This window comes from Mustelus asterias, unplaced genomic scaffold, assembly GCF_964213995.1.
Source record: "Mustelus asterias unplaced genomic scaffold, sMusAst1.hap1.1 HAP1_SCAFFOLD_310, whole genome shotgun sequence".
Taxonomy (NCBI): Eukaryota; Metazoa; Chordata; class Chondrichthyes; order Carcharhiniformes; family Triakidae; genus Mustelus; species Mustelus asterias.
The window spans coordinates 447,295-506,663 of NW_027590274.1; the positions used below are offsets into that span (position 1 = coordinate 447,295).

General features: G+C 46.3%; 4 protein-coding genes across 9 annotated transcripts; 3 read left to right on the plus strand and 1 right to left on the minus strand.

Moving 5' to 3' along the window:
• The first annotated feature begins 5,386 nt into the window (after positions 1-5,386).
• Positions 5,387-6,313, plus strand: LOC144486261 (uncharacterized). The gene has a single exon (XM_078204331.1). It carries the CDS (start codon positions 5,387-5,389, stop codon positions 6,311-6,313), a length of 927 nt encoding a protein of 308 aa, XP_078060457.1.
• Positions 6,314-19,066: 12,753 nt separating this feature from the next.
• On the plus strand, positions 19,067-33,375 carry LOC144486262 (uncharacterized). Its single transcript, XM_078204332.1, has 6 exons — positions 19,067-19,434; positions 19,518-19,719; positions 23,102-23,166; positions 24,985-25,419; positions 31,542-32,612; positions 33,351-33,375. The coding sequence occupies exons 1-6, from the start codon at positions 19,067-19,069 to the stop codon at positions 33,373-33,375; spliced, it is 2,166 nt and encodes a 721-aa protein (XP_078060458.1).
• Positions 33,376-34,641: 1,266 nt separating this feature from the next.
• Positions 34,642-46,842, plus strand: LOC144486251 (uncharacterized). Of its 6 annotated transcripts, XM_078204320.1 has the most exons (4): positions 34,712-34,752; positions 36,217-37,508; positions 40,361-40,438; positions 42,961-46,842. In XM_078204320.1, coding segments are annotated over exons 2-4 (1,014 nt in total). In that variant the 5' UTR covers positions 34,712-34,752; positions 36,217-36,574; the 3' UTR covers positions 42,963-46,842. The 6 variants fall into 6 exon arrangements, 4 of the variants coding, with proteins under 4 accessions (XP_078060447.1, XP_078060446.1, XP_078060445.1 ...); XM_078204321.1 differs by lacking the exon at positions 40,361-40,438 and having other exon boundaries at positions 34,642-34,752; XM_078204319.1 differs by lacking the exon at positions 34,712-34,752 and having other exon boundaries at positions 36,087-37,508.
• Positions 45,753-54,071, minus strand: LOC144486250 (uncharacterized). Its single transcript, XM_078204317.1, has 2 exons — positions 53,993-54,071; positions 45,753-53,083 (listed from the first exon to the last, which is right to left on the minus strand). Exon 2 carries the CDS (start codon positions 52,730-52,732, stop codon positions 51,554-51,556), a length of 1,179 nt encoding a protein of 392 aa, XP_078060443.1. The 5' UTR covers positions 52,733-53,083; positions 53,993-54,071; the 3' UTR covers positions 45,753-51,553.
• Positions 54,072-59,369: the final 5,298 nt, after the last annotated feature.

The window sequence follows — 59,369 nt, forward strand, 5'->3', positions numbered from 1 at the left end:
GAGCACTCTCACTTGGGTGTGTGTGTGTGTGTGTCTCAGTTCTTTTTCTATCACATTGAATTTTGAAATTTTCTTCCACTGACAAAACAGGGAACGATTTATCCCTCGACTGTCAAAAGCAATCGTATTTAGGTCATGATGAATCGAATGACTCTGTTAGACTTTGATGTGAAGTTTAGTTTGAGTTTCCTGTCTGTGAATCTTCCTCTTCTAGTTCCCTGCACAAAGAGTTTTAAAAAACTGCTTCAGAACTGACAATTTCAGTTTCCACGAAACATTTCTCTGTCTCATTTATCTTGAGCTGTAATCCCCATCCCACACACTCTCTTGTCCCTGAGCTAAAATCAAACTCATCCCCCATCTCCACTCTGAGCTCAGCTCTCTCTCCCTTCAGCTGGATTCAGTCCTCCAGACCATGTGCAGATTGAGAGGACAATCAAGAAGTCAATTATTTTCCTTCCAAGTCAGGGGACGTGCAGCCCCACTGACTCAGTTGTTACCACAATGGGCACATGTGCCCTGCTCACCAATGAAACACCACAGTGACCATTAACATGGGCCTGTTCCTTGGAAAAGCTCCATTTTATTTGTGCCACAACAGCAGGGGAATTACCTCCTGCACAGGCACAAAGGTATCATCAGTCACAGAAAATAATTGCAGCTGGTGTTTCAAACCTCATTTTACCATTTGCTCTCAGACATTCTCAATTCAATTTTGAAATGCAAACTGAAATCTGGCATTATGGGGTAAATTAAACACATTTTAATGGTCATTTTCAGAATGACTATTCTCAAGAATTAATTCCCAAGTCAGAAAATTAAAATTCTCATCAGCAATGTAGGCAGCACAGTGGTTAGCACTGCTGTCTCACAGCTCCAGGGACCTGGGTTCGATTCCCAACTTGGGTCACTGTCCATGTGGAGTCTGCCCATTCTCCCCATGTCTGTGTGGGTTTTCTCCTGATGCTCTGGTTACCTCCCATCGTCCAAAGATATGCCAGTTATGTGCATTGGCTGTGCTAAATTGCCCCTTAGTGTCCTGGGATGAGTAAATTAGAGGGATTAGCAGGTTACATATGTGGGGTAATGGGAATAGGGCATCGGTGGATTGTTGTCGGTGCAGACTCGATGGGCCGAATAACCTCCTTCAGCACTGTAGGGATTCTATGAAATACTTTGGGAGAATTGCTATTTTAGTGGGTATTTTCACAAATGCTATAAAATGATTTTTCAAAACAAATTAATATTTTAATGATTAATAAATAAAAAGCATTTAATAAAACAACCACCCAGTGTGGGGTTCAGGATTCTAACTCAGGGTTTCTGAGCTCCAGGAACCACTAACTGAACCAGCTGGGAATTGTCTCCACAAAACTTCCCCAACTCCCTCCCGGGAAAAAGCTGCAAACCCGGGAGCTGCAGCTTTTTACTGGGGGTGTTGGAGCCTCCAGCGGGTGTTTGTGAATCCTCCCCGCCCACCTCCCAGGGTTTCCTTCCTTCCCAGAGATCAGAGTCCTCACTGATTTGAAGCCAAAGTGTTACCTCTGATTTATTGTCCCCCTCCCCCATCTTCTGATGTGAACCATCCTCCAGTGGCTGAGCCAGGATGGGGCCGTTAACCTGGGCCTGTTCCCGGGAGGGAGGGAGGGAGAAGCCCCGCAGCTGCAAACCAGGGAGCTGACAATGATTCTGAAGGGTTTGCGGATCCACAAAGTGTTTCCAAATCCTCCCAGCCACCGCCTAACGCTGACTCCGCTTCTCCGGGACAAACAAGCGCCAAGGACAGCAATGACACTGCGCATGCTCCACATCACAATGCCCAGGCGCTGATTGACGGCAGCTCCGGACCAATAGGAAGAGGGGGCGGGGTTGGAGGACCGAGCGGGAGCGGCTGATCCTCCAACCAATCGGAGTGAATGAGAGGCGGGACCTGAAGCATGCGCAGTGCGGGTAATGGCGACGGACAGACGGTTATAACTTGGAAGCGAGATCAATACGAGGTAGAGGGCGGCGTGCGGGGAATGATAAATGTGGCGGGTGGGTGGAGAGACTTTGTAAACATGTTGTTCAAACCCAAACACCGGAAATGAACTTCCCGGTCCCCCTCTTTGTACCAAATGGAGCGGCAGCTTGTAGTGTTAGACCCGGGCTGACTGCCGCCATTGAGGCTGCATGTGGGAGGCCGGCAGGGATTGTGATCGGAGAGTGAACAAAGAACAAAGAAAGAACAAAGAACAGTACATCCTGGTAAACCTTCTCTGCACTCTCTCCAATGCCTCCACGTCCTTCTGGTAGTGTGGCGACCAGAACTGGACGCAGTACTCCAAATGTGGCCTAACCAGCGTTCTATACAGCTGCATCATCAGACTCCAGCTTTTATACTCTATACCCCGTCCTATAAAGGCAAGCATACCATATGCCTTCTTCACCACCTTCTCCACCTGTGTTGCCACCTTCAAGGATTTGTGGACTTGCACACCTAGGTCCCTCTGTGTTTCTATACTCCTGATGACTCTGCCATTTATTGTATAACTCCTCCCTACATTATTTCTTCCAAAATGCATCACTTCGCATTTATCCGGATTAAATTCCATCTGCTACCTCTCCGCCCAATTTTCCAGCCTATCTATATCCTGCTGTATTGCCCGACAATACTCTTCGCTACCGCAATTCCAGCCATCTTCGTGTCATCCGCAAACTTGCTGATTACACCAGTTACACCTGACGTCACAATGGAATGGGTGAGAGTGTGACGTCACAATGGAATGGGTGAGAGTGTGACGTCACAAAGGAATGGGTGTGGGTGTGACGTCACAATGGAATGGGTGTGGGTGTGACGTCACAAAGGAATGGGTGTGGGTGTGACGTCACAATGGAATGGGTGAGAGTGTGATGTCACAATGGAATGGGTGAGAGTGTGACGAGAGTTGTATAGAACGTTGGTTCGGCCGCATTTGGAATACTGCGCCCAGTTCTGGTCGCCACACTACCAGAAGGACGTGGAGGCTTTGGATAGAGTACAGAGGAGGTTTACCAGGATATTGCCTGGTACAGAGGGGCTTAGTTATGAGGAGAGATTGGGTAAACTGGGGTTGTTCTCCCTGGAAAGACGGAGAATGAGGGGAGATCTAATAGAGGTGTACAAGATTATGAAGGGGATAGATAGGGTGAACAGTGGGAAGCTTTTTCCCAGGTCGGAGGTGACGATCACGAGGGGTCACGGGCTCAAGGTGAGAGGGGCGAAGTATAACTCAGATATCAGAGGGACGTTTTTTACACAGTGGGTGGTGGGGGCCTGGAATGCGCTGCCAAGTAGGGTGGTGGAGGCAGGCACGCTGACATCGTTTAAGACTTACCTGGATAGTCACATGAGCAGCCTGGGAATGGAGGGATACAAACGATTGGTCTAGTTGGACCAAGGAGCGGCACAGGCTTGGAGGGCCGAAGGGCCTGTTTCCTGTGCTGTACTGTTCTTTGTTCTTTGTCACAATGGAATGGGTGAGGATTCCAGATGAGCTGAGACTGGGCTGGAGTCGGGCGCTGGCACTGACATGTGGCCCGGTGGCACAGTGGTTAGTGCAGCTGCCTAACAGCGCCAGGGACCCGGGTTCAATTCCAGCCTCAGGTCGCTGTCTGTGCAGAGTTTCTACATTCTCCCCGTGTCTGTGTGGGTTTCCTTCCACAGTCCAAAGATGTGCCGGTTAGACGGATTGGCCATGATAAATTGTGACTTGGTATCAGGGGGATTAACAGGTAAATATGTGGATAGGGCCTGGATGGGATTGTTGTTGGTGCAGGCTCGATGGGCTGAATGGCCTCCTCCTACACTGTATTTTATGATTCATTATTATTAATTAATTACTATTCTGATTTCCAGCTGTTTCTGAGTTTTAACTGTATCCTCTATTGTGAACACCAAAGCAAAATACTTGTTCAATTCATCTCCCAGCTCCTTATTTTTCATTATCAATTCCTGGACTCACTTTCTATTAGACAGTTAAGAAATGGGGTAGAGCAAATGACTGAAATGTCAGTCAGGGAGCACTATTGGGAGCAGCAATAATTTCAAATAGTTTTGGAAAAAGATAGGACAGGTCCACAGGTCAAGGCCCTAAACTGGAGCAGGGCCACTTTTGTGGGCATTAGGCAGGATCGAGCAGATGTCGATTCGGTGAGTTTGTTTGAAGGGAAAGGAATGACTGGCAAATGGGAGGTTTTAAAAGTGTGATATCAAGAGTCCAGGGCAGTATATTCCTGTTAAGATGAAGGGAAAGAACGGTAAATTTAAGGATCTCTGGCAGGCAAGGGACATTGAGGCTCTGGTCAGGTAAAAGAAGGAAGCATACATTGGGTTTAGGCAATCGGGGACAAGTGAATCATTCTGACTATAAAAAGTGTAAGAAAATACTGAAGAGGGAAATCAGGAGGACAAAAAGAGGGTATGATATGGATCTGGCAGGTAAGATGAAAGAAAATTCCAAGAGGTTCTATAGCTATATTAAGAGTAAAAGGGTGGCTAGAGAGAGAATAGATCCCCTTAAAAATCAGTATGGCCATCTGTGTGTGGAGCCACAGGAGATGGGTGAGATTTTTAATGAATACTTCTCCTCTGTGTTTACTGCGGAGAGCACCATGGATGCTAAAGAAATAAGGGAAACAAGTGGTGATGTCTTGGGCACACGCATGTTACTTGGGAGGAGGTATCTGCAGCCTTATAAAAGCAAATTACTGCGGATGCTGGAATCTGAAACCAAGAGAGAAAATGGTGGAAAGTCTCAGCAGGTCTGGCAGCATCTGTAAGGAGAGAAAAGAGCTGATGTTTCTTGTCTCGATGACCCTTTGTCAATGCTCTGAAACATCAGTTCTTTTCTCCGTACAGATGCTGCCAGACCTGCTGAGAATGGGGAGAGAGTGTGTGGGATGGAGATTTACAGCTTTTGGGAAATGAGAGAGGAAAGAATGTTCCATAGAAATTGTCTGTTCTGAATTTCTATCCTGTACTGACACTGATGACTTTTGTAAACTCATTTTACAGGATATTGAAAGAGGAATCACAGGCTGAAATCGCAAATGTCACGTCTCGACGTGACAGAATCATATTCCTTGGGAGCTGAATATCATCGGACTTTGAATCCAGAAGGAGAAATGATTGTCCAGTCTGTCGATTTGAAAAGATTTGAAATGTCAGTGTGAGTGAAAAAGCATCAACACTCTGACACACTCGAGTGAGAGTGTTCCACTGCACTGACTAAAGAGCTTTAACCAGTTACACAGTCTGAATCAATATCACACCATTCACAGCGGGTAGAGACTGTAATCTTGTTCTGTGTGTGGACGAAGTTTCAACTAATTGTCCACTCAAGAGAGAGGTAAGGACACCTGCACCATGGAGAAACCATGGAAATGTGTTGACTGTGGAAAGGGATACAGAGCCCCATCAGAGCTGGAAGCTCATCGGCGCATCCACACTGGGGAGAGACCATTCACCTGCTCTCAGTGTGAGAAGGGATTCATTCAGTTATCCGACCTGCAGTCACACCAGCGAGTTCACACTGGGGAGAGACCATTCACCTGCTCTCAATGTGGGAAGGGATTCATTCAGTTATCCAACCTGCAGAGACACCAGCGAGTTCACACTGGGGAGAGACCATTCACCTGCTCTCAGTGTGGGAAGGGATTCCCTCGGTTATCCCTTCTGCAGACACACCAGCAAGTTCACACTGGGGAGAGACCATTCACCTGCTCTCAGTGTGGGAAGGGATTCCCTCGGTTATCCCACCTACAGACACACCAGCAAGTTCACACTGGGGAGAGACCATTCACCTGCTCTCAGTGTGGGAAGGGATTCACTCGGGTATCCAACCTGCGGGCACACCAGCGAGTTCACACTGGGGAGAGGCCATTCACCTGCTCCCAGTGTGGGAAGGGATTCACTCAGTTATCCAGCCTGCTGACACACCAGCGAGTTCACACTGGGGAGTGGCCATTCACCTGCTCTCAGTGTGGGAAGGGATTCCCTCAGTTATCCAGCCTGCTGACACACCAGCGAGTTCACACTGGGGAGAGACCGTTCACCTGCTCTCAGTGTGAGAAGGGATTCACTCAGTTATCCAACTTGCAGACACACCAGCGAAGTCACACTGTCGAGAAACCATTCACCTGCTCTCAGTGTGGAAAGGGATTCACTCGGTCATCCGACCTGTGGAGACACCAGCAAGTTCACACTGGGGAGAGGCCATTCACCTGCTCTGTGTGTGGGAAGGGTTTCAGCGTTTCATCCCGGCTGCTGAGACATCAACAAGTTCACGAGTGATGACAGGAGTTGGATTCTGCTGTTATTGTTTCTGCTCTCAGTTGCATCCAGGACTGCATTTTGTTCATTCTCACAGTTGGTCAATGGGAATGGTCGGAGGGTTTCTTTGTGCTGGACTGGCTGGTCTCAGCCTCCAGTGGGCTGATGCTCTTTGAGTCTTTTTACGAATACCTGGTTTCAAATGTCACAAGGATCACAGAGTGACAGGAAGTTCAGAGATATTTAGTCAGAAGAAAACAGGTTGGCAATGCAAAGGTACCTTTCTGAATGGAGGGCTGTGACAAGTGACATTCCTCAGGGATCAGTGCTGGGACCGTTGCTGTTTGTGATATATATAAATGATTTGGAGGAAAATGTAACTGGTTTGATTGGTAAGTTTGTGAACGACACAAAGGTTGGTGGAATTGCGGATAGCGATGGGGACCGGCAGAGGATACAGCAGGATATAGGTCAGTTGGAGACTTGGGCGGAGAGTTGGCAGATGAAGTTTAATCCGGACAAATGTGAGGTAATGCATTTTGGAAGGTCTATTACAGATGGGAAACATACAGTAAATGGCAGAACCCTTAAGAGTATTGATAGGCAGAGGGATCTGGGTGTACAGGTACACAGGTCATTGAAAGTGGCAATGCAGGTGGAGAAGATAATCAAGAAGGCATACGGCATGCTTGCCTTCATCGGCCAGGGCATTGAGTTTAAAAATTGGTAAACATGTTGCAGCTTTATAGAACGTTAGTTAGACCGCACTTGGAATTTAGTGTTCAATTCTGGTCACCACACTACCAGAAGGATGTGGAGGCTTTGGAGAGGGTACGGAAAATATTTATCAGGATGTGGCCTGGTGTGGAGGGCATTAGCTATGAGGAGAGGTTGGAGAAACTTGGTTTGTTCTCACTGGAACGACGGCAGTTGAGGGGGGGGGGGGGCGACCTGATAGAAGTCTACAAGATTATGAGGGGCATGGACAGAGTGGATAGTCAGACGCTTTTTCCCAGGGTGGAAGAGTCAATTACGAGAGGCATAGGTTTAAGGTGCGAGGGGCAAGGTTTAAAGGAGATGTACAAGGCAGGTTTTTTACACAGAGGGTGGTGGGTGCCTGGAACTCGTTGCCGGGGAAGGTAGTGGAAGCAGATACGGCAGTGACTTTTAAGATGTGTCTTGACAAATATATGAATAGCATAGGAATAGAGGGATATGGTCCCCGGAAAGGTAGGGGGTTTTAGTTCAGACGGGCAGCATGGTTGCTGCAGGCTTGGAGGGCCAAAGGGCTTGTTTCTGTGCTGTAATTTTCTTTGTTCTTCATTCTGTTTGGAACATCCCAAATGCCCATTCAATTTCCTTTTTAATTGTTTATTGTCTCCACTTCCTCCACCCTCATAGACAGCGAGTTTCAGGTCATTACCATTCGCTGCATCAGAATATTCTTCCTCACCCCCCCCCCACCCCCCCACGGTCCCCTTGCATCTTTGACCCAAAACAAGAAATCTGTGTCCCCCCTCGTCCTTGTCCCTTCAGCTAATGGGAACAGCTTTTCTTTGTCCACCTTATCTAAACCTGTCAGAATCTTGTCTACTTCTATCAAATCTCCCCTCAACCTCCTTTGCTCCAAGGAGAACAACCCCAGCCTGACATTGACAATAAAGAACAAACTAACAGAATATGTTACTGTCTGAAATCAAATGGGAATGTTTAATTTCTGTTTTAAAGATATTGTGGATATATTGTCCTGGACAATAAAGGAATTGGAATTACTCACCTTGGGTGTGGTTGAATGGAATATATCAATCTGGTATCCACCAACAGTCTAGTGAAAGTCTGGAATATGTACAAAGAACAATACAGCACAGGAACAGGCCCTTCGGCCCTCCAAGCCTGCACCGATCATGTGTTCCTAACTGGACCATCCGTTTGTATCCCTCTATTCCCAGTCTGTTCATGTGGCTATCTCAATAAGTCTTAAATGATCCTAGCATGTCTGCCTCAACCACCTTGCTTGGTAGTGCATTCCAGGCCCCCACCACCCTCTGTGTAAAATACATCCCCCGCATATCTGTACTGAACCTTGCCCCCCTTACTTTGAACTTGTGACCCCTTGTGTTTGTCATTTCTGACCTGGGAAAAAGCTTCCAACTGTTCACCCTATCTATTCCCTTCATAATTTTATAAACTTCTATAAGGTCGCCCCCTCAACCTCCGTCTTTCCAGGGAGAACAACCCTAGTTTACTCAATCTCTCCTCATAGCTAATACCCTCCATACCAGGCAACATCCTGGTAAACCTTTTCTGCACTCTCTCCAAAGCCTCCACATCCTTCTGGTAGTGCGGTGACCAGAACTGGACACAGTATTCCAAATGTGGCCTAACCAACGTTCTATGTAACTGCAACATCATATGCCAACTTTTATACTCTATGCCCCGTCCAATAAAGGCAAGCATGCCATATGTCTTCTTCACCACCTTTTCCACCTGTGCTGCCACCTTTAAGGATCTGTGGACTTGCACACCCAGATCCCTCTGCGTGTCTCTGCTCCTGATGGTTCTGCCATTTATCGTATAGCTCCCCCCTGCATTAGATCTACAAAATGCATCACTTTGCATTTATCTGGATTAAATTCCATCTGCCATTTCTCTGCCCAATTTTCCAGCCTATCTATGTCCTGCTGTATTCTCTGACAATGTTCATCACTATCCGCAACTCCAGCAATCTTTGTGTCGTCCACAAACTTACTAATCAGACTAGCTACATCTTCCAAATCATTTATATATATCACAAACAGCAGAGGTCCCAGTACAGAGCCCTGCGGAACACCTGAGTCATGATGTGGAGATGCCGGCGTTGGACTGGGGTAAACACAGTAAGAGTTTTAACAACACCAGGTTAAAGTCCAACAGGTTTATTTGGTAGCAAATGCCATTAGCTTTCGGAGCGCTGCTCCTTTCGACCACCTGCTCCATCTGACGAAGGAGCAGCGAACAAACAACGAACAATACAGCACAGGAACAGGCCCTTCAGCTCTCCAAGCCCACGCCACTCCCTGGTCCAAACTAGACCATTCTTTTGTATCTCTCCATTCCCACTCCGTTCCTGTGGCTATCTAGATAAGTCTTAAACGTTCCCAGTGTGTCCGCCTCCACCACTTTGCCCGGCAGCGCACTCCAGGCCCCCACCACCCTCTGTGTAAAATACATCCCTCTGATATCCGTGTTGAACCTCCCCGCCACCCCCCCCCCCCCCCCACCTTGAACCTATGACCCCTCGTGAACGTCACCACCGATCTGGGAAAAAGCTTCCCACGTTCACCCTATCTATGCCTTTCATAATTTTATACACCTCTATTAGGTCACCCCTCATCCTCCGTCTTTCCAGTGAGAACAACCCCAGTTTACCCAATCTCTCCTCATAACTAAGCCCTTCCATACCAGGCAACATCCTGGTAAACCTCCTCTGCGCTCTCTCTAAAGCCTCCACATCCTTCCGGTAGTGTGGCGACCAGAACTGGGTGCAGTATTCCAAATGCGGCCGAACCAACGTTCTATACAACTGCAACATCAGACCCCAACTTTTATACTCTATGCCCTGTCCTATAAAGGCAAGCATGCCATATGCCTTATTCACTACCTTCTCCACCTGTGACGTCACCTTCAAGGATCTGTGGACTTGCACACCCAGGTCCCTCTGCGTACTTACACCCTTTATGGTTCTGCCATTTATCGTATAGCTCCCCCCTACGTTAGTTCTACCAAAATGCATCACTTCGCATTTATCAGGATTGAACTCCATCTTCCATTTCTTTGCCCAAATTTCCAGCCTATCTATATCCTTCTGTAGCCTCTGACAATGTTCCTCACTATCTGTGCTCCGAAAGCTAATGGCATTTGCTACCAAATCAACCTGTTGGACTTTAACCTGGTGTTGTTAAAACTCTTACTGTGAACACCCTAGTCACAGCCCTCCAATCAGAAAAAGACCCCTCCATTGCTACTCTCTGTCTTCTATGGCTAAGCCAGTTCTGTACCCATCTCGCTAGTTCACCTTTGATCCCGTGAGGTTTAACCTTTTGCACCAGCCTGCCATGTGGGACCTTGTCAAATGCTTTACAAAAATCCACGTAGACGACATCCACGGCCCTTCCCTTGTCAATCATTTTTGTCACCTCCTCAAAAAACTCAACCAAATTTCCCTCATACAAAACCATGTTGTCTATCGCTAATGAGACTATTCAGTTCTAAATGTGTATAGATCCTATCTCTAAGAATCTTCTCCAACAATTTCCCTACCATGGACGTTATGCTCACTGGCCTATAATTGTCCGGGTTATCCTTGCTACCCTTCTTAAATAACGGGACCACATTTGCTGTCCTCCAATCCTCTGGGACCTCACCTGTGTCCAATGAAGAAACAAAGATTTCTGTTAGAGGCCCAGCAATTTCATCTCTTGTCTTTCTCAGTAACTGGAAGTCCCTTCCTCACAGCACTGTGGGTGTACGTACACCTCAGGCATTGCAGCAGTTCAAGAAGGCACCCTTGGGGTTGGGGTTGACCATGGCCAAGGCAGCTACATAGCCACATATTCTGTTATAATTGAAGGACTGCAGACTGAATGTGAGGCATTGTGGGACTGGACTATCTTGACCATATTCCTGTGACTGCCCGGAAACTCATGTGTCTATTTTAGTTTATAATTGAAGATTTCTGGGAATAAGTTAAATGCGGAAATATTAAGCATCGCCTGGAGGAATTTGGAATAACTGAGAGTTTTATCCCCAGATAAAGAACAAAGATTTTGCCGGTGTTTGGGTGTAACGTGTTTGGGATTTTAAATCAACAAAGATGTTGCCTCTAAATCAATCCTTGTAAGTTGGCTTAAAAAAGGTGAAGTTATAATGAAGGATATTGTATCTGATTTTAATCAAGGAGTTATGAGCTTGTAGTGCTCTGTCGCTTTAAGAAGCTATAGCTGCGAGAGAGAATGCTGAGGATTCATTGGTTGAAATTTACGAGCTGTGAGAATCTGTGTGTTTTGTTTGTTTTATGTGGATGTTTGTAGATGTGTTTTATCATTGTTTTGGGCTACATTTGTTAAGGTTTATCTTTCTGGAGAATTAACCTTACCTTGAGTCTTTAATTAAAGGCATTTTTGGAAGTTTAAAAACAGGATCACAAGAACGCTTAAGTAATTCATCCTGCTTATTGTTGTTGTAAAGCACATGCTGTGTTTCTCTGTTTGTGTGTGGATGATATTTGTGGGTTGAACACTTCAAGTTTTGAGGTTTTCTGTCTGTGATTTAAATCAAACAGATTTTTAAAAAAGGAAGTGTGATTAATAAAACTTTTTTGTTCAGAAGTTATGAACCTGGAGCCATATTTACTGGCCAGAGACAGGATTCCAGGATATTTTATTAAACATGTGGGAATTTTAATCCGGATACAATTCACCCATGTGAGAATGAGAGTTTTAATTTGTAATGGTTATTTAAAATTTGACACATGTGAAATGATTCTGACCAATCCTGTGTTGGATTGATCTTGGGTTAAACTTCCTGTCAGGTCCAAAGATTTATTCCTGACGCAAGTAACACAAAGAAAAGGAAAATTCTGGAATTGGATCCTGAAGAAGAGTTTAAAAAGAGAGAGTATTAAAGAGAAATGTTCCCAGACCATGTGGTCATTAGATTAAAACAAAGGAAGAGTGCTAACGTCCATTTGAGAACTTGTAATCCACCCCATTTCTAACTAAGGGAGTCTATGTACAAAGAAAGCCCAAGAAAGACCCCCCCCCCAAGGGGGGTCTGGAAAGCATCATGATGGGGGCACCTGTCCATGAGATGATCACAAAGCCCCATAATGCCCAGTTACTACTTTGATTGAACCTATAATGTATGTAATCTATCACCATTCTGATTGGATTGTGTCCAGCCGGGATGGGCTGAGTAACTGGATAAGAATTGATGATATTCTGTGTTGGGTGGAGTTGCACATGGTCAGCCCCTGTGGCTTCTCCCCGCTGGCGTAACTCAATAAACTGTTTGTCGATTGAATCAGTCACAACACACTGGGTACATTACCACTTCATCCTTGGGAGTGGCCTGATAGGCCGTGCTCCAGACTAAATGTGGCCTTTGGGGGGCCTTTCATGAATCACATGTGTTTGGTCATTGTAAATGTGCATTCAAAATGGTTGGAAGCACAGATCATGAGTAATATTCCAGCTCCTGTGGCAATAGAGAAGCTCTGTCAAATTTTCACTTGCCCTGGGTTACCAGATTTGCTTGTTTCAGATAACGACACTCTGTTTACAAGTGAGGTGTTTCAGGAATTCCTGTAAAGGAATGGTCTACGCCATGTGCGTACTGCACCGTTTCATCTGGCTACAAATGGTCTCGCAGAAAGAGCTGTTCAAACTCTGAAGGAGGGATTGAAGAGAATGGCAGGCGATACTTTAAGAACAAGCTCTCAAGATTTTTGTTCCAGTTTCGCATCACACCACAATCCACAACCGGACTCTCTCCTGTGGAATTTTTAGGTAGAAGGTTGAGGTCACATCTGGATCTGCTTCATCCAGATCTCAGAGCAAAAGTGAGCAGGAAACAAGAGAAGCAGAAGGAGGGACAGGACTGCCACGCCAAAGAGAGGCAGTTCAAACCGGGTGATCAGGTTTACATCAGAAAGTTTGGGAGTAACCAAAGGTGGTTACCGGGAATAATTTTAAACCAAAGTGGTCCAGTATCTTGGGTGGTGAGACTGTAAAATGGAAGAGTTGTTCACAGACACCAAGACCATATTCGCTTGCGGTGTGACCCCGAGTCAGGAACAGTTTCAGAGTCAGCAACCATTACTGAGAACATGGCAGAGGGTCATGCTGCTGTGGATGTTCACCAGGAAATGGTTCCAGCTTTGCCAGTTGACTCTGCTGTGGGAGTGGAAGAGGAATGTTCATGTACAGATTCTCAAACTACCTCTTCACCTCCCATTCCAGATCCACCATTACAAGATTTACCAGTGGTATTGTACAGGTCGCAATGCAACCACAAAGCTCCTGACAGACTTCCGTATTGTTAAAGACATTACTTTGTTGTATTTCTGTCCTGATGGGGGATTGAAATTTAAGGGGAGGAGAAGTGTTACAGAGTGTTCTTCTCAGCCTCTCTCCCTTCTGAGCACGTGCGGGCTTTGGGCGGGCTTTCAGTCTGCAAGTCCAGGCTGGTTCCAATGCTCCTGTTTCCTTTTGTTTGCCAATGATTTTTAAACTTTCTTATTTATATAAAGAAGATCCTGCTTTTCACAATGCATTTGACTACCTTATTTGTGGACTGAAGTTTCCACAATTGTAAAGCAGGAGATGAGTTAAATGGACAGCCTGAATTGAGAGACAATTAAAGAATAAATGATTCATTAATACAGATGTTAGGATGGAAATGTAAATTTGAATACAAAAGTTTACAACGTTTAGAATTATAAAGATATAAAGAATGTTTAAAATGCTGTGGGAATTATAAAATGTTACCTTCTGGCACCAACCGAATAGAAAGAAACAGATCACAAGGGCCACACGGTAGCACAGTGGTTAGCACTGCTGCTTCACAGCTCCAGGGACCCGGGTTCGATTCCCGGCTTGGGTCACTGTCTGTGTGGAGTTTGCACATTCTCCTCGTGTCTGCGTGGGTTTCCTCCGGGTGCTCCGGTTTCCTCCCACAGTCCAAAGATGTGCGGGTTAGGTTGATTGGCCAGGTTAAAAAAATTGCCCCTTAGAGTCCTGGGATGCGTAGGTTAGAGGGATTAGTGGGTAAAATATGTGGGGGTGGGGCCTGGTGGGATTGTGGTCGGTGCAGACTCGATGGGCCGAATGGCCTCCTTCTGCACTGTAGGGTTTCTATGATTTCTACGAAGACTTGGTGGCGTGGCGCGGTGCCACAGTGGTTAGCACTGCTGCCTCACAGTGCCAGGGACCTGGGCTCAATTCCCGGCTTGGGTGACTATGAGGAGTCTGCACGTCTCCCCCGTGTCTGCGTGGGTTTCCTCCGGGTGCTCCAGTTTCCTCCCACAGTCCGAAAGACGTGCTGGTTAGGTACATTAGCCATGTTAAATTCTCAATCAGTGTAACCGATCAGACGCCAGAGTGCGGAAACTAAGGGATTTTCACAGTAACTTCATTGCAGTGTTAACGTAAGCCTACTGGTGACACTAATAAATAAACTTTAATACTTTCTTAACCTTGACTGGAGGGAATGAATCAGTTCCTGTTCAAGATGTCTCAACATTGAATGACTGATGTTAACCAATTATTGGTCAACACTCAGGCTACCCCAAGCTAAGAGATATCGTTTGAGAGAAAGAATTGTCTTAAAATTCAGACAATGTGTGCAACTCGCTAAAAACCAAACCAGTTTCATTATTGACAAGTTATAGACCAATTGGCTAATTCCCAACAATTGGCTGAGCTGGGCTTTCTACATTTTGAAAGGATAAAAAAGGGGATTCAAGAAACCAATTTGGTAGATGTTTTTAAAAGTTTAAGGTTTTTTAAAGTTTATTTATTAGTGTCACACATTCACACTGCAATGAAGTTACTCTGAAAATTCCCCAGTCACCACGCTCTGGCGCCTGTTCCGGTAAACCGAGGGAGAATTTAGCATGCTCAATGTACCTAACCAGCAAGTCCTTCGGTCTGTGGGAGAAATCCACACAGACTGGGGCAGAATATGCCGACTCTGCACAGACAGTGACCCAAGCCGGGTCCCTGGCGCTGTGAGGCAGCAGTGCTAACTACTGTGCCCTACAGAGAGGTGTTGAAAGCTGTTGATTTTACAAGTTATCCATGTTTTCAGAGTGGTCACTTTTTGTCCTGGTCTGAGAAGGATGGAGAAAAGTCTGTTCAATTGTTCAAGTTAAGCTTTCTCCTTTTACTGTTAATAGATGCTTTGCTTTTTTTATCCTTCTCTCTTACATTTTTAATCGTTAATAAACTTTCCGAATTCACCATTTAAAGCGTTATTTCTTGCCATTTGGTTAAGTCACTGGAACCTGGTGTGATTTACGATTAGGGAGGTTATTGTAAACAAGTGAACCCTATAAATCTTCATTTAAATAAATCAAAGTTTTTACAAATGGAATGCTATCCTTTATTACGAGGGAAATTGAACATCGGAAAGAGGATGTTATGCTTCAGTTATGATGTGGAGATGCTGACGTTGGACTGGGGTAAACACAGTAAGAAGTCTCACAACACCAGGTTAAAGTCCAACAAGTTTACTTGGCAGCAAAAGCCACTAGCTTTTGGAGTGCTGCTCCTTCATCAGGTGAGTGGGAGTTCTGTTCACAAACAGGGCATATAAAGACACAAACTCAATTTACAAAATAATGGTTGGAATGCGAGTCTTTACAGGTAATCAAGTCTTAAAGGTACAGACAATGTGAATGGAGAGAGGGCCAAGCACAGGTTAAAGAGGTGTGTATTGTCTCCAGCCAGGACAGTTAGTGAGATTTTGCAAGCCCAGGCAAGTCGTGGGGGTTACAGATAGTGTGACATAAACCCAAGATCCCGGTTGAGGCCATCCTCATGTGTGCGGAACTTGGCTATCAGTTTCTGCTCAGCGATTCTGCGTTGTCGTGTGTTGTGAAGGCCGCCTTGGAGAACGCTTACCCGAAGATCAGAGGCTGAATGCCCCTGACTGCTGAAGTGTTCCTCAAGTTAAGGGAACACTCCTGCCTGGTGATTGTCGAGCGGTGTTCATTCATTCGTTGTCGTAGCGTCTGCATGGTCTCCCTAATGTACCATGCCTTGGGACAGGAGCGGTGCCAGAGGACTGGAGGACAGCTGATATGGTACCACTCGTCAAGAGGGAAGTAGGGAAAAAAACAACAAATTCCTGGCCAGTGAGTCTAACTTCAGCAATAGGGAAACGATTGGAAAAAGTTCTGGGGGACAGAATTAATTTCCACTTGGGGAGGTGAGGATTAATCAAGGATGGGCAGCATGGTTTTGGCAAAGAGAGATCATGCCTTACAAATCTGGTTGAATTTTTGAGGAGGTGACTCGGTGTGTAGATGAGGGGAGTTAAGTTGATGTCGTCAACATGGACTTCATTAAGGCTTTTGACAAGGTCCCACATGGGAGGCTGACGGAGAAGGTAAAAGCCCATGGGATCCAGGGCAATTTGCCAAACTGGACCCAAAATTGTGTTTGTGACTGGATGCCTGTGTTTAGTGATGTTCTGCAGGGATTGGTGCTGCGTTGCTTGTTGCTTGTAGTGTACGTTAATGACCTGGATATGAATATAGGAGGTATGATAAGTAAGTTTGCAGATGACACAAAAATTGATGATGTGCTAAAAACCGAGGAGCAAAACCTTAGATTACAGGACAATATCGACAGGGCGGCACAGAGGCACTGCTGCCTCACAGTGCCAGGGACCCAAGTTTGATTCCCGGCTTGCGTCACCCTCTGCGTGGAGTCTGCACGTTCTCCCCATGTCTGCGTGGGTTTCCTCCGGGTGCTCCGGTTTCCTCCCACAGTCCAAAAGATGTGTTGATTAGGTGCATTGGTCATGCTAAATTCTCCCTCAGTGTACCTAAACAGGCGCTGGAGTGTGGCGACTCAGGGATTTTCACAGTAACTTCACTGCAGTGTTAATGTAAGCCTACTTGTGACACTAGTAAATAAACCTTAAAACTTTAGTTAGATGGGCAGAACAGTGGCAAGTGGAATTCAACCCTGAAAAGTTTAGGTAATTTTTGGAGGACAAGCAAAGTAACGGAATGCACAATGAATGGTCAGATCTTAGGAAGTACAGAGGATCAGAGGGACCTTGGTGTGCATGTCCATAGATCTCTGAAGACAGCAGGACAGTTACATAAGGTGGTTCAGAACGCACATGGGATACTTGCCTTTATTAACCAAGGCATTGAATATATGGCTGTAGAGATTCACATTCTAATCAGTATTCTGTAACTTAAGACTTCCCTGGTTAGTCACATGAGCAGCCTGGGAATGGAGGGATACAAACGATTGGTCTAGTTGGCCCAAGGAGCGGCACAGGCTTGGAGGGCCGAAGGGCCTGTTTCCTGTGCTGTACTGTTCTTTGTTCTTTGATTTTGTGCCTCTGTATGCCCTGTTTCCACTCCATCTGACGAAGGAGCAGCGCTCCGAAAGCTTATGGTATTTGCTACCAAATAAACCTGTTGGACTTTAACCTGGTGTTGTGAGACTTCTTACTGTGTTCACCCCAGTCCAACACCGGCATCTCCACATCATGGCCCTGTTTGAGAGCAGATATCCACTCCATCTGACGAAGGAGCAGCACTCCGAAAGCTAATGGCATTTGCTACCAAATAAACCTGTTGGACTTTAACCTGGTGTTGTTAAAACTCTTACTGTGTTTACCCCAGTCCAACGCCGGCATCTCCACATCATTGAATATAAGGGCAGGGAGGTTATGATGGAGCTGTATAAAACACTGGATAGGCCACAGCTGGAGTACTGTGTGCAGTTCTGGTCGCCACACTATAGGAAGGATGTAATTGCACTGGAGAAGGTGCAGAGGAGATTCACCAGGGTGTTGGCTGGGCTGGAGTGTTTCAGCTATGAGGAGAGGCTGGATAGGCTGGTATTGTTTTTCTTGGAGCAGAGAAGGGTGAGGGGGACCTGATTGAGGTGTATAAAATTCTGAGGGGCACAGATAGGGGGCATAGGAAGGAACTTTTCTCTTTAGTCGAGGGGTCAATAATCAGGGGCCTGGATTTAATTTCAGGAGCAGGAGGTTTATAGGAGAAGTGAGGAGAAATCTTTTGACCCAGAGGGGGTGAGAATCTGGCACTCAGTGCCTGAAAGAGTAGTAGAGGTGGGAAGCTTCACAACATTTAAGAAGAATTTAGTTAAGCTTTTGAAATGCCATGGCATACAAGGTTACGCACAAAGAGTGGAAAATGGGATTGGAATAGAACGGTCCTTGATGGCCTGTGCAAACATGATGGGCCGAAGGGCCTCTTTCCATGCTGTAAAACTCCACGTTAGCAGCAAGTTCAATATCATCATCAGTCACAACCCCCCTGTATCTTCACTAACAGAAACAATCCATTTAAAACATTTTTAGTCGAGGAATGTAGCTGTTAGGAATATTTCTGTTAGGCCGGCATCCTGCATGGAGATTTCCAGCTGTGTGTGTCCAGAACAGGAAGCAGTGAGCATGGATCTGTCAATCAGCCTCAATCAGCACCTTCAGGAGAATTGGAAGGGTGAATATTAGATACAGCAGAGTGAGAATGGAGGGAGAGTGAGTGGGATGGAGATTTACAGCTTTTGGAGAATGAGGGAGGAAAGAATGTTCCATAGAAACTAGAATTGTTCTGAATTTCTATCCTGTAATGACACTGATCACTTCTGTAAACTCCTTTTACAGGATATTGGAAGGGGAGGATTTACAGACAGAAATCTCAAACATAATGTCACATCAACATCTGACATCTTCACTCAATTCATTGGGATCTGAATATATCGATCTTTGATTCTCGAAGGAGAAATGTTTCCCTGTTCTGTCTGCTTCAAAAACTTTAATCATTTGTGTGACTGGAAAAGCACCAAGGCACTGATACACCCAACTGAGAGCATTCCAGTGCACTGAGAGTGGTAAGAGCTTTAACCAGTTACACTGTCTGAAAATACATCGCAGCATTCACAGCGGGGAGGGACTGTACCCGTGTTCTGTGTGAGATTTAACTGATTGTTTAACCTGGAGAGTCACAAGGACACCCGCACCATGGAGAAACCGTGGAAATGTGGGGACTGTGGGAAGGGATTCATATCCCCATCTCAGCTGGAAGCTCATCGGCGCAGTCACACTGGGGAGAGACCATTCACTTGCTGTGTCTGTGGCAAGGGATTCAGTCAGTTATCGAATCTGCAGACACACCAGCGAGTTCACACTGGGGAGAGGCCTTTCACCTGCTCTCACTGTGGGGAGGGATTCATTCGGTTATCCAGCCTGCAGACACATCAGCAAGTTCATTCTGGCGAGAGACCGTTCACCTGCTCTCAGTGTGGGAAGAGATTCACTCAGACATCCCACTTACGAAAACACCAGCGAGTTCACACTGGGGAGAGACCGTTCACCTGCTCTCAGTGTGGGGACGATTCACTCAGTCATCCGCCCTGCGGAGACACCAACGAGTTCACACTGGGGAGAAGCTGTTCAGTTGCTCTCAGTGTCTAAAGGGATTCACTCAATTATCCCACCTGCAGACACATCAGCAAGTTCACACTGGGGAGAGGCCGTTCACCTGCTCTCAGTGTGGAAAGGGGTTCACTCAGTCATCCACCCTGCGGAGACACCAGCGAGTTCACACTGGGCAGAGACCATTCACCTGCTCTCAGTGTGGGAAGAGTTTCAGAACTTCATCCGCCCTGCTGAGACACCAACCAATTCACAAGTGATTCCAGAGGTTGGATTCTGCTGACATTGTTTCTGCTTTCAATTACATCCAGGACTGCATTTTGTTCATTCTCACAGTTGGTCAATGGGGAGGGTCGGAGGGTTTCTTTCTGCTGGACTGGCCAGTCTCATGACTTTGCCTCCCGTGGGCTGAGTCTTGTTGCGAATACCTGGTTTCAAATTTCACACGGATCACAGAGTGACAGGGTGTTAGGAAGTTAAGACATGTTCAGTCAGCATTTCTATTTGAAACACCGCCTAAATGCCAATCGAATTTCCTTTGCAATAGTTTGTTGTTTCCACTTCCTCCACGCTCGTAGGCAGCGAGTTCCAGAACATTACCATTCGCTGCATCAAAATATTCTTCCTCACATCCCCCCCCCCCTGCATCTCTGACCCAAAACCATAAATCTGTGTCCCCCTCGTCCTTGTCCCGTCAGCTAATGGGAACAGCTTTTCTTTGTCCAACTTATCTCAACCTGTCAGAATTTTGTCCACCTATATCAAATCTCCCCCTCAACCTCCTTTGCTCCATGGAGAACCCCAGCCTGACATTGACAATAAAGAACAAACTGGTGACAGTCTGGAATGTGTAGCTGGAAAACCCTCCCTAACAGCACTGTGGGTGTACTTACAGTAGTTCAAGAAGGCAGTGTTGGGGTTGACCATGGCTGAGGCAGCTACATACAGCCACATATTCTGTTATAATTGAAGGACTGCAGATTGAATGTGAGGCATTATGGGACTGGACTATCTTGACCACATTCCTGTGACTGCTCAGTTTCTGCAATCACGGACCATTAAAGCTGCTTAGCAGGGCCCCGATAGAGGATGTGGTGAGAATATTTACTCAGAATGAGTTCGAATTAAACTTATTCCAGAACACTGGCTGGTGTTCAGCAGCTGATATACCCGAATTTGTAAAAAGAGGGTCTGACCAATCAACAAACCACGGTAGGTAGTCGGTTAAGAAGTGAAGGAGCGTTCTCAGGCATTGTTTAAATTATTTTATCATAAATTTGTGATGAGAACTGTGAGGGACTTGTGACCCAATAGTCGGTGAGGTGACGGTATACTCCAAGTAGCACTGGACTGAAAAGCAGACCTCTGAGAGTCGATTCTAATGGTTATAATCCTACCCAAGCATGGTCAGTGAAAAATCAGAGCTCAAGTGGGGACCGGACAGGTCTCTTACCTGCCATTTGGAAACTAAAAAGAAGAAACATATTGATAAAATAATTAGAGAATAGAGCCAACGTTTCAAGTCTGAATGACACTTCGTAAGAGCTCTTATGAAGGGACATCTAGACTCGAAATATTGGCTCTATTCTCTCTCCACAGATGCTATCAGACCCGCTGAGATTTTCCAGCATTTTCTGGGTTTTTTTTCAGATTCCAGCATCCACAGTATTTCACTTTTATGATAAAATGATTCGATCTGATTGGAATCCCCACGACCCTCCCGCATTGTTCTGACTCTACCAGCTGGGCTGTGGAATTAATTGGATAGATCTTCCAGAGAGCCAGCAGAGACATAATGAGCCAAATGATTTCTATTTATGCTGTATCATTCTCTAAAAGAGTGAATATTCAGTATCAGGGACAGAGAGAAGAACCAGTGACTGTGCGATTGAACCCAGCCAGAATCAGCACCATAAAGGGAGGAGTGAGAGGGAAACGGTGTAAAAGCTTTGAAACCATTACATGGTCCTGCAGCAGAACTTTGAGAAATGGAGCACAGCAATGTACCAATTCTCAATAATTCATTAATTTACCTCAAATGCTAACAATGTTATTTTTGAATTAACTGTATGAGGTTTCAATGGCGGTTATTACCCAGCATTCACTGCGGGTGTGAAAGTGCCCTATTCACTCCACAGGAGCCCAGTGCGCAGGCGCAGCGCTGTATCTGGGGCATGCGCAGTGCCACTTTGCTCGGAGCCCTGCGAGTGCTGGAGACGCTTATTTCAAGGGGTGAGAATCGGTGGGGCGGAGGGAGGAATGGAACCGGGAGCCGAGGTGGGGAGGGAACAGAGGCTTCACAAACATCTGCTGCAGGCCGCAAGGCCTGAATTAGAGCCTTCTGGTCCCGGGTTTGCAGCTCCGGGGATTTTATCCGGGATCAGGCCCAGTGCCGTAGCCGCCATTTTTGTTTAGCGTGGAGCAGAGCGCATGCGCGGCCAGTGGGCGGAGCTTCAGGATTTGGGTGACCAGGAGAGACAATGTTTGAGTTATTGACTGATAGGCCGGGTTAATGGATGCTGCCTTTCCCGGGGGAAGGTGCTGCAGGGGGAATGTGCGGCCATTGGAATAACAGAATAAAAACATGATCAAAATTAGGAGCAGGAGGGGGCATCTAGACCCATCGAGGCTGCTCCGCCATTCAGTAAACACATGACTTAACTCAATTTTCCTCCAGCCCCAACCTCTCTAACTCATCACTCCCTGGTCGGTAAAATGGTATATAACACAGTTTTGAATATACTCAATGAGCCGGCCTCTACTGTTCAATGAGGGAGAGAGTTTCACAGCTTACTGAACTTCTGAGAGAAGCAATTTCTCCTCATCTCTGTCTTAGATCATTATTTTTAAATTGTTCTCGCAGTTCCAGATTCCCTGTTGAGGGGTAAACCCTTTCAGCGTTGACTCTGTCAAGCACCTTCAGAATCTCATATGTTTCAGTAAGATCACATCTCATTTATTTAAAATCCAATGAGCATAGATGCACCCTGCCTAACCTTTCCTCATAAAACAGACCCCTTCATGCCCAAAATCAGCGAGTGAACCTTGTCTGAATTGCTTCCAATGTAAGTATATTCCATCTTAAGTAATCTTATGCTAGAAAACAGGAGAGGAGAATGTTATGGATTTATATTCAGGACTGACAAATGACTGTTGGAGGTAACACAGTGGTTAGCACTTCTGTCTCATAGCGCCAGAGACCCGGTTCAATTCCAGCCTCGGGTGATTGTCTGTATGGAGTTTGCACATTCTCCCTCTGTCCATGTGGGTTTCCTCTGGGAGCTCTGGTTTCCTCCCACATTCCAAAGATGTGCAGGTTAGGTTGATCGATAGTGCTAAATTGTCCCTTTGTGTCCCAAGATGAGGGGGAAGGAAAGGGGAGGATTAGTGATGTACGTACATCAGGTTACAGGGATAGGGTCTGAGTAAAGGTGCTGTTAGAAACTTGGTGCAGACTCAATGGCCTAAAAGGCCTCCTTCTGCACTGCAGAAATTCTGTGATTTTGGAATCTCCTTGGTTCGAAGAAGAGGATTTTCAAGCAATCTCAAACCCCCAAAAAATGTGTATCTCTTAATTTCAAGCCACAATTAACACATGACTCTTGTAATCTCCTTTTGCAGGGAGTTAGAATATTTGAAGATTGCAATTCTTCTCTGATTCCAGTGCTTCTGACATCTTTCCAGCCGCAGGTTTCAAATTAGAAAACACTGAAATTGTTTCAGAGGTGAGTATTGTTGAACATTTACCTATAATTTTGAATTTTCCTGCTGTGCTCTGTTATCTGTACTCTGGTTCCACATCTCTGGGGCTGGTGTGACTCCGTTACTGTGGATCTGAATCCATGTCCATCCATTGCTTTGTTTCACCTCTGCCCTCCCTGATCACCTCTCTGTCATTGTCAGTTCAGAGAAGGATCTGCAGGCTGATACCTGGGATGAAGGTGTTGTTTTGTGAGGAAAGTTTGGGACTGTACTGACTGGAGTTTAGAGGTGATCATAGTATTGACATCAGATTGTGAGGTAGTGATTAGTATCGATGAAGAGAGGATGTTTCCAATGTTGGGGATTCTAGAATTAGTGGGCAGATTGTCAAAATAAAGGGTCCCCCATTTCTGATGGCGAGGAGGAGAAATGTCTTCCCTCAGAGGGCCGTTAGTCTTTGCAATTCTCTTCCCCAGAGAGCAGTGGAGGCTGCATCATTAAATATACTCAAAACACAGAGATTTTTGATTGAAAAGGGAGTCAAGGGTGACAGGAAGAAAAGTGGAGTTCAGATCACAATCAGATCAGCCATGATCTTGATGGGGAGGTGATGGCCTTGTGGTATTATTGCTGGACTATTCATTCAGAAACTCAGCGAATGTTCTGGGGACCCGGGTTTGAATCCTGTCATAGAATCATAGAAATCCTACAGTACAGAAGGAGGCCATTCAGCCCATCGAGTCTGCACCGACAACAATCCCACCCCACAGCAGCTGGTGGAATTTGAATTCAATTAAAAATATCTGGAATTAAGAAATTCCTGATGACCATGAAACCCTTTCGATTGTCGGAAAAACCTATCTGGTTCACAAATGTCCTTCAGGGAATGAAATCTGCCATCCTTAATTGGTCTGGCCTACATGTGACTCCAAAGCCACAACAATGTGGTTGACTCTCAACTGCCCTCCAAGGGCTACTGGGGATGGGTAATAAATGCTGGCCAGCCAGCAACATCCATGTCCCATGAATGAATAAAAAAAATTCAATTGAACAGCTTGGTGAGCTGAAGTTCTAACTATTTCTTACGATCTGTCAGGAACATGAAATGGTGAGTGTCGATCAGCATTAATTAGCACCTTCAGGAGAATTGGGTGGGTGTATATTAAAGTTTATTTATTAGTCACAAGTAAGGTTTATATTAACACTGCAATGAAGTTACTGTGAAATTCCCCTAGTCATCACACTCTGGCACCTGTTCGGGTCAATGCACCGAACCAACACGTCTTTCAGAATGTGGGAGGAAACCCACGCAGACACGGGGAGAATGTGCAAACTCCACACAGACAGTGACCCAAGCTGGAAGTCGAACCCGGGTCCCTGGCACTGTGAGGCAGCAGTGCTAACCACTGTGCTACCGTGCTGCAGAATGCTAAATGGAATGAGAGAGAGAGTGTATGTGTGAGGGGCGTGGGTGGAGATTTAAAGAATGTTCCATAGAAACTACAATTGTCTGTTTTGAATTTCTATCATGTGCTGACAGTGATGATTTTATTGGAAGGAGAGGTTTGGAAAATGGAAATCTCAAAAGAGTCACTTGATTCATAAGGACGTGAAAATCATCAGCCTTTTTAACATCAGTGTGACTGGAAAAGCACTGAGATTCTCACACCCGTATCAGAGTGTTCCAGTGCACTGATTGTGGAGAGACACAAGGACTCCGACACCATGGAGAAACCATGGAAATGTGGAGACTGTGGGAAGGGATTCAGAGCCCCATCTGAGGTGGAATCTCATTGACGCAGTCACACCGGGGAGAGACCGTTCATATGCTCCACTTGTGGGAAGGGATTCAATCATTCATCGAATCTGCTGAGACACCAGCGAATTCACACTGAGGAGAGGCTAGTCACCTGCTCACAGTGTGGGAAGGGATTCAGAGATTCATCCACTCTGCTGACACACCAAAAGGTTCACACTGGGGAGAAGCCATTCACCTGTTGTGTGTGTGGAAAAGGATTCAGAGATTCATACACTTTGCTGACACACCACCTAGTTCACACTGGGGAGAAGCCATTCACCTGCCCTGAGTGTGGAAAGGGATTCACTCAGTCATCTAACTTGCTGACACACCAGAGAGTTCACACCGGGGAGAGGCCGTTCAACTGCTCAGTGTGTGGAAAAAGATTCACTCAGTCATCCGCTCTCCTGACACACCAGCGAATTCACACTGGAGAGAGGCCGTTCACCTGCTCTGTTTGTGGAAAGAGATTCACTCTGTCAGCCACCCTGATAGCACATCAGCGCATTCACACTGGGGAGAGGCCTTTCACCTGCTCCGTGTGTGGGAAGGGATTCACTCAATCATCAAATCTGCTGAAACACCAGCAAATTCACTTGGACACAAGCCTTTCACCTGCTCTGAGTTTGGGAAGTGATTCAGTGATTCATCCCAGTTGCTGAGACACCAGAGAGTTTACAAGTGATAACAGGGGTCGAATTCTGTTGTACTGGCCAGTGTAATATTGTAATAGGTGGATCTTCATTTTAAAAATTCAAATTGTATAACCTGAAATGTGAGAAACTGCAGAGCTGGCAGAAATTGTTTAAACAAACAACTAATTTTTAAAAGCTACTGGACATCATATTCTGCCAAACTCCAGCTCAAAAATAAGGCTCATTATATAATCTGATCAAGATCAGCAACAGAGAAAGCTGCAGACTCGATGGGCTGAATGGCCTCCTTCTGCACTGTAAGATTCTATGATTCTATGAGTTCACAAAATTAAAGTTAAAAGTTAAATTTATTTATTAGTCGCAAGTAAGGCTTACATTAACACTGCAATGAAGTTACTGTGAAATTCCCCGAGTCGCCACAGTCCGGCACCTGTTCAGGTCAATGCACCTAAACAGCGCATCTTTCAGACTGTGGGAGGAAACCAGAGCACCCGGAAGAAACCCACACAGACACGGGGAGAATGTGCAGACTCCACACAGACAGTGACCCAAGCTGGGAATTGAACCCGGGTCCCTGGCGCTGTGAGGCAGCAGTGCAGACAGACAGTCAAGAAATCATCAATTCCACTCCCACCCGGAGCTATGGGGATATATTTATACATTATCTCATTTCACAATAAAACCCACACACTGAGTTTCTGATTTGCTTCTGTTATTATTTTGGTGCCCAGCAGGTGGTCTCAGTGTGTGTGTGCGTGCGTGTGCGCATGAGTGCAGAAAGATAGAAACTAGAAGCAGGAGTAGGCCATTCGGCCCTCCGAGCCTGCCCCACCATTCATTTTGATCATGGCTGATCATCGAATTCAATATCCTGATTCCCCCCTTCCTCCCATATCCCTTGATCCCTTTAGTCACATGATCTATATCTAATTACTTCTTGAAATCATATATGCGTGTCTGTGAATGTATTTGTGCATCTGTGAGTTTGTCTGTATCTAGAATCATAGACGATTGACTCACCTGATGAAGGAGCAGCGCTCCAAAAACTTGTGATACCAAATAAACCTGTTGGATTTTAACCTGGTGATGTGAGACTTCTAACTCGAATCATAGAATCCAACAGTGGAGAAGGTGGCCATTCGGCCCATCGAGTCTGCATGACCACAATCCTATTCAGGCCCTATCCCCTTAACGCCATGCATTTACCCTAGCTAGTCCCCCTGACACTAAGGGGCAATTTAGCATGGCCAATCCACATAACCCGCCCATCTTTGATCTGTGGGAGGAAACTGGAGCATCCAGAGGGAACCCACGCAGACACGGGGAGAATGTGCAAACTCCACACAGACAGTGACCTGAAACTTGAATCGAACCCGGGTCCCTGGCGCTGTGAGGCAGCGGTGCTAAGCACTATGCCACAACGCAGTAATCCAGGGAACTGGATTAATTGTTGGATTACACAGTGATATGTTACAGAGCAGGAATCCAGGGGAACTGGATTAATTGTTAGATTACACAGTGATATGTTACAGAGCATTAATCCAGGAGAACTGGATTAATTGTTAGATTACACAGTGATATGTTACAGAGCAGAAATCCAGGAGAACTGGATTAATTGTTAGATTACACAGTGATATGTTACAGAGCAGTAATCCAGGAGAACTGGATTAATTGTTAGATTACACAGTGATATGTTACAGAGTCTTAAAATCTGAAATAAAACAGTCAATGTCACAAATAGTCAACAGGCCCAGCAGCTTCTATGGAGGCAGAAACAGAGTGAAACATACAGCCAAACATCCATATGAATGAGGAGCAGCAGTGGACCATTGGGCCCCTCTGCTCCAGCATTTGACAAGATCCCGACTGATCTGATTGAGGTCAGAACTCCACATTTCTGTCTCCCCCCAAATCCTGACTCTCTTGTCAATCAGGAATCCATTTATTCAGCCTTAAAAATATTCAATGACTCTGTCTCCACTCCTCTCTGGGGAAGAGAATTCCACAGACCAAAGACCCTCTGAGAGAGAGAGAAAAATCTCGTTCTCTCTGTCCCTAACGTTTCAAGTCCAATGCGCTCTCCAGAGCCACACAAAGAAAATCAGGATAAAAGCAAATTACTGTGAATGCTGGAATCTGAAACCAAAAGAGAAAATGCTGGAAAATCCCAGCAGGTCTGGCAGCATCCGTCAGGAGAGAAAAGTGCTGACGTTTCGAGTCCAGATGACCCTTTGTCAAAGACTGACCTCTGAAGAATTGAGAGAGAGAGGAGACAAAATGAAAGATCTGCAAACTGACAAATGTTTCATGGCCCAAGACCAAAGCGAGTTGTAATGGGACAAGTAAAGACACAAAAGATGTTCTGGATGAGGTGTGAATAGCCGGTGAGCAATAGTCTGGGGAGTAGGTACAGAGGAGATGTCAGGGGTAAGTTTTTCACTCAGAGGGTGGTGGGTAGTGGAATCGGCTGCCGTCAGTGGTGGTGCAGGCAAACTCAATACGGTCTTTTAAGAGACTTCTCGATGAGTACATGGAACTTAATAGGATTGAGGGTGATAGGTAAGCCTATATATAAGCCTAGGTAGGTAGGGACATGTCCGGCGCAACTTGTGGGCCGAAAGGCCTGTTTGTGCTGTATTTTTTTCTATGTTCTAAAAAACTCAATCAAATTTGTGAGACATGATTTTCCACTCACAAAGCCATGCTGTCCCGAATCAGTCCTTCCATCTCTAAATGCCTGTAGATCCTGTCTCTCAAAATATCTTTGAGCAACTTAGCCACTGCAGATGTGAGGCCCACCCACCAGCCTGTAGTTCCCAGACTTTTCCCTGCAGCCCTTCTTAAACAAAGGCACAACATTTGCCACCGTCCAATCTTCAGGCACCTCACCTGTGACTATCGATGATTCAAATATCTCTGCTCGGAGATCCGCAATTTCCTCTCTAGCCTCCCACAATGTCCTGGGATACACTTCAGCAGGTCCCCGGGATTTATCTACCTTGATGCACTTTAAGACTTCCAGCACCTCCTTCTCTGTTATATGTACACTCCTCAAGACATCACTATTTATTTCCTCAAGTTCCCTAACATCCATGCTTTTCTCAACAAAGGATTTCTCAAAGGATTGTGAATGAAGCCCAGTCCATTGCGCAAACCCGCCTCCCATCCATTGACTCTGTGTACACATCCGGCTGCCTCGGAAAAGCAGCCAGCATAATCAACCCTCGCACCCCGGACATTCACTCTTCCACCTATTTCCTTTGGGAAATGAAACAAAAGTCTGAGCTCACGTACCAACCAACTCAAGAACAGCTTCTTTCCTGTTGCCGTCAGACTTTTGATTGGACCTATCTCGCACTAAGTTAATCTTTCTGTCCACCTTAGCTATGACTGTAACACTAAGAACATAAGAAATAGGAGCAGGAGTAGGCCATCTGGCCCTTCGAGCCTGCCCCGCCATTCAACAAGATCATGGCTGATCTGAAGCGAATCAGTTCCACTTACCCGCCTGCTCCCCATAACCCCTAATTCCCTTATCGATCAGAAAACTATCTACCCGTGATTTAAACATATTCAACGAGGAAGCCTCCACCACTTCAATGGGCAGAGAATTCCAGAGATTCATTACATCCTGCACTCTCTCCTTTCCTTCTCTATGAACTGTATGCCTTGTCTTGATAGTGTGCAAGAAACAATTCTTTTCACTGTATACTAGTACATGTGACAATAATAAATCTAATCAAGTGCATCCTCTGATCTTGTGGAAGGGTGGGGAAGAAATTGCAGAGGCTCTTGCAGAGATATTTGCTTCATCCCTTTCCACTGGTGAAGTTCTGGAAGACTAGAGTGTGGCTAATGTTGTTCCGTTGTTTAAGAAGGGTTGCAAAGAGAAGCCTGGTAATTACAGGTCGGTGAACCTGACAACAGTGGCGGGTAAGTTACTGGAGAGGATTCTGGCCAACCTTTGGATAATCAAGGTCTGGTTAGGGATAGTTGTCAGAGATCCTGGGTACCAGCAACTTTAGGCATTCTTAGTCGACTTGAGTACAAACAGCACTGGACACCAGGCATAATCCAATGTGGGGCCTTTAATGACTTGTGCACAAGGAGAAACCCTGTGCAGCTGTCCCGCAAGTGGTTCTGATGTTACAGAAAAATAACTTGGCAATAATAGTCAATTACAGCAAATCAGAAACCAGGAATGTTTCTAATCCTTCATTGACGGACATATTCGCCAATTAAATCCTAGCTTTTCGCCCTTTCGCGTTCAAAATTGACTTCTGCTAATCTTTTATTTGCATAGCATATCCCCATATCTCGCCTTTGGTATTTGTTATGGAGAAATCTCGTCTTGCTCACCCTCTGGTGAAGGCCGAAAAGCAGAATGTTCTGGGGCCTACGTCAGTGAAGATTAGCCTGTTCATGCTGAAATAGCAGACACTGACTCCTTTGAAGGTCTGCAAGCCGATAAACATTTTCACTCGCTGTTAAAGAGAAGGCAGGAAACTTTAATCTGAGCATTTCCACATAGTCAGCACTGCTTCGTGCATGTGTTAGAGTGGGCCAAGGCTGAGGCAGCTGTCGTATATATATTTATAGAGTGAGAATAGACTAACATTTCGAGTCTGGATGACCCTTTGTCAGAGCTCTGATGAAGGGTCATCCAGACTTTAAATGTTGGCTCTATTCTCTCTCCACAGATGCTGTCAGACCTGCTGACATTTTCCAGCATTTTCTGTTTTTGTTTCAGATTCCAGCATCCGCAATATTTTGCTTTTATCTGTATTTATATATCCAAATGTGCTATGTTAACAAAATGGACCGTTACTAACCGTAATATAAAGCATCATGTGATTTAGCTGACTTGACCATATTCCTATAGTTATTCAGTCATTAAAGACACAGTCATGGAGCATTAAACTTGCCGAGCAGGGCCCCTTGTATCAACACACAGGCAGCTGCTTTGTGAGACTGCTGGCAGCACAGACAAGTCAGAGATTAGAGTGTCTTGAGAAGAGAGATTCATTGTGAAAGCTCAGGGACGGTTGATAAGATGTAGCAATTCTATGATTCTAATGAACATTCTTTCCTCTCATTCCCCAAAAGCTGTGAATCTCCATCCCACACACTCTCCCTCCATTCTCACTCTGCTGTATCTAATACTCACCCTCCCAATTCTCCTGAAGGTGCTGATTGAGGCTGATTGACAGATCCATGCTCACTGCTTCCTGTCCACCACACACAAATCATAAGAAACAGGAGCTGCAGTTGGCCATTCAGCCCATCGAATTGCCTCAACCATTCATTGAGAATTGGCTGATCTACCGCAGCATCATTTCCCACGCTATCCCCCAGATAGAGAGAGAATAGAGCCAATGTTTGGAGTCTGGAGAGAGGAAAGAATGTTCCATAGAAACTAGAATTGCGTGTTCTGAATTTCCATCCTGCACTGACACTGATGACCTCTGTAAACTTGTTTTACAGGATACTGAAAGAGGAATCACAGGCTGAAATCTCAAACGTCACATCTAGATCTGACAGAGTCACATTCCTTGGGACCTGAATATCATCGGCCTTTGAATCGAGGAGAAATGGTTGTCCGGTCTGATGACTTGAAAAGATTTCAAACATCAGTGACTGGAAAAGTGCCAACACACTGCCAGACTGGAGTGAGTGTGTTCCAGTGCACTGAGCTTGAACCAGTTACACAGCCTGAATAAATATCACACCATTCACAGCGGTGGGGAGGGGCGGGGACTGTTCTGTGTGTGGACGAGTCTTCAACTGAAGAGAGAGGAAAGGACACCTGCACCATGGAGAAACCATGGAAATGTGGGGACTGTGGGAAAAGATACAAAGTCCCATCCCTGCTGGAAGCTCATCGGCGCAGCCACACTGGGGAGAGACCATTTACTTGCTCTCAGTGTGGGGAGGGATTCACTCGGGTATCCCATCTGCAGAGACACCAGCGAGTTCACACTGGGGAGAAACCGTTCACCTGCTCTCAGTGTGAGAAGGGATTCACTGATTTATCCACCCTGCGGACGCACCAGCGAGTTCACACTGGGGAGAGGCCGTTCACCTGCTCTCAGTGTGAGAAGGGGTTCAGTCAATTATCTAACCTGCAGACACACCAGCGAGTTCACACTGGGGAGAGGCCGTTCACTTGCTCTCAGTGTGAGAAGGGATTCACTGATTTATCCACCCTGCGGACGCACCAGCGAGTTCACACTGGGGAGAGGCCGTTCACCTGCTCTCAGTGTGAGAAGGGGTTCAGTCAATTATCTAACCTGCAGAGACACCAGCGAGTTCACACTGGGGAGACACCGTTCACCTGCTCTCAGTGTGGGAAGGGATTCACTCGGTCATCCAGCCTGCAGGCACACCAGCGAGTTCACACTGGGGAGAAGCCGTTCACCTGCTCTCAGTGTGAGAAGGGATTCACTGATATTTCCACCCTGCGGAAACACCAGCGAGTTCACACTGGGGAGAGGCCGTTCACCTGCTCTCAGTGTGAGAAAGGGTTCAGTCAATTAGCTAACCTGCAGAGACACCAGCGAGTTCACACAGGGGAGAGACCTTTCACCTGCTCTCAGTGTGGGAAGGGATTCACTGATTTATCCACTCTGCGGAGACACCAGCGAGTTCACACTGGGGAGTGGCCATTCACCTGCTCTATGTGTGGGAAGGGGTTCAGTCAGTTAGCTAAGCTGGAGGCGCACCAGCGAGTTCACACTGGGGAGAGACCATTCACCTGCTCTCAGTGTGGGAAGGGATTCACTGATTTATTCACCCTGCGGTGTCACCAGCGAGTTCACACTGGGGACTGGCCGTTCACCTGCTCTCAGTGTGAGAAGGGATTCAGTCAGTTATCCAACCTGCGGATACACCAGCGAGTTCACACTGGGGAGAGGCCGTTCACCTGCTCTCAGTGTGGGAAGGGATTCATAGTTTCATCCCAGCTGCTGAAACACCAGCGAGTTCACGAGTGATTCCAGGGGTTGGATTCTGCTGTTATTCTTTCTGCTCTCAATTACATCCAGGACTGCATTTTGTTCATTCTCACAGTTGGTCAATGGGGAGGGTCGGAGGGTTTCTTTCTGTTGGACTGGCCGGTCTCATGTCTTTGCCTCCAGTGGGCTGATGCTCTTTGAGTCTTGTTGCGAATACCTGGTTTCAAATTTCACACGGATCACAGAGTGACAGGGTGTTAGGAAGTTAAGAGTCACTATTTCTGTTTGAAACTCCCCCAGATGCCCATCCAATTTCCTTTGTAATTGTTTATTGTCTCCACTTCCTCGACCCTCGTAGGCAGCGAGTTCCAGGTCATTACCATTCACTGCATCAAAATATTCTTCCTCACATCCCGCCTTCCTCTCTGACCCAAAACCATAAACCTGTGTCCCTCTCATCCTTGTCCCGTCAGCTAATGGGAACAGCTTTTCTTTGTCCACCTTATCTAAACCTGTCAGAATCTTGTCCACCTCTATCAAATCTCCCCTCAACCTCCTTTGCTCCAAGGAGAACAACCCCAGCCTGTCATTGACAATAAAGAACAAACGAACAGAATATGTTAATACCTGAAATCAAATGGGAATGTTTAATTTCTGATTTAAAGAAATCATGAATATATTGTCACGTACAATAAAGGGATTTGAATAACTCAGCTTGGGTGCAGTTGAATGAAATGTATCAATCTCGTATCCACCCACAGTCTAGAGGAAGTATGGAATGTGTAGCTGGAAATCCCTCCCTAACAGCACTGTGGGTGTACTTACACCTTCGGCATTATAGCAGTTCAGGAAGGCAGTGTTGGCGCTGATCGTGGCCGAGGCAGCTACAGACAGCCACATATCCTGTTATAACTGAAGGACTGCAGATTAAATGCGAGGCATTGTGGGACATGACTATCTTGACCACATTCCTGTGACTGCTCAGTTTCTGCAATCATGAACCATTAAAGCTGCTTAGCAGGGCTCTGAAAGAGGACCTGGTGAGAATATTTACTCATAATGAGTTAGAATTAAACTTATCCCAGGACCGGCTGGTGTTCAGTGGCTGAGATTCCTGAATGTGTAAAAAGGGGGTCTGATCAATCAACAAACAGTGGTAGGTAGTTAGTTAAGAAGCGTTCTCATGCATTATTTGAATTATTTTATCATAAATTTGTGATCAGAACTGTGAGGGACTTGTAACCCAATAGTTGTTGAATTGACGGTAAACTCCAAGTAGCACTGGACTGAAAAGGGGGTCTGACCAAGAAGTGAAGTGATCTCAAGGCATTGTTTAAATTACATCATCATTGGCCAACTTCCCCTTTGTGATGTCACAGTGGAGCCATCCTTGAATCAGCCAATAGGAATCACTCTGCTCCGCGGTGACGCCCCGGGTTCCAGTGAGCAGGCCCGGGCGCGCGGACCCGGGAGCCCCGCCCCCACCCATCGTTCCCCTCCCCCTGCACCACATCGAGCTAAGGTTTCCAGGCTGGCGGCTCCGGCCAGAGTGAGAAGCCGCTCGGTGATCTCCCCCTCCCCCCGGCCCGGGACTGCGCATGTCCAAGGGAGGGGGAAGCTGCGAATTGCAGGGCAGATCCTGCCCCCTGACCTTCTGAGGTGTTGATTAATAGGAAGAGTTGAAGGACCGGAAGGACTCTGGTCCTCCAGCTGATCAGAGCGCGGGCTTTGCGTGAATGAAGATTGAGCTTCAGACAGACTGAAACTTCCTCCTGTCTCCAACATCAGAGAGGTTGTTTCTGTAGTGAAGTGGTTGTCACGTTTGCCTGACACGCGAAAGGTCCCCGGGTCAGAACCGGGCAGGAATGTTAATTTGTTAATTCCAGCATCTGAAAGTGGGAAGGGGGAGGAAGGTGAGCTGTTGCCTGCCTGCCTGCTGTCCGGCCTGCCTGCCGTCCGGCCTGCCTGCCGTCTGGCCTGCCTGCCTGCCGTCTGGCCTGCCTGCCTTCCGTCCGTCCGCCCACTGGAGGGTGCTCTCTCCCTGGAGGGAGAGAGGACACGGAGTGAGTTTCTTTCTTTTTTCTTTCCATCTATGGGAGGGAGGACTGCATGTTTCAACATCGAGGGACTGAGTGGTTGGGCTGGTGCCCTCATCATCAGAAGGTCGGTGCCTGAAAGGGATGGGGGGGGTGAAGTAAATTCAGACTGTTTTTTCCATCTGCGGGCGGGCGGGCGGGCGGGTGGGGTGAAGACACCCCGGACTTGAACTGTTTGCGCCCAAAAGGGCTGGAGGAGTAAAGTCCCCCACCCACTGCTGCTGCCCCCAACACCGGCACCCCCTCCCCTCTTTCCCCCTGACTGGGGCACCGGCCCCCCTCCGTGCCTTGTCCCTCGTCCTCCCTCCTGCTCCTCCGACCTCCTCTCTCGCTCCGGGGAGAGAGCACCTCGATCCCCATCCACCTACCCTACCCTCCCTTATTTTTCCCTCCTCTTATACGCCCTGCCGTGGCAGAGCCTTCTCGGCCCACCTATGCGGGCGTGGCGGCTGCCAGAGCCCCCGCCGCTCCCAAGGCCCTGCCACCTTTTTCGTTGCTCACGCGGCAGCTCGGGGTGAAGTGCTACGCCCACCCCGACATGTCCATCGAGGCCTGTGTCAAGGCAATGGCTGGGGTTGTCGGCCCCTCAGCCATTGTCGCGGCCTCTAAGATGTACGGCCGGGCCGTATTCTTTTTGAAGGCCACCCACCCGCCACATTTATCATTCCCCGCGCGCCGCCCTCTACCTTGTATTGTTCTCGCTTCCAAGTTGAAACCGTCCGTCCGCCGCCGCCATTACCCGCACTGCGCATGCTTCAGGTCCCGCCCCTCATTCACTCCGATTGGTTGGAGGACCAGCCGCTCCCGCTCGGTCCTCCAGTCCCGCCCCCTCTTCCTATTGGTCCGGAGCTGGCGTCAATCAGCGCCCGGGCATTGTGATGTGGAGCATGCGCAGTGTCATTGCTGTCCTTGGCGCTTGTTTGTCCCGGAGAAGCGGAGTCAGCGTTAGGCGGTGGCTGGGAGGATTTGGAAACACTTTGTGGATCCGCAAACCCTTCAGAATCATTGTCAGCTCCCTGGTTTGCAGCTGCGGGGCTTCTCCCTCCCTCCCTCCCGGGAACAGACCCAGGTTAACGGCCCCATCCTGGCTCAGCCACTGGAGGATGGTTCACATCAGAGGATGGGGGAGGGGGACAATAAATAAGAGGTTACACTTTGGCCTCAGATCAATGAGGACTCTGATCTCTGGGAAGGAAGGAAACCCTGGGAGGTGGGCGGGGAGGATTCACAAACACCCGCTGGAGGCCCCAACACCCCCAATAAGACCCATTGGTTTTATTGTCAGTCTGCAGACAGGAGCTGGAGAACTGAACCCAGACAGAGGAGAGGGAGGGAGAAAACTGGGAGTGGAGGAAAGAAATGGTGAGATGGATTTGGATTTCAGCCCAGGGAGGAGGGAGAGTGTGTGGGACGGAGATTTACAGATTTGGGGGAACAAGAGAGGAAAAAATGTTCCAGACGAACTAGAATTGTCTGTTCAGAGTTTCTATCGTGTTCTGACAGTGATGACTTTTCTAAACTGTTTTTACAGGATATTGGAAGTGAAAGATTGGCAGACAGAAAATTCAAACCGGACATCACATCTGACAAAGTCATTCAGTTCCTTCGGAGCTGAATATCATTGGTCTTTGAATATAGAAAGAGAAATATTTGTCTGTTCTGCCTGTGGGCAAAGAAATTAAACATCAGTGTGACCGGAAAAGCATCGAGACAAACACACACCCGAGTGAGAGTGTTCCAGTGAACTGAATGTGGAAAGAGCTTTAACCAGTTACACAGCCTGAAAAAACATCACAGTTCACAGCAGGGTGAAACTACGTGTATGTTGTGTGTGTGGATGAGGCTTGAACTGATCATCCAACCTGGAGAAACACAAGGACACCCGCACCATGGAGAAACCGTGGAAATGTGTGGATTGTGGGAAGGGATTCGGTTTCCCATCACAACTGGAAGTTCATCGGCGCAGTCACACTGGGGAGAGACCGTTCACCTGCTCCGTCTGTGGGAAGGGATTCACCCATTCATACAACCTTCTGACTCACCAACGGGTTCACACTGGGGAGAGGCCGTTCACCTGCCCTGTGTGTGGGAAGGGATTCACTCGCTCATCCCACATTGTGACACACCAACTTGTTCACACTGATGAGAGAATGTTTACATGTTCTGACTGTGAGAAGAGTTTTAAATGCAAAAAGGATCTGCTGACACACCAACGAATTCACACTGGGGAGAGACCGTTCACCTGCTCTGTGTGTGGGAAAGGATTCATTCAGTCATCCCACTTGCAGACACATCAACTTGTTCACTCTGATAACAAACTTTTTAATTGTTCCCACTGTGCGAAGAGCTTTAAAAATAAAAAGGATCTGCTAACGCACCAATATGCTCACACTGGGGAGAGGCCATTCACCTGCTGTGTGTGTGGGAAGGGATTCAGCCGTCCATCTGCCCTATTGAACCACCAGAGAATTCACACTGGGGAGAGGCCCTTCACCTGCTCAGACTGTGGGAAGGGATTCACTCGTTCATCCAACTTATTGAATCACCAGCGAGTTCACACTGGGGAGAGGCCGTTCACCTGCTCTGTGTGTGGGAAGGGATTCAGTCAGTCATCCAACCTGCTGACACACCAGAAAGTTCACAGTGCGGAGAGGCCACTTACCTGCTCTGTCTGTGGGAAGGGATTTTCTCATTTATCTTATCTTCTGAAACACCAGCGAGTTCACACTGGGGAGAGGCCGTTCACCTGTAATGTCTGTGGAAAGGGATTTATTCAGTCATCCCACCTGCTAACACACCAGCGAGTTCACAAACGACTGCAAGGTTTGGATTCTACTCTTAATGATGCTGTTAATCATATCCAGGACTGAATCGTGTTCACTCTGACAGTCTTCATCCGTTGAGGTTTAATATTCTGAATAAATATGAAATAGACCAGCTTTGTTTTTTAAAATTGTTGTAGATTTTTGTCTTTCCCACCTGACTGTTTAACATCACCAGGCTGGAGCTCAGAAAAGACAATCGGGGGTGGATCATATGGCAAACAGGACGCAGTCCTTCAGGGTCACAGAGGGACAAACAGCACTTTGCTCTTCCTCGTCTCTCTTCACGACAGCAAAGTACCCGTGTGGTTTAATCCTGAGATGTGCAAGAATCTCAGTCACTCCCTTCTATGTTTCAGCGCTCCTAGACCAGGAACAGAAGTTCCTTTACAACTGTGTTTAGAGTCAGGAAGAACAACAGTGAATGCTGGAAGCATGCTGCTAAATCAGAGATTGGTGCAAAACTGGGATCTGTTCCTGACTGAGAGTGAAATGGCAGGATTAGATTTCCAGACTGAAAATGCAGAAAAGTCTAAAATATTTTAATGTGTTTGTGTGTCAGTGCCAGTTTATTGAACAGAAACCAGCTCAAAATAAATTGGTTAAAGTCTGCATTAAAGTAGCAGCTGGAGAGTTCAAAGGAACCTGTTATCTGCTGGGACAATTAGACAACAATTTGATTCCCACTGAGACCCACAGTGAATGAGGCTCCCGCGGGCCTCATACAAAAAGTGACGCAGACGTTTCAGGGTCAGAGAAAAAGAGTCGGATCTCAACGAAAATGCGCAGGAAATGAAGGCCACAATACAGCCCCAGCTGAATAATATTCCCCCACTGAGCTCAGCCATTGTCAGTGTTGTGAAATGTCACATTTGCCATCCTATTATTCCCGGATCAAATCCAACCATTCTCCGATCCCATCCGCACAAAATCTGCAGATTACCCCGGGTGAATAACTTCCTTAATCTGTACTTAGAAAAATTCTGGATTCGGTGCCTATCTGCCCGGCGACACATTTTAAAAGTGATCTATTATCAAATGCAGCCTCAGAATTGTTCCATTTTCAAGTCCGTGGAGCAGAAATAATAACTGATTGAAATCAGAGCTTTTCTATTTGGGGAATAGAGGGGTACAGTGAAGATTTACTATGCTGATTCCTGGGATGGCAGCTCTGTCATATGAGGAGAGATTAAATCCGTTAGGATTATATTCACTGCGGTTTCGAATAGTGAGAGGGGGTCTCATAGAAACTTATAAAATTCTAACAGGGTTCGACAGGGTAGATCCAGAAGACTGTTCCCAATGGTGGAATCCAGAACCATGGGTCATCTTTTGAAGATAAGGGAAAAACTGAGGTGAAGGGAAATTCCTTCATCCAGAGAGTGTTGAATGTATGGAATTCAATACCACCGAATGTAGTTGAGGCCAAAACGTTGTCTGATTTCAAGAAGAAATTTGATATAGCTCTTGGGGCTAAAGGGGTCGAGGGGGAAGGAGGATCAGGATATTGAATTCCATGATCAGCTATGATTACGATGAATGGCGGAGAAGGCTCCTGCTTCTAGTTTCTATGTTATGAGTCCGTGAAATATTTCCTGGTGCAGAGTTGAGTGACTACTTATCCCCGGTATACTTACAGCACTAACTATTAATTATGTTGAGTCCTGGATGCTACTCATTAATCCCTGTACGTTAGGCTGCTGAATCATTGAATCCCGACAATGCAGGATGGAGCCTGTCCCGACAACAATCCCACCCAGGCCCTATCCCCGTAACCCACATATTTACCCTGCTATCCCCTGACACTTAGGGTAATTTTGCGTGGCCAATCCAGCAAACCTGCACAGTTTAGGAATGTGGAGGGAAACTGGAGCACCTGAGGAAACCCACGCAGACACGGTGAGAAAGTGCAAACTCCACAGAGACAGTGACCCGAGGCTGGAATCGAACCCGTGTCCCTGGGGCTGTGAGGCAACAATGCGAACCACTGCGCCACCGTGTCACCCATAAATGATTAAATTAGAAAAAAGGATCTGCCTTAAGAAAGATTGATGGACTGAGTTCTGAGGAAAGCGAGTTAACCAGTTAATGAGACAGAATAAGTGATGATGTGGGAGAGAGCAGAGAGAGAGCAAAGACTTTAGAAATAAGTTTACGGCCAGGGAAGGAATGTGATTGGAAAGTGCCAGCTATATTAAATCATTAACTAACAGTGATTGGTTCACTGGTTACGGGGCGGCATGATGCCACAATGGTCAGCGCTGCTGTCTCACAGTGTCAGGGACCCGGGTTCAATTCCGGCTTCGGATCACTTTCTGTCTGAGTTTGCATGTTCTCCCAGTGTCTACGTGGGTCCCCTTCGGGTTCTCCTGTTTCCTCCCACAGTCCAAAGATGTGCAGGTTAGGTTGATTGGCCATGCTAAATTGACCCGAGCGTCAGGGGATACGCAGGGTAAATACATGGAGTTGCGGGAGTGGAGCCTGGGTGGTATTGTGACCGGTATAGACTCGATGGGGCGAATGGCCTCCTTCTGCACTGCAGGGATTTTATGATTCGCAGCTGACGTCAGCTCAGGGAGATGAGCCAATCGCAGCACTGAGAAACGCCTCCCTGTTTCTGAATACTTGAAGCTGCCTCTGATCTGAGTTCACTCTGTGATATAAGACTAGAGGCAGCAACTTATTGTAAACATTGTCGCTGCTTACTGTCCAATCAGGAACCATGTATCTCCTGTGTGCTTTACTGATAACAATGACCACGCTGCCCGGTGAGTCTGAGCTCAGATCCTCAGTGTGTGTTTCATGGGTTATATTTGTTCACAGATTTCTCACACATTCTACATTTTGTTGCAGGAATCAATGGCCAAGATTCAGTTTCCCAGGACCCGGCTGAATTAACGGTTCAGGAAGGATTGAACGTAATAGTGAATTGTAATTACACAACAACGGATGCTTTTCCAAATCTCTTCTGGTACATCCAGTATCCCGGGGAAGCTCCGAGATATTTACTGCAGAAATATAGCACGGGGGGCGGAGAAAAGTCTCCAGATTTCCCTGACCGGTTTTCTGCTGATTTGGACAAGGACAAGAAAACAGTTCCTTTAAATATCACTGGGGTCCATGTCTCTGACTCTGCCGTATATCACTGTGCGCTGAGCCCCACACTGCTACAGAGGCGCAGTGAGCCCGTACAAAAACCTGCAAAGGCACTCTCACCTCCTCTCACTGAATCAGATCTGTGACCTGGATTGTGAACTGTTAATACAAACAGAACAATTGTATAACGAAGAGTTAGTCCGAATGTTCTCATTCCATGGTGCTGAATGTGCCATTCTTGTTTAAACACTCTGCAATGCTGAGACTGGGAGAAGTGAACAACAGGGGGCAGCATTGCAGCTTCCATTTTACTATTATTCCTTCCAAAGTGGATAAGCTCACACTTACCAACGCTATACTCCATCTGCCAGATCCTCGCCCACTCACTTAGCCTATCCAAATCTCTCTGCAGACTTACCGCATCCTCCACGCAATTCACTTTCCCACTCATCTTTGTGTCATCCGCAAACTTTGTTACCCAACACTCGGTCCCCTCCTCCAGATCGTCTATGCATATGGTAAATACTTGAGGCCCCAGCACCAATCCCTGTGGCACGCCACTAGTCACCAACTGCCAACCAGAAAAGCACCCATTTATTCCAACTCTCTGCTTCCTGTTAGATAGCCAATCCCCAATCCACGCTAACACTTTACCCCTAACTCCGTGCACCCTGATTTTCTGCAGCAACCTTTTGTGAGGCACCTTATCGAACGCCTTCTGGAAATCCAAAAACACCACATCCACTGGTTCCCCTCTGTCAACCGCACTCGTTACATCAACATAAAAATCCAGTAAATTTGTCAAACACGACTTTCCCTTCATGAATCCATGCTGCGTCTGCTTGATCAAACCATTTTTTTCCAGGTGTCCTGCTATTTCTTCCTTAATGATGAATTCCAGCAATTTCCCAACTACGGACGTTAAGCTAACCGGCCTGTAGTTACCCGCCTTTTGTCTACCTCCTTTTTTAAACAGTGGCGTCACATTAGCTGTTTTCCAATCAGCCGGCACTTCCCCAGAGTCCAGCGTATTTTGATAAATTACAACCAACGCATCCTCTATTACTTCTGCCATTTCTTTCAGTCCCCTGGGATGCATTCCATCCGGGCCCGGGGACTTGTCTACCTTTAGTCCCATTAGCCTCCCAAGCACTACCTCTTTAGTAATAGTAATCATTTTAAGGACCTCATCCCCTACAGTCCCATGACCGTCAATTTTCGGTAAGCTATTTGTGTCCTCTACCGTGAAGACTGATACAAAAAACTTGTTTAAGGCCTCAGCCATTTCCTCGTTTCCCATTATTAAATCCCCCTTCTCATCTACTAAGGGTCCAACATTTACTTTAGCTACTCTTTTCCTTTTTATATATTTGTAAAAACTTTTACTATCTCTCTGTCCCTCCCCCCCCCCCCCTGGGCTTTGCCCCCCCCCCTGGGCTTTGCCCCCCCCCCCCCCGGGCTTTGCCCCCCCCCCCGGGCTTTGCCCCCCCCCGGGCTTTGCCCCCCCCCCCCGGGCTTTGCCCCCCCCGGGCTTTGCCCCCCCCGGGCATTGCCCCCCCCCGAGCATTGCCCCCCCCCGAGCATTGCCCCCCCAACCCACACATCCTGGGACACTAAGTGGCAATTGAGCATGGCCAATCAACCTAACCTGTACATCTTATAAACAGTAAGAAGTCTCACAATACCAGGTTAAAGTCCAACAGGTTTATTTGATCGCACGAGCTTTCGGAGCACTGCTCCTTCATCAGGTGAATGGCCACTCACCTGATGAACCTGGTGTTGTGTGCCCACCCCAGTCCAACGCCGACATCTCCACGTCATCTTATGGACTGCAGATTGATTCTCTGGAGAATCCTGTTCTTTCTCTCTATCAACATTCCTCTGCAAGTTTTATTTCCTTCAAGTACCCATCCAATTTCATTTTGAAATGATTGAATCTTCTGTTCCACCATCCTCATAGGCAGCGAGTTCTAGATCATGTGCTCTCCCTACCTAAATATAAATCTTCCTCAAATCCCTGCTCTACCACTACTCAAGTAATGTCCTGTATGTTACACTTTTATCCAGTATTATAGACATCTGTCTGGCAGCCTGCATGGAGATTTTCAGCTCCCTGTGTCCAGGACAGGAAGCCGTGAGCATGGATCTGTCAATCAGCCTCAATCAGCACCTTCAGGAGAATTGGGAGGGTGAATATTAGATACAGCAGAGTGAGAATTGAGGGAGAGTGTGTGGGATGGAGATTTACTGCGTTTGGGGAATGAGAGAGGAAAGAATGTTCCATAGAAACTAGAATTGTCTGTTCTGAATTTCTGTCCTGTACTGACACTGATGAATTTTGTAATCTCCTTTTGCAGGATATCAGAAGGTGGGGATTTACAGACAGAAATCTCGAATCAAACGTCACATCAACATCTGACAGACATTTGATTGATTGGGACCCGAATATCATTGGCCTTTCAATCTTGAAGGAGAAATCTTTTAATGTTCTGTCTGCGTCAGAATTTTTTATAACATAAATGTGACTGGAAATACACCAAGACACAGACACACCTGAGTGAGAGTGTTCCAGTGCACTGAGTGTGGAAAGAGCTTTAACCAGTTACACAGCCTGAAAATACATCGCAGTATTCACAGCGGGGAGAGACTGTACCCGTGTTCTGTGTGAGATTTAATTGACTGTTTAACCAGGAGGGTGACAAAGACACCTGCACCATGGAGAAACCGTGGAAATGTGGGGACTGTGGGAAGGCATGTCAGTGCCCATCTGAGCTGGAAACCCATCGACGCAGCCACACCGGGGAGAGACCATTCACCTGCCTTGAGTGTAGGAAGTGTTTCACTCAGTCAAGCAACCTGCTGAGACACAAGCGAGTTCACACTGGGGAGAAACCGTACACTTGCTGTGTGTGTGGGAAGGGATTCACACATTCGTCCACCCTGCAGGATCACCAGCGGGTTCACACCGGGGAGAAGCCTGTCACCTGCTCCAAGTGCGGGAAGGGATTCAGTCGGTTATCAAACCTGCAGGAACACCAGCGAGTTCACACTGGGGAGAAACCATGCACCTGTTGGGCGTGTGGGAAAGGATTCACTCAGTCATCCAGCCTGCTGAGACACCAGCGAGTTCACAAGTGATGACAGGGGTTGGATTCTGTTTTATTGCTGCTGTTAATCACATCCAGGACTGAACCATGTTCATTCTGACAGTTGGTGAAGTGGGAGGGTCGGAGGGTTTCTTTCTGCTGGACTGGCCGGTCTCACGACTTTGCTTCTAGTTCGCTGATGCTCTTTGAGCCTGGGAGAGCACATTGCCACTGAAATGATCCACAAAAGCTGATGAAGGACATTTATTTTATCCTGGATAGTAAATAGTGTTTTTCCTACCACTACAGGTAGATTTAAAATAAATACAGAAAGGACTGGAAAAACACAACACGTCTTGCAGCATCTGTGGAGAGAGAAACAGTGTTAATGTTTCACACTACTGGATTGGGAATCAATCTTGTAAACCTCCTCTGAACTGCTTCCAATGTATTTATATCCTTTGTTTAATAGGAGACAAAATTGTACCCTGTGTTCAAGGTGCAATCTCAGCAACGCCCTGCACAACTGAAGCATAACATCTTTACTTCTATGTTCAATTTCTCTCAGAATAAAGGATAGCATTCCATTTATAAGAACTTTGATTTGTTTGAACTAAGATTTATGAGGGTTCTCTTGTTTACAATAACCTCCCCAATCGTAAATCACACCAGGTTCCAGTGACTTAATCATATGGCAAGAAAGAACACTTTAAATGGTGAATTCAGAAAGTTTATTAACCATTAAAAATGTAACGAGTCAGAAAGATAAAAAAGCAAAGTATCGATCAACAGCAAAAGGAGGAGAGCTTAACTTCAACTTCTCCATCCTTCTCAAACCAGGACATGAAGTGATGGCTCTGAAAACGTGGATAACTTGTAAAACCAGCAGCTCTCAACGTCTCTCTGTAGGGCACAGTGTGAGGCACTGCTGCCTCACAGCAGAGGGTTCGAGTCCCGGCTTGGGTCACTGGCTGTGCGGAGTTCGCCCATTCTCCCCGTGTCTGTGCAGGTTTCCTCTGGGTGCTCCGGTTTCCTCCCACAGTCCGAAAGACGTGCTGGTTGGGTACATTGGCCATGCTAAATTCTTCCTCAGTTTACCCAAACAGGCACCAGAGTGTGGCGACTGGGGGATTATCAGAGTAACTTCATTGCAATGTTAATGTAAGTCTATGTGTGACACTAATAAACAAACTATAAAAAAAGTTAACTTTTAAAAACTTCTACCAGATTGGTTTCTCGAATCCCCTTTTTTATACTTTCAAAATGTAGAAAGCCATCCTCAGCTAATTGTTAGGAATTAGCCAATTGGTCTATAACTTGTCAATAATGAAATTGATTTGGTTTTTAGCTAATTGCACATATTGTCTTAATTTTAAGACATACCTTTCTCTCAAACGATATCTCTTAGCTTGGGGTAGCCCAAGTGTTGACCGATAATTGGTTCACATCAGTCATTCAATGTTGAGACATCTTGAACAGGAGCCGATTCATTCCCTCCAGTCAAGGTTAACAAGTCCTTTCATCTTTCTTTATTCTGTCAGCATGGGAAGGGAACATCTTATAATTCCCACAGCATTTTAACCATTCTTAAAGTGTTTATAATTCTAAAAGCTATAAACCTGTGTTCAAATTTATATTTCCAGCCTTTATAACATATGTATTAATGAATCATTTATTATTTAATTGTCTCACAATTAATGCTGTCTATTTAACTAATCTGGCTGCTTTCCAATTGTGGGAACTTCAGGCCACAAAAAAGGTAGTTAGAGTCGTAGAGGTTTACAGCATGGAAACAGGCCTTTCGGCCCAACTTGTCCATGCTGCCCAGTTTTTACCACTAAGCTAGTCCTAATTGCCCTGGAATATTACTCATGATCTGTGCTTCCAAGCATTTTGAATGTGCATCTACAACAAGCAAAAACATGTGATTCATGAAAGGCCCCCCAAAGTCCACATGTAGTCTGGACCACGGCCTATCAGGCCACTCCCGAGGATGAAGTGGTAATGTACCCAGTGTGTTGTGGGGAATGAACTCAGAAGAATCATTCAACACTCAAACCTGATTCAATCGACAAACAGTTTATTGAGTTACGCCAGCGGGGAGAAGCCACAGGGGCTGACCATGTGCAACTCCACCCAACAAAGAATATCATCAATTCTTATCCAGTTACTCAGCCCATCCCGGCTGGACACAATCCAATCAGAATGGTGATAGATTACATACATTATAGGTTCAATAAAATTAGTATCTGGGCATTATGGGGCTTTGTGATCATCTCATGGACAGATAGGTGCCCCCATCATGATGTTTTCCAGACCCCCTCGTCTACCATCCTTGGGGTTTTCTTTGTACATAGACTCAGTTTGAAAAGGGGTGGATTAAAAATTCTCAAATGGATGTCAGCACCCTTCCTTTGTTTCAATCTAATGACCACACGGTCTGGGAACATTTCTATTTAATAATCTCTCCTTTTAAACTCTGTTCTTCAGTATCCAATTCCAGAATTTTCCTTTTCATTGTGTTAATTGTGTCAGGATTAAATCTTTGGACCTGACAGGAAGTTTAACCCAAGATCAATCCAACACAGGATTGGTCAGAATCGTTTCATATGTACCAAATTTTAAATAACTGAAGGGGGCGACCTTTATGCTTAATATCATGGATATTTTTACGTGTGTATATCAAATTTATTTTAAAATATTGTCAACAGTTCACAGCAATGCGATGACTCATGGAGAGGCTCCTTGCACCCCCTAATCACTTCAGACAGCCTTAATCACTTTAGACTCCAAGCAGGGAAACACAGACAATAGCTCAACTGATTAGATTATGCAAGAAGCTCAAATCACAAAGGGAGCCCTCCAGAAACAGATCAGCCCAGGGGAAATGGGATCAGCTCCACCTATCTATAATGGCTGTTTTAATATCTCGCTATTGTGCCACTGCTTTGTGTTATGAGCTGGTACTGATCATGTAACTTGTCGTAAATGTTGAACCTATTACCATATGTTTGGCATGAAGTTCAAAACCCTATAAACTGTAAAGCGCATAATGGCCAGGCAGAGCAGTTGACGAGCAGCTGTCTCTCCCCAGGCCTGCGGTTTTGTTATTTTAAACAGAGAATAAAATTTGTGTTGCCTTTTTGTACTGTACTCATGTCTGCTTGTCTTTCATGCTGGTAGGAAGTGAGAAAACTTCCCCTTACAATAACCATGACAAATTAAAACTCTCAATTTCATGAGTGAGTTTTATCTGGATTAAAATTCCCACACGTTTAGTAAAATATCCTGGAATCCTGTCTCTGGACAGTAAATATGGCTCCAGGTTCATAACTTTTGAAAAAAAAAGCTTTATTCATTACACTTCCATTTTAAAAATCTGTTTGATTTAAATCACAGACAAAAAACCTCAAAGCTTAAAGCGTTCAACCCACAAATATCATCCACACACCAACAGAGAAACTTAGCATGTGCTTTACAATAATAACCAAAATTAATTACTTAAGCATTCTTCTGATTCTGTTTTTAAACTCCCAAAAATGCCTTTAATTAAAGACTCAAGGTAAGGTTAATTCCCCAGAAAGATAAACCTTAACAAATGTAGCCCAAAACAATGATAAAACACATCTACAAACATCCACACAAAAACAAACAAAACACACAGATTCTCACAGCTTGTAAATTTCAAACAATGAATCCTCAGCATTCTCTCTCGCAGCTATAACTTCTTAAAGCGACAGAGCACTACAAGCTCACAACTCCTTGATTAAAATAAGATGCAAGATCCTTCATTGTAACTTAACCCTTTTTAAGCCAACTTCCAAGGCCTGATTTTATCAGCAACATCTAATCTTTGTTAATTTAAAATCCCAAACACGTTACCACCTGCAAACTCTTTGTTCTTTATCTGGTGTTGAGGTGACAACAAAATAAAATTCTCAGTTATTCCAAATTCCTCCAGGGTATGCTTAAAATTTCCACATTTAACTGGCTCCAATAAATCCACAATTATAAACTAAAATAGACACGAGTTTCTGGGTGATTTAAAAACAAGTTAAAAACAAGATGCCAGAGGAAAGATAGAACAGGAGGAAAGAAAGGAGGGGGAGTTGCACTTTTGATTCAGGAAAACATCACGGCAGTACTGAGAGGGGATATATCCGAGGGTTCGCCTACTGAGTCAAAAGGGTTGAACTGAGAAAGAAGGGGGAAATCACTTTGATATGGTTGTACTATAGGCCCCCAAATAGTCGGTGGGAAATTGAGGAGCAAATATGTAAGGAGATTACAGATAGTTCCAAGAAAAATTGGGTGGTAATAGTCGGGGATTTTAACTTTCCCAACATTGACTGGGACAGCCATAGTATTAGAGGCTTGGATGGAGAGAAATTTGTTGAGTGTATTCAGGAGGAATTTCTCATTCAGTATGTGGATGGCCCGACTAGAGAGGGGCAAAAGTTCACCTCCTCTTGGGAAATAAGGAAGGGCAGGTGATAGAAGTGTGAGTGAGGGATCACTTTGGGACCAGTGACCATAATTCCATTAGTTTTAAGATACCTATGGAAAATGATTGGTCAGGTCCAAAAGTTAAAATTCTAAATTAGGGAAAGGCCAATGTTGATGGTATCAGGCAGGAACTTTCGACAGTTAACTGGGGGAGTCTGTGGGAAGGCAAAGGGACGTCTGGTAAGTGGGAGGCTTTCAAAAGTGTTTTAACCAGGGTTCAGGGTAAGCACATTGCTCTTAGAGTGATGGGCAAGGCTGGTAGAAGTCGGGAACCCTGGATGACTCGAGATATTGAAGCCCTCGTCAAGAAGAAGGAGGCACATGACATGCATCGGCAGCTGGGATCAAGTGGATCCCTTGAAGAGTTTCGAGGGTGTAGGAGTAGAATTAAGAGAGAAGTCAGGAGGGCAAAAAGGGGACACGAGATTGTTTTGGCAGATAAGGCAAAGGAGAATCCAAAGAGGTTCTATAAATACATAAAGTGCCAAAGAGTAACTAGGTAGAGAGTAGGGCCTCTTAAGGATCAACAAGGTCATCTATGTGCGGATCCACAAGAGATGGGTGAGATCATAAATGAATATTTTTCATCATTATTTATTGTTGAGAAAAGCATGGATGTTAGGGAACTTGGGGAAATAAAGTGATGTCTTGAGAAGTGTACTTATAACAGAGAAGGAGGTGCTGGAAGTCACAAAGCGCATCAAGGTAGATAAATCCCCGGGACCTGATGAAGTGTATCCCAGAACACTGTGGGAGGCTAGGGAGGAAATTGCGGGTCTCCTAGCAGAGATATTTGAATCATCGATAGTCACGGGTGAGGTGCCTAAAGATTGGAGGGTGGCAAATGTGGAGCCTTTGTTTAAAAAGGGCTGCAGGGAAAAGCCTGGGAACTAAAGGGCGGTGTGATTCACATCTGTAAGTTGTCAGAAGGTATTTGAGAGACAGGATCTACAGGCATTTGGAGACACAAGGACTGATTAGGGACGGTCAGCATGGCTTTGTGAGTGGAAAATCATGTCTCACAAATTTGATTGAGTTTTTTGAAGGGGTAACCAAGAAGGTAGATCAGGGCAGTACAGGTGATGCTGTCTACGTGGACTTTAGCAAGGCCTTTGACAAGGTACCGCAAGGTAGGTTGTTGCTTAAGGTTAAATCTAATGAAATCCAGGGTGAGTTAGCCAAATGGATACAAAATTGGCTTGATGACAGAAGACAGAGGGTGGTTGTAGAAGGTTGTTTTTCAAACTGGAGCCTGTGACCAGCGGTGTGCCTCAAGGATCGGTGCTGGGTCCACTGTTATTTGTCATTTATATTAATGATTTGGATGAGAATGTAGGAGGCATGTGTAGTAAGTTTTCAGATGACACCAAAGTTGGTGGCATTGTGGACAGTGGAGAAGGCTATCTAGGATTGTAGCGCGATCTTGATCAATTGGGCCAGTGGGCTGACGAATGGCAGATGGAGTTTAATTTAGATAAATGCAAGGTAATCCATTTTGGGCGATCGAACCAGGACAGGACTTACTCAGTTAATGGTAGGGTGTTGGGGAGAGTTACAGAACAGAAATCTAGGGGTACAGGTACATAGCTCCTTGAAAATGGAGTTGCAGGTGGACAGAGTGGTGAAGAAGGCATTCTGCATGTTGGTCAGAACATTGAATACAGGAGTTGGAATGTCTTGTTGAAGTTTTACAAGACATTGGTAAGGCCACACTTGGAATACTGTGTACAGTTCTGGTCACCCTATGATAGAAAGGATATTATTAAACTAGAAAGACTGCAGAAAAGATTTACTGGGATGCTACCGGGACTTGATGATTTGAGTTATAAAGAGAGGCTGGATAGACTGGGACTTTTTTCCCTGGAATGTAGGAGGCTTAGGGGTGAACTTATAGAGGTCTATAAAATAATGAGGGGCATAGATCAGCTAGATAGTCAATATCTTTTCCCAAAGGTAGGGGAGTCTAAAACTAGAGGGCATAGGTTTAAGGTGAGAGGGGAGAGATACAGAAGGGTCCAGAGGGGCACTTGTTTCACACAGAGGGTGGTGAGTGTCTGGAAAAAGGTGCCAGAGGTAGTAGTAGAGGCAGGTACAATTTTGTCTTTTAAAAAGCGTTTAGACAGTTACATGGGTAAGATGGGTGTCGAGGGATATGGGCCAAACGTGGACAATTGGGATGAGCACAGGGGTTAAAAAAGGGGCGGCATGGACAAGTTGGGCTGAAGGGCCCGTTTCCAAGCTGGAAACCTCTATGACTCCATGACTAAATCAACTGTCTGCTGAAAGGGTTAACTTTTCTACAGAACCGAAAGGGGTGGGGAGTGAGAAGAAACTTGGCACACAGTTACATCACTTTACATAATTTTTAAAAACTTCTCTAACAACAAAACAAAGTTGATTTTAAACTTTATCTATGAATTCTTTTGTTCTCTTCCTCAACCTAATTATTTTAATTTGTTCAGTTTTTGTTAGGGATGGGTAACTTCTGTTCTTTATAAACTGGTTCACTCATTTTGTTAATTCTACATGGGCTCGGAGAATCAGAACCCAGACTTTATCATCCTGATCCTTTTTCTCCTTCTGCCACCACTCCCTCTGTTTTGAAGGAGGGTCATGGGGATTCCAATCAGAACTAATCATTTCATCAGAAGAGTAAAATACTGCAGATACCGGAATCTGAAACAAAAACACAAAATGCTGGAAAATCTCAGTAGGTCTGACAGCACCTGTGAAGAATGGAGCCAAGGTTTCGATAATGGATGACCCTTCATAACAGCTCTCATGAAGTATCATTCAGACTCAAAATGTTGGCTCTGTTCTCTAATCATTTTATCGATACATTTCTTGTTCTTAGTTTGAGGTTTAAAGTGAGAGGGGAGAGATACAAAAGGGTCCAGAGGGGCAGTTTTTCACTCAGGTCGTGGTGAGTGTCTGGAACGAGTTGCCAGAGGCAGTGGTAGAGGTGGGTACAATACTGTCTTTTCAAAAGCATTTAGACAGTTACACGGGTAAGATGGGTATAGAGGGATATGGGCAAAATACGGGCAATTGGGACTAGCTTAGTGGTAAAAACTGAGCGGAATGGACAAGTTGGGCTGAAGGGCCTGTTTCCATGTTGTAAACCTCTATAACTTCCTAACACCCTGTCACTCTGTGATCCGTGTGAAATCTAAAAACCAGGTATTCGCAACAAGACTCAAAGAGCATCAGCCCACTGGAGGCAAAGTCATGAGACCGGCCAGTCCAGCAGAAAGAAACCCTCCGACCCTCCCCATTGACCAACTGTGAGAATGAACAAAATGCAGTCCTGGATGTAATTGAGAGCAGAAACAATAACAGCAGAATCCAACCTCTGGAATCACTCGTGAACTCGCTGGTGTCTCAGCAGGTGGGATGAAACTCTGAATCCCTTCCCACACTGAGAGCAGGTGAATGGCCTCTCCCCAGTGTGAACTCGCTGGTGTGTCTGCAAGTTGGATGACTGAGTGAATCCCTTCCCACACTGAGAACAGTTGAATGGTCTCTCCCCAGTGTGAACTCGCTGGTGTCTCTGCAGGTGGGATGACTGAGTGAATCCCTTCCCACACTGAGAGCAGGTGAACGGCCTCTCCCCTGTGTGAACTCGCTGGTGTGTCCGCAGATCAGATGAGTTAGTGAATCCCTTCCCACACTGAGAGCAGATGAATGGTTTCTCCCCAGTGTGAACTCGCTGGTGTATTCGCAGGCTGGATAACAGAATGAATCCCTTCCCACACTGAGAGCAGGTGAACGGCCTCTCCCTTGTGTGACGTAGCTGGTGTCTCTGCAGGTCGGCTGACTGAGTGAATCTCTTCCCACACTGAGAGCAGGTGAACGGTCTCTCCCCAGTGTGAACTCGTTCGTGTGTCCGCAGGATGGATGAGTTCGTGAATCCCTTCCCACACTGAGAACAGTTGAATGGCCTCTCCCCAGTGTGAACTCGTTGGTGTCTCTGCAGGAGGGATAACAGAATGAATCCCTTCCCACACTGAGAGCAGGTGAACGGCCTCTCTCCTGTGTGAACTTGCTGGTGTTTCTGCAAGCTGGATAACTGAATGAATCCCTTCCCACACTGAGAGCAGGTGAATGGTTTCTCCCCAGTGTGAACTCGCTGGTGTATCCGCAGGCTGGATAACAGAATGAATCCTTTCCCACACTGAGAGCAGGTGAATGGCCTCTCCCCAGTGTGAACTCGTTCATGTGTCCGCAGGGTGGATAATTGAGTGAATCCCTTCCCACACTGAGAGCAGGTGAACGGCCTCTCCCCAGTGTGAACTCGCTGGTGTCTCTGCAGGTCGGATAACTGACTGAATCCCTTCTCACATTGAGAGCAGGAAAATGGCCTCTCTCCAGTGTGAACTCGCTGGTGTCTCTGCAGGAGGGATAATCGAGTGAATCCCTTCCCACATTGAGAGCAGGTGAATGGTCTCTCCCCAGTGTGGCTGCGTCGATGAGCTTCCAGCTTAGATGGGGCTCTGTATCCCTTCCCACAGTCCCCACATTTCCATGGTTTCTCCATGGTGCAGGTGTCCTTACCTCTCTCTTGACTGGACAATTAGTTGAAACTTCGCCCACACTCAGAACAAGATTACAGTCTCTCCCCGCTGTGAATGGTGTGATATTTATTCAGACTGTGTAACTGGTTAAAGCTCTTTAGTCAGTGCATTGGAACACTCTCACTCAAGTGTGGCAGTGTGTTGATGCTTTTTCACTCACACTGACATTTCAAATCTTTTCAAATCGACAGACTGGACAATCATTTCTCCTTCTGGATTCAAAGTCCGATGATATTGAGGTCCCAAGGAATATGACTCTGTCACGTCTAGACATGACGTTTGAGATTTCGGCCTGTGATTCCTCTTTCAATATCCTGTAAAACGAGTTTACAAAAGTCATCAGTGTCAGTACAGCATAGAAATTCAGAACAGACAATTTCTATGGAACATTCTTGCCTCTCTCATTCCCCAAAAGCTGTAAATCTCCATCCCACACACTGTCTCCCCATTCTCAGCAGGTCTGGCAGCATCTGTATGGAGAGAAAAGAACTGATGTTTCAGAGCTTTGACAAAGGGTCATCGAGACAAGAAACATCAGCTCTTGATGTCGGAAGAGAGATTCCTATTCGCTGATTCAGGCAGGCTCCATTGTGACGTCACAATGCGGAAGTTGTCCAATGAGCTTCAGATTGAAACTTCCTCTTCTGGACAACATCTGGGAGGAAATCAATGTTTCCCCCTTTCCATTTCTTTTCTCATTCTGGGGAAATTGGGGACTTGCAGCAACTGAAGGGAGTGAAGTGAATTCGGTCTGTATATTCCACACATTTTTACTCCAGTAATGTAGACATTTATTTGTCTGGCAGCCTGCATGGAAATTTTCAGCTCTCTGCATCCAGGGCAAGAAGCAGTGAGCATGGATCTGTCAATCACACATGAGGACGGCCTCAACCGGGATCTTGGGTTCATGTCACACTATCTGTAACCTCCACAACTTGCCTGGGCTTGCAAAATCTCACTAACTGTCCTGGCTGGAGACAATACACATCTCTTTAACCTGTGCTTCACCCTCTCTCCACTCACATTGTCTGTACCTTTAAGACTTGATTACCTGTAAAGACTCACATTCCAACCATTATTTTGTAAATTGAGTTTGTGTCTCTGTGCCCTGTTTGTGAATAGAACTCCCACTCACCTGATGAAGAGCAGCGCTCCAAAATCCTGTGGCTTATGCCAGCAAATTAACCTGTTGGATTTTAACCTGGTGTTGTGAGATTACTTACTGTCTGAGGCTGAAACAGGCTGTTCACAACCAGGGTGAAATAGTTCATCCCAATATGAGCTTCCAACCACGTCCACATCATCATCAAGACCACCTTCATTCAAAGTAATTAATTAATTAACAGTAATGAATCATAAAATACATTGTAGGAGGAGGCCATTCAGCCCATCGAGCCTGCACCGACAACAATCCCATCCAGGCCCTATCCACATATTTACCTGTTAATCCCCCTGATGCCAAGGGTTAATTTATCATGGCCAATCTGTCTAACCTGCACATCTTTGGACTGTGGAAGGAAACGGGAACACCCGGAGGAAACCCACACAGACACGGGGAGAATGTAGAAACTCTGCACAGACAGTGACCCGAGGCTGGAATTGAACCCGGGTCCCTGGCGCTGTGAGGCAGCTGCATTAACCACTGTGCCACCGGGCCACATGTCAGTGCCATCGCCCGACTCCAGCCCAGTCTCAGCTCATCTGGAACCCTCACCCATTCCATTGTGACGTCACACTCTCACCCATTCCATTGTGACGTCACACTCCCACCCATTCCATTGTGACGTCACACTGTCACCCATTCCATTGTGACGTCAGGGCTTCACTCTCCGATCACAATCCCTGCCGGCCTCCCACATGCAGCCTCAATGGCGGCAGTCAGCCCGGGTCTAACACTACAAGCTGCCGCTCCATTTGGTACAAAGGGGGGGACCGGGAAGTTCATTTCCGGGGTTTGGGTTTGCAGATGTTTACAAAGCCTCTCCACCCGCCACATTTATCATTCCCCGCGCGCCGCCCCCTACCTCGTATTGATCTCGCTTCCAAGTTAAAACCATCCGTCTGTCCGTCGCCATTACCCGCACTGCGCATGCTTCAGGTCCCGCCCCTCATTCACTCTGAATGGTCGGAGGACCAGCCGCTCCCGCGCAGTCCTCCAGCCCCGCCCCCTCTTCCTATTGGTCCGGAGCTGCCGTCAATCAGTGCCCGGGCATTGTGATGTGGAGCATGCGCAGTGTCATTGCTGTCCTTGGCGCTTGTTTGTCCCGGAGAAGCGGAGTCAGCGTTAGGCGGTGGCTGGGAGGATTTGGAAACACTTTGTGGATCCGCAAACCCTTCAGAATCATTGTCAGCTCCCTGGTTTGCAGCTGCGGGGCTTCTCCCTCCCTCCCTCCCGGGAACAGGCCCAGGTTAACGGCCCCATCCTGGCTCAGCCACTGGAGGATGGTTCACATCAGAGGATGGGGGAGGGGGACAATAAATAAGAGGTTACACTTTGGCCTCAAATCAATGAGGACTCTGATCTCTGGGAAGGAAGGAAACCCTGGGAGGTGGGCGGGGAGGATTCACAAACACCCGCTGGAGGCCCCAACACCCCCAGTAAAAAGCTGCAGCTCCCGGGTTTGCAGCTTTTTCCCGGGAGGGAGTTGGGGAAGTTTTGTGGAGACAATTCCCGGCTGGTTCAGTTCGTGGTTCCTGGAGCTCAGAAACCCTGAGTTAGAATCCTGAACCCCACACTGGGTGGTTGTTTTATTAAATACTTTTTATTTATTAATGATCTGTTGAAGAAAATATTAATTTGTTTTGAAAAATCATTTTATAGCATTTGTGAAAATACCCATTGAAACAACAATTCTCCCAATGTATTTCATAGGATCCCTACAGTGCTGACGGAGGTTATTCGGCCCGTCAAGTCTGCACTGACAACAATCCCACCTCGGCCGTATTCCCAGAACCCCACATATGTAACCTGCTAATCCATCTCACCTACTCATCCCAGGACACTAAGGGGCAATTTAGCATGGCCAATGCACCTAACTGGCATATCTTTGGACGATGGGAGGAAACCGGAGCATCTGGACAAAACCCACGCAGACATGGGGAGAATGGGCAGACTCCACACGGACAGTGACCCAAGTTGGGAATCGAACCCAGGTCCCTGGAGCTGTGAGGCAGCAGTGCTAACCACTGTGCCGCCGACATTGCTGATGAGAATTTTAATTGACTGACTTGGGAATTAATTCTCGGAAATAGTCATTCTGAAAATGACCATTGAAATGTGTTTAATTTACCCCACTTTGCCAGATTTCAGTTTGCATTTCAAAATTGAATTGAGAATGTCTGGGAGCAAATGGTAAAATGAGGTTTGAGACACCAGCTGCAATTATTTTCTGTGACTGATGATACCTTTGTTCCTGTGCAGGAGGTAATTCCGCTGCTGTTGTGGCACAAATAAAATGGAGCTTTTCCAAGGAACAGGCCGATGTTAATGGTCATTATGGTGTTTCATTGGTGAGCAGAGCACGTGTGCCCATTGTGGTAACAACAGAGTCAGTGGGGCTGCACGTCCCCTGACTTGGAAGGAAAATAATTGACTCCTTGATTGTACTCTCAATCTGCACATGGCCTGCAGGACTGAATCCAGCTGGAGGGAGAGGGAGCTGGGCTCAGAGTGGAGATGGGGCAATGAGTTTGATTTCAGCTCAGGGACAAGAGAGAGTGTGTGAGATGGGGATTACAGCTCAAGATAAATGAGACAGAGAAATGTTTCGTGGAAACTGAAATTGTCTGTTCTGAAGCAGTTTTTAAAAACTCGTTGTGCAGGGAACTAGAAGAGGAAGATTCACAGACAGGAAACTCAAACTAAACTTCACATCAAAGTCTGACAGAGCCATTCGATTCATCATGACCTAAATATGATTGCTTTTGACAGTGGAGGGATAAATCATTCCCTGTTTTGTCAGTGGAAGAAAATTTCGAAATTCAATGTGACAGAAAAAGAACTGAGACACACACACACCCAAGTGAGAGCGCTCCAGTGAACTGACTGTGGCTAGAGCTTTAACCAGTTACATAGCCTGAAAAACATCACACCATGGTCTGTATGTGGATGAGGCTTCAACTAATCATCCAACCTGGAGAGACAGAAGGACACCAGCACCATGGACAAACCGTGGAAATGTGAGGATTGTGGTAAAGGATTCAATTGGAAACCCATCGACACGGTCACATTGGGGCTGGGAAAATGGAGAAACCATGGAAATGTGATGATTGTGATAAAGGATTCAATTATCTGTACTTGCTGGAAAACCATAGACTCAGTCACACTGGAGAGAGGCCATCTGTTCTGTGTTTGGGAAAGGATTCACTATCTCATCCCACCTGCTGTTACACCAGCAAATTCACATTGAGGAGAGGCCGTTCAGCTGCTCCACCTGTGGAAAGGGGTTCTCATGTTCATCCAACCTCAGTGCACATCAGCGAGTTCACACTGGGGAGAGATTGTTCACCTGCTCCTTGTGTGGGAAGGATTTTGCTGGGCCATCCAGTCTTTGGACACAACAGCGAATTCACACAGGATATATATAATATATATAAATGATTTGGAGGAAAATGTAACTGGATTGATAGGTACGTTTGCGGACGACACAAAGGTTGGTGGATTTGCGGATAGCGATGAGGACCATCAGAGGATACAGCAGGATATAGACCAGTTGGAGACTTGGGTGGAGTGATGGCAGATGGAGTTTAATCCGGACAAATGTGAGGTAATGCAGATTGGAAGGTCTAATACAGATAGGAAATATACAGTAAATGGCAGAACCTTTAACAATATTGATAGGCAGAGGGATCTGGGTGTACAGGTACACAGATTACTGAAAGTGGCAATGCAGATGGAGAAGGTCGTCAAGAAGGTATACGGCATGCTTACCTTCATCGGCTGGGGGATTGAGTTTAAAAATTGGCAAGTCATGTTGCAGCTTTATAGAACCTTAGTTAGGCCGCACTTGGAATATAGTGTTCAAATCTGGTCGCCACACTACCAGAAGGAAGGCTTTGGAGAGGGTCCAGAAAAGATTTACCAGGATGTTGCCTGGTATGGATGGCATTAGCTATGAGGAGAGGTTGGAGAAATTTGGTTTGTTCTCACTTGAGCGATGGAGGTTGAGGGGAGACCTGATAGAAGTCTACAAGATTATGAGAGGCATGGAAAGAGTGGATTGTCAGAAGCTTTTTCCCAGGTGGAAGAGTCAATTACTGTGGGGAATAGGTTTAAGGTGGGGTAAAGTTTAAAAGAGATGTACGAGGCAGATGTTTTACACAGAGAGTGGTGGGTGCCTGGTATTCATTGCCGGGGGAAGTAGTGGAAGCAGATACGGTCTTGACTTTTAAGCGGCGTCTTGACAAGTACATGAATGAGATGGGAATAGAGGGATATGGTCCCTGGGAGGGTAGTGGGTTTTAGTTCAGTCGGGCAGTATGGTTGGTGCAGGCTTGGAGGGCCGAAGGGCCTGTTCCTGTGCTGCAATTTTCTTTGTTCTTAGCACACAGGCCAATTTATCTTTCTAGGGGTGAGTGTGTCTGAGAGAAATGCAACTGGAAAACATTTTCCATTCACCTCCTGCATTGCTGCAGTATAAATAGATGTTGTTCTCACTCTGCCAGCAGGGCTGTGGGATTAATTGGACAGATCTTAAAGACAGCCCGACTGGGCAGGATGTGCCAAGTGGTTTCCATCTGTGATGTATCATTCCATAAAACAGAATAGTCAGCATCAGGAGAAAGAAAGTGCAAGAAACCAGTCTCTGTGGGATTTACCCAACCAGTATGAGCACCTTCAGGAGAGCAGAGAGAGGAAGGCTGGTTGGTCGAAGAGCATGATTATTGCTTCGGGTATTTTTCCAAGTGCAGGTCAGTGGGACTAGGCATAAAATGGTTCGGCACAGACAGGAAGGGCCAAAAGGCCTGTTTCTGAGCTGTAATTTTCTATGGTTCTATGGTTCTCGGAGAGGAAACCAGTGGGAAAAGTTTTAAAAATTCGGGGTATTCCCACAGGAGAGCACTAGTTTAAATTAATTTTAGAAATAGAGAATGGCAGCGCACAAATTCCGAGGAATGCATTTTTAAAAATTAACTGATCTTAATTGCACAAGATAATTTTCTATTATTGTCTTTGATTGACAATGACGCCATTAATTCCCAGGTGCCCCTGCGGGTGTGAACGTGTCCTATTCATTCCACAGGAGCCTATTGCGCAGGCGCGGTGCTATATCTGGAGCGTGCGCAATGTCACTTTGCCCAGAGCCCCATGAATGCGGGAGATGCTTTTTTCAACGGGTGAGTCGGTGGGGCTGCGGGAGAAATGGAGCCGGGAGTCGGGGTAGGGAGGGAGCTCTGGCTTCACAAACACCCGCTGTAGGCCGCACGGCCCGAATCAGACCCTGCAGGTCCCGGGTTTACAGCTCCCAGGCTTTTATCTCGGGAACAGGCCCCGGTTATCGGCCGCCATCTTGTTTCAACGGGGAAGGAGAGCGCATGCGCTGCTGTCGATGGTGGGTCACAATGGGCGTGGTTTCAGGGGCTGGTTCAGAACCTCTGTCT

Coding starts and splice junctions, on each gene's coding strand:
- LOC144486250 (XM_078204317.1), bottom strand. CDS start 52,732: ATGGAGAAACCATGGAAATGTGGGGACTGTGGGAAGGGATACAGAGCC.
- LOC144486251 (XM_078204318.1), top strand. CDS start 36,575: ATGGAGAAACCGTGGAAATGTGTGGATTGTGGGAAGGGATTCGGTTTC. Junction 37,509..40,360: donor AGTTCACAAACGACTGCAAG/GTTTGGATTCTA, acceptor ATTTTGTTGCAG/GAATCAATGGCCAAGATTCA. Junction 40,479..42,960: donor GCTTTTCCAAATCTCTTCTG/GTACATCCAGTA, acceptor CTCCTTTTGCAG/GATATCAGAAGGTGGGGATT.
- LOC144486262 (XM_078204332.1), top strand. CDS start 19,067: ATGGAGAAACCGTGGAAATGTGGGGACTGTGGGAAGGGATTCATATCC. Junction 23,167..24,984: donor CTTCTGACATCTTTCCAGCC/GCAGGTTTCAAA, acceptor TCATTGACGCAG/TCACACCGGGGAGAGACCGT. Junction 25,420..31,541: donor CGAATTCACACTGGAGAGAG/GCCGTTCACCTG, acceptor CACTGGGGAGAG/ACCATTTACTTGCTCTCAGT.
- LOC144486261 (XM_078204331.1), top strand. CDS start 5,387: ATGGAGAAACCATGGAAATGTGTTGACTGTGGAAAGGGATACAGAGCC.